The sequence below is a fragment of the Falco cherrug genome, chromosome 4 (assembly GCF_023634085.1).
Source record: "Falco cherrug isolate bFalChe1 chromosome 4, bFalChe1.pri, whole genome shotgun sequence".
Lineage (NCBI taxonomy): Eukaryota > Metazoa > Chordata > Aves > Falconiformes > Falconidae > Falco > Falco cherrug.
Window position 1 is genome coordinate 68429865 of NC_073700.1, and position 72089 is coordinate 68501953.

Sequence of the window (72089 nt, forward strand, 5' to 3'; positions counted from 1 at the left end):
ACATCTGGAATTTGAGCTAGATTTCTGGATAGGGGAGATAGTGGATGAGCTAATAAACAGTTTGGATTTCATTATGCCTAACAGCTAAGTAAGTGCCAGGAAACCATGTCTTACAGACCCTGCTTGTGAAAATTCTTTACAAATATGTGGCGCAGGTGAGCAAAATGATTTGTAGACAACTGGTTTGCAGAGAACGGGGAACAGCACCATCATAAAGTGACATGCCATGGGAGATTTCCAGCCAAAGAAATCACTTCCCAGAGGCTGAAACTTGTTTTGAGACCTAGGATCTTAAAGGGATTTTAGCTGTTCAAGTATTAGTATATTGGAAGCAGGAATCTGTTCCCCCTTGTCTGCTAGGCATTTCTGACAAGGAGCAAATAATGAGGGGAAAAAGAGTATGAGGGCCAGAAAGCACGACAAACTAAAAAGATGTAGTAAATATACAGAAGAAAACTAGTAGGGAAAGAACAGTGGAGATAAATTCGGGAGCTTGGTATTTGGTGCTGAGGATGGCTTACAAACATTTGCTGCTCAGGTTCCTGGAGTTGTCCTCCCTCTCATTGCCAAAGCAGCACAGGACCAAAATACTGGAAGATGGCCATGGAGCAGCCACTTCACTGCTTAACTGAAACCAAGTGCAGGAGATATTCTGGGCAGCTAGGAATTTCAGAAAGGCAAGACTGAGCTCTCGCATCACCTTGGTCTTCACTGGTCATTCAGAGCAAGGACAGTGCCACATCCTGTTCAAGGCTGTGAGGACCATTGCAGCCTAGTTTTCCCACTCTGGATCTGACAAAAAGTTGTGGACCTCAGTAGAGAAATCTGCTTCACGGTGACAGAATGAAGCCCTCAGTGGCCACTGAATACAGCTGCTTACCCCTGCCACAGGACAAGGGGTTACATCTCAAGCACAGCCCTGCAGAGGCACAGTCAAGTTGCTTTTAAGCATCTCCACATGACAGTGGTGCATCTGTCTTATGGATGTCCCAGCTCACCCTGGCAGCAGTGACAGGCTCTGAGGGAGCCATCTCTGGCCCCTTGGCGGGGCAGTTCTGATGCACACATCAAAAGCCATTCCCCCTACCTGATGGGTTCACAGATGGTCTGAGACAAGCTTAAGTATGCCAGGCTGCGATAAAACTCCAAAGAAAGAGTACTTCCTAATAAAAAAGCACCTTGCTTTGAGCAGATGAGAGTGAAGGAGGAATTTCTGCTGACGCTGACAGTGGAGCTGTCCAGAAACAGCAGCTCCTCCTGGGTGTGCAGGATCAGGGAGGAGTTAATTTCCTAACAAGAGGTTTACTTCTAAGTTTGTAGATACTGCACAACACTGGCTTGGGTGAGATTGTGGCATAAAACCGTTGCAATGGTCACCAGAACACAATTTAACATTTGTGGCATTACAAAGGCTTTAATGACCATTCACAGTTTGCTTTTCTGGGTTTTAAAATGCATCTCATTTAGGAAAAGGATGCCAACGGACACTGAACTTGTAGTTCTGAGACAGTATTGCTACAGCAACATCAAGGATCTGAAAGCATCCTGATTGCAGCAAAAGTTTCATGTCTCTGAGATGTTTTATTGTATTGCTGAAGCACAACTCAGGGTAAAATTTTATTTATATATCTTCACTACTGCTTGGATGGGAATAAAATCACTGGATTAGCAAAATGAAAATACTCATGAAAGAGTTGCACAATTAAGTAATAATTTATTACTTAACAACAATACTTAAATTATGGTTACAATAGATATGATTTTTTCTTTTTTTTCTAGAACATACTCTTTAGACAACCATCATTGTAGTCTCATGACATTGGTGAGAAAGTAGCAAAGGTGCTTTTATGGATTTGTGCTGGTTTGGGTCAGGAGAGTTTGTTTTCTTCACAGTAGCTGGTACGGGGCTGTGCTTTGGATCTGTGCTGAGAGCAGCGCTGATAACGCGGGGCTGTTCTCGTTCCTGCCGAGCAGGGCTTGCGCAGCCCCAAGGGCTTTTCTGCCTCTCACCCCCCACCAGCGAGCGGGCTGGGGGGGCACAGGGGGCTGGGAGGGGGCACAGCCGGGACAGCTGACCCCAGCTGACCAGAGGGACATTCTGTACCACATGGCATCATGCTCAGCATGTAAAGCTGGGGGAAGGGGGGGACATTCGGAGTGATGGTGTTTGTCTTCCCCAGTAACCAGTACATGCTCTGGAGCCCAGGTTCCCTGGAGAAGGCTGAACACCTGCCTGCCCATGGGAAACGGTGAGTGAATGCCTTGTTTTGCTTTGCTTGCACTCTCAGCTTTTGCTTTACCTATTAAACTGTCTTCATCTCGACCCATGAGCTGTCTCACTTTTTGGTTTCTCTCCCTCATCACACCAGAGGGGAGTAAGCGGGCGGCTGTGTGGTGCTTAGCTGCTGGCCGGGGTTAAACCATGACAGGATTAAATGTAGCTGCTGCCTTTCAGCTGGAAGGAGATAAGTCCTTTTGTGGAACTCAACATCAACAACCTCCATATGAAACATGGACATTGCTACACATGGGTATATGGAAAGACAAGTCTCTCTTGGTCTTATTTTGTGAAACTTGAATGTCTGAATTAGGGACAGAAAGTAACAGAAGAGAATCTTGACCCAACAAGCTTGGTGAAAGCTTAAAAAGAAAGAAATTCTTTGGCCAAGTGTCCTGCAAAAAGGAGAAGGATCTGTGAGCAGAATGCTGACCACTTGCTGTTCAATTCCTCCTGTGTTGAGGAGAAAAAACTTCTGGTGATCACTCTGAATAAAGAGGCTAGCCTCAAAACCATATTATTTAGTGAGCAATTTCCTTAACAGAACCTACCTACAGGACTATGAGTTGTGACCATGCAGGTCAAAAAGGTAATACTCTTATTTTTTTCTTAAACCTTCTGCGAGTATCATTAACATACATGAACTTCCCATGTATGTATTCAGCAGACTTATTTATAACACTGTCTTTAAAAGACCCCTTCACCTATAAACTCAATGTCAGATTCCCTCAAACCAATTAATCTACATTATAAAATTAACCGGTTGCTGATAGAACTAGCAGTCACTTTTTTTCCATCAAAAAGAACTGTCAGACCCTGTTTTCTGTAGCACTAACAGAGGCAAGGCAGGAACTTGTCCTTTTTCAAAATGAGGTGACACGCATCTGTGTCCTAGCAGTAACCATGTTGTCTAGAAATTCTTTCAAGCCATTGAAATTCTTTCAATAAACTCTTTTAGCCATATTTTATTTCCAGCTTCACTCCCTTCCCCTGTAACAAAACACCGAATGTCAGAGTTGCTTCAAAAAAAATCAAGTACAAAGTTACATATTACCATTACCATGAGAACTACAGTTGTGTGCTGTAAGATGTGGCAAGCTCGAACCGAAACAAAAGGACTCTCTCTCCATGGCATATTCATTATTCTCCCCTACTGAGTAATTGTATCACCTGCCCTCTACGGATTCTTTATGCTTCAACAGAGATGCAATTTCTGGCCAGAGCAACTTCAATATAGAGTCTTAGCTTCCATGGATGTGTAATCATTTACACCTGTGCAAAGTAGATGTAAACTCACTTTGCACTCACTTTACATAGGTGCAAATGACTGCACAAGGTGAGAAGCAGTGGAGAATCAAGCCCATAATGACTGCAAAGTGCTTAAGCAGGGTATGATGGAGAACAACAGAGGCACATGGGATACAGTGATCAGGAGGCCAGCAAATGTCAGCAGCAGTTTGGGAGTCTATTTTCCCTCCTTGTGCGAGAAGCATCTATTATTAGCAATGGAAGTCATGCATGTGTGCCCAGAGGGTAATAAATCAGCCGCTGTGTGAATGCTGCAAGCCCACCTGCTCCAGGTTGTCTGGCACTGCTATAAGGGTCAGGCTGCAGCAGGGAACTCGCACTGCCACCCGGGCTGGAAGATGCTGAGTGGCTGTGTGCTTATGAGACCAGTTTATGTGGAGAATCAGGCTAAACCTAGGGGCTCTGGCTTGGTTGAGGGCATGTTTCTTGTAGTAAGTCAAACAAGTTATCCAAAACCCTAGCTTGATCGCTGCTGAAATAGTACAGGTGCTCCTAGCCCTTTTTGTTATATTGCCTCCTAAAACTGCCCGAGAGCCGGGGAGCACAAAAGCCCTCCAAGGAAACTTTACTTTTTATGAGCTGTTGGATAGGACAGAGTAGATAGATCTAAAATTAATCTGCTGTCCTTTGTCAGAGCTCTCCAGCCATAAGGTCAAAGGCAGTAATTACCATGATGGGCTATTTGGGGGAGGTTGGAGGAGAAGGGAGAGAAATTTTTTCATGCTGACTTTTTTAGCCTGAAGATTAGGGTTTATATGACATCTTTGCTTGGTAGTCTGAAAAAGACCTTCTGAAATATGTTCCTCTTAGTCTTACACCTGCCAGCTTTCTTCACTCTTCTCTCCCTAACCTACTAATAGCGATGGTAAATGCATCCAGAGAAATACAGTTGCTATAAAGTACTGAAGTTTCTGTGTAGCGTGACATAAAATTACTGAATCTGAAATAAAGTATGTGTGTCCTTTTTCCAAGGGACTTTTAAAATGTGCCTCTGGATATATGTGAAAATATAAAAGACTGCTTACAAAAAATTAAAGCGGAAAGCGTACGCTCATGAAGGAAAACTGCTTCATTTGTTACAGCTATCTTTTCAAGGCAAAGCAATCATACCCTGTGCATGGCAGGCTGGAAATCTACGTGTCCCCACTGATTTTGCTGTGTTTGCAGTACCTGGTGTGGGGGAGGGCTGGCCATCAGTGCAGAAGTGTTTTCTCATGGCTACAGAGTTCTGCGGAGTTGGCACCGAAGTGAAGTCCAACATTCATTCACATCCCATGACAGTCAGGCTAAATCTGATTCACAAGCAAGATGATGACAGCTAGGACAAGGGATCATTTTTAGTTGTAAAACAAGCAATTTTGAGCACATGATTGTGGCAAATAATCCAAACAGTTTCTTATTTAATGAAAGCACTTACCAATGACAGCATCAAAGACATGGTGTCAAGGGAGGGTGGGTGAAGCCTGGTACTGACCTGTTGTGGGCCCCTATGGGCTGGGAAAATCAGACTTTAGAAAGGCAGGACTGTCTCAGTACTTGCATTAACAATAGAGTGAAAGAAGCCTTTCTTTTCAGTAACAGGCTTTGAGCAAAGGACTTTTACCCTCTGTTCCTGTTTTCCTAGTACGTTATGAAAGGTGTATTTACTCCACATCAGGTACCCCCAGTGGTTTCCTCTGTAATGGGCTTTTAGGTGACTTTTCAGCATGAGCTACAATTAACAGAAAGTACATGTTCTCTGTAGGTAGCGCATGAGCACAAGGGCTGTCCTGGGACCTCCTTCCCTCGAGAGCAGTGCCAGGCAGCACTGCCTGCGCTGGCCTTCCAATGGGGTAGCACATGGGGCCAAGAGCGAGCCCCCCCCCGGCTCTGGTACTGTGCTCCTTGAGCTTGGCAGCAGGATCCCACCGTGCCACCTCTCCCACAGGCATTGCGCATGCTGCAGCCAAAGTCATAGATACGCTGCACCGGTGGGAGGACAGAGGGGAGCAGGCTCAGCTTCCCCATGACTGTTCCGCTGCGCTGCAGGATGTGGCTGGTACCTGTGGTATGGTACAAAGCCACCACTTAAGGGTAGAGCAGCTGCTCAGAAGGGAGCTGCAAAAAGCTGAAGTTCCTTCAGCCACTCTTCCTGCCTCATCTTCCTCTTTGCCTGCAGTCCTGGATGTAGCATACCTCACAGCTGCCGCAAGCGTGTGTTTCTTTGTAGCACAGGAACAACTTTGGTTGAATCTTTGGTACCTGGTTGCGTTGAAATCCCTGGAGGCAGCTGGTATAGGTTGTGGGCTACTTCGCCGTACTTGGCACTCATGGTAGGATCCCTTCCTCATCTTCTTAGTGGCAGCTGGCCTCTGGTACCTGCTGTAGTGCCCTACTAGTCATAGTCATGGTCAATGGTGTGCACACTCTTCAGCTTCTCTGAAGGATAGTGAAATACTGTGACTAGATCCTTGTAGATTTATTCATTTATCTCACGGGTCTACCCAAATGTCATTAACTATAAAGGCAGGCTTACAGCAGTCTGGTACCATCAGCATCTTCTACTGCTGCTGCCATGAAACCATTTTCTTCCTCTTCTATCCAGCTGCCATAAAATCCATTTGATATTTGCTGAAGGTGTATTTAAGGTACTAAAATACACTTCCATTTAAGTGTTTGGGTATTTTTCCTTTGGAACAGTTATCTAGAGCTGTGGTGGATTCTTTATTACCTTATGTTTTTCAAATCTAAAGCCAAAAAAGGTTTAAATAGCTAAGTCTAGAAAAGATTATCTTGAAAACAGTCCCTTATTAAGAGATGACCCTTATAGTGTCTAAGTCCCCTCTTCAGCCCCCACTTATTTTTTTGATACCCCAGGGAACTTGTGTTCGGAACCATCTTAGGCCAGCAGTCCTACCCAAAACTACTTAGGACACAGGGCTTGAGGCTTTTCTCTTCCTAAGTTCCCAGAGGATTCAGTTTGCTCTCAGAGCATATCCACAACCTAGATCGTGCTTTAGTAGAAAACCATAGAAAGTCCTTTCCTTAAAATGTGTCCAGTGATATGACCCCTGATGCTGCTACCTAACCCAGCGGTTTGAGCATTTTGCTGGGGACTAGAGGACCTCACTTCAATGCCATCACTGGCTGGAGGGGTTTAGACACAGTCTCCTGTGAGCATTCAGGGCTATCTAGCAGTGCTGTGTCACTCTGCTGGGAGGATTGCTCTTTTGCTGAAATGGAGCAACTCTTGTGAAAGGAAGGTAGGGATGGGGGTCTGGGAAGGAAATATGGAGAAAGGGAGGAGAGAATGGGGGCACAAGACAGGGAGCAACTCTGGGAGAAGAAAGGTCAGGTCCTGTCCCTGGCAGTTCCTTGCGAGGGAAGGATGGGAAGCCCATGTGTCCTCCTTCCAGGAAAGTGTCCCAATCAGTGCCAGCAGCCTGCTCCTTCCCTGCAGGACAACAAATGTCACAGGATATGCCAGCTACAGAGCCCTGTGAGGTTTCTCATGCCTGGGCATATCTGACAGCCTCTTCTGAGCATCCCACACCACCAGGAATCTGCTCACTGCAGCTGCCTTCTGCAGTGTAATGTCGTTATTTACTTTATCATTCATGCACTTGTGTACATTCCTCACATTTTAACTATGGAAGCAGAACAAATTGAGCATGTTAACCTTCCTTCCCTCCCTCCTGTCATCCAACTTGCTTTTACAGTTTTTTTCCCCCACTCTTGAAGGCTGCTATAGAGTGTTAACAGATCAGTCTTCAAGTGTTTCCATTTACATCTTTTTCCCCAGTTATAGACTTAGCAATCTGTAGGGGAAGCATCCAGCATGCTCTTAAAGCACAGTGCAGTGGAGAGTATTGCTTCTGTGACCAACTACTATGTAGGAACAGATCTGCTTAGTCTGGAGTCATCAACATTGATTGTGATGAGCACACACAAGCTACCATGTACCTGTGCTGTCTATGCCTGCAAGAATCAGGGAGTGCCTGTCCAAGATTTTGTATTGCTCTGTCGTGCCTCCTGCCCTCCTTCACTCTGCTCTGGAGAGCCACTGGGCACGAACAAACAGCCTTTTCTTTCTTGATGGGTTCCTTGTGTCTATGTGCCAATGCTATGTTTTCAGATTACAACTTCTGAAATGCCCTTGTAAGCCTGAAGCTGAGCAAATCAAATGGACACCATTAAACTCTAATGTGCCTATAAGTCAAAAGGCCACCTCTTTTTCACAGATCTCTTCTCTGTCTTAAAATACGTTTTTTTTACAAACAGGTGCATACAAGCATGTATGGGTGCAAAGGCAAGTACACAGCCATTACAAAGGCTGTACAGATCAGCACATCTGGTCCTCAGCTTGCCTGCCCCACCATCTGGTTGCACTTGCACTGCCTGGTTCTGGTCCTGCCTGTGGCTCAGGCAGGTCTGAAAATGTTGGCCTTTACGGTTTTTTACTGAAACCACTGTTGAAGTCCAGCAATCACTGACATCCAGTGGCGGCCGAGGATAATTACAAATGTTTATTTTCTGAGTCTTGTTTGTTACCTGGGGAAACCCAAGTTAAGATGAAGGTTTGTTTTTGAGCTCTACAAAAGGAGGATAAGTCAACTGAAACACAGCATTGCATTCGTCAGAGAGGAGAGGGCAGCTGCCTGAAAACCGCTATTGGAAAGCATCTCTGTGTTCCCTGTGTGAAGGGGCTCTGAGTCTGACTGTGCTGCTGTATAGTTCGGGAGTAGCCCCAGATGGCAAACCGAGTTCTGCCTTTTGGAAACTGCTGTGAGACTAGACCTGAAGTTTCCTGCCCCAAGCAGTTTGGAGTGGGATAAAATTAAGACTTCAACAACAGTGACCCCACTATGTTGGTCTAATAAAAGCACTGTGCTGCAGGGTGAGCCCTTCATGCCCCCCCAGTAAGGCTCAAATGTCAATTAAATCCTCTGGTAAGTGATCCTGCCTGAAGAAAACAACATCAAAGTTCCAGTTTTGTCTTAATTCCATTCACCACAGGTAATTAACAATTTCATTATGTTTGGAGGGGGATGGGAGGGCATTGTGTACCTTTTTTATCACTGTGCAAATACTACTTGTTCCTAAATGCTTGTATAGTCTTATCTTTTTGCTGCATGAAACTGTATGGGCTATGGTACAACTGCTGAAAGAGTTACCTAGGTGTTTGGGATTTTTATTTTTTTCTATGCAGTCACTCTCTAAAGTGTCTGACTGCATTTAGGGACTGCTAAGGAATAATAGTAAAGAAAAAAGGTCAAATCCCCATAGAAAGCATAGAGATAAAGTCTCTAGATAGCACAGCCTGTCCTAATTACTACAGGAAATGTCACTTTGTCAGTGAAAGCATAATTATGAAACTGAAACTCTTTCCAGGATACTTTGATAATTTTTTCCCCTTTTGAGGGGAGCAAGGGGATAAAACCAAAAGAAAAAGTTATCTAACTTTCATTTTTGTTTCTGAAATTCTTTCAAGAGTATTGGAGCAGGAGGTGAATTTTGACAAGCCTAAAATACTTGAAGTGCAGCAAACCTTAATGGTTGCTGACACCACCATAATTTAAACTTTGGACCTTTGTAATCAGTTTGCACAGAATGCCGTGTAAGCAATCTGAGTTCATTCCAGCACTTTCTGAATGCAAGACTTCATCTATCTCTTCCCCTTCAGCCTCCAGTCCTTTTGGTACTGTCTCTATTCCTCCTGATACCCCTCGCAGAGAGAATATTCCTCCAACTTTTTTGGCAGTCACCATGGGTCCCTTCACATTGACAGGTACTTCGGTAGTAACTCTTGAAGTTTTGGCCATAAACAACACCCCATGTTCACCTAAAGCATTAGCTATAGAAGAGATGTTCTCTGCTGCAAGGGGTTCAGAGTGAAGGATGTACTCAACAGAGCGGGGACCCATAGCTCATGTTAAGGTCTGGCTGGGGATTGAAGCTCCTTTGGTTCAGCTGTCCTGGTCTATGTGCGATGCTGCCCTTAGCAGCAGAGAAAGCTGGAAAAGGAAAGGCAGCAGCACATCCTGAAGTGGCAGATTTAAATGTAATGAAAAGGAGGAATTTCACTTCCTTGCCTTGAGTTTCATAGGTGTTGGTTTGTGCCTTCTGACCATGTGGGTAGGGATAGCTTTCTGTTTTGCACTGTATGGAGGGCCAAACCGAAGAGCCATGGCTGAAAAAGTTGGAGAAAGTGACAGCCCCTCCCTTGCAATGCATGAGACCACCCTCCGTGGATCATCTTGGTTGAGAGCGCTGGGATGTGAGCAAGGGCTCTCGTCTTCCCCTGCTCTGCCTCACTGACAGTGAGAGCCATTTCGTCCTCATGGAGAGTGTTAGGAGAAAATTACAAAGAACCAGGACATGCTCAAGAAGCTGAAGGAGCTGAACTTACTCTAGGGCTGATACAAGTCTCCATGCAGCATCACTAATGAAGGATTGCTCTGCCCACAACTGGGGAGAAAGCCAGAACCTCTTTTCTGATACTGAAATAAAGCAGTCCCCTTTCAGACCAGTCAGGAAAGTAATTGTTCATTCCTCAGGTCGAGCAGCACATATGCAATCTCTTTGTTAAGTAGCTTTCTGAATTTTTGCTCCTTGGCTCTCGCAGTCACAGCCTGTGTGATTGCCAGCCCTGAACGCTGGCCAGGAATCCCCACTCCCAGCGCAGAAGGGGCTCACACAGCACACGGCACTTACAGCACAGACAAAGCTATAAATGGGCCACCGGTTACAGCCACTGGAGAAGATGGAGGGGGTGAAGTTCACGCTTCCCAAATACAGCTTCTAAAATTCAGCACAGGTCCTCTGGTTACAAAGCACATAGAAACTTTTATTATAAGAGAAAACCAGCATGTGGAAGAGGAAGGGGAGCCTTGGTGGCTACTGCTGGCAAAGGTAGAGGCAAGATGGATGAGGCGGGGAACACTTTCTTACAAAATAACTATCAGCCACAATGTCAGCATGCTTTAGGTGAACATGCCCAGGCAGAAAGCCCAGCAGTGAGAAAAAACAGGGTAACTAGTTCAGATAGAAGGGTATTAAATTTTGGCAAGATACAACCAAAGTCAGACCTCTTTGCAGTATTGAAATAACCTTGTTACGGCCTTGAACACCAGCCTTCAGAGCGGGTGGACTGGAGCGTGCTGTGAGGGAGACTGGGTAACAGATGGCTTAGGATACCTGTCCCTCTTCTACATGGTCAGATCTGCAAGGTGGTAGTCTGTTTCTAGGATCCGGAAGTGTGGTTTAGGTAACCAAAATCTGGTTCCTACCTAACCTACAGCCTGCAAAGTCACCATCTATCTGTGTAGTTTTGATATAAACCACCACCATGCCAGCAAAATAGCATTTTATACTGGTTTGTACAGGCATAAGGGCTTCGTGGACTTAGGCTGAGAAGAAATGAAAGGTAAGAAGTCCTTCTCCCATATCATTATCGGTGTGTTGAGAGTCCTGGACTGGAGGCAGGCAAATGGCATTGCTCAATTCATTTCCATTAGAAAATGAATGTGCTTCCACATTCCTGGACAGCAAATGACAAGAGGCGTTGGCTCGTAAGGAGCTAGTCTGCAATTTTATCATGATTGGCTGAAGGACTTGGAAATAAGAAGTGCTTTTCTGCATGGGTCCTACTGAAACATGAGCCTGGAAGCTTGTCCAGCCAGCAGCCGAGATTCACACCTTTCTTTCTGTACCTGTATTTCTTGGTCCCTCCAAGGGTGGGTAGCTTTAAGGTTGGAGAAGGCCTTGGATGAGCTGAGGGGATCTGGCTGAAAGCAAATCATGGTATCAGGGTTAGGAAACAGGTAACCTTTGTTGCTGATGCTGTACTCTGATCACACGCGTGACCTCACTGTTGTGTGCTGAGCATCCCAGGCCAGTGGCTAAGGTACCAGGCTGCCAGGCATCACATTCAGGACGGGCAGAAGGGGCCAGAGACAATTTTTCTGCATGTTCTTCTTCCTAACTTAATGTATGACTGGTTCCTATTTTCTGTGACCGCAAGAACACCTGCTCAGGTTTACAGCATCTATAACTTTGGGGACATCTAAAAATTACTTCCTCAGAATGAAAAGATGGTTATTTCACAATTTATGTAGAATCAGAAAAAGTGAGCCTGCAAGATCCTTGATCCAGAACACCAGTTTTGAGGCTGTTTACCTACTCCGGGGAAGAAATGTGTTTAAGTCCTGGGTTTTTCTCAAATGAAGGGTTCTAAAGTCTTTGCCTCCTTTACTGAGCAAGAGAAGACCTGCTTACTGGCTAGTGACTGTTGTGAAAAGATTGATGGAGAGACACTTAGCTTGCAGCTTAGCTTCTGGATTTTAATCTTTCATAGAATCATAGAATTGTTTTGGATAGAAAAAAGCGTTAAGATCTTTGAGTCCAACCGTTAACCTAGCACCACCCTCTCTCCTTCAGGACTCCCATGGACACTGTAGCAACCGAATAATTTTGTCCTTGGATAATTTTCCTATAACTGAGAGCCTGCATTTCAGCTCACTCATGCCCTGCCCGCTCCTGCCTACTGCTGCAGTGGCCTGTGGGCAGAACCAGCCGCCATCCCAGGCAGGGCCTGCTGCGCCTGCCCCATGGAGCCCCCGCACAAGGATACTCCACGAAGCAGAAGGTACAGGCGGTTTTCTTCACTTTGTCCAGCCCCATGATGACCTTCTTGATGTCAACACTCTCGCCAAAGAGCTAGTGGATCTGCTCCTCTGCTGTGTAGAAGGAGAGGTTCCCCATGCACAGTGTGCAGCTCTTCCTCCGCAGCTGCTCCCGGTCGTAGTGCGTCCCCTGGCAGCGTTGGTTAATCCTTAACACAAAGCAGAACAGCTCTAGTGACAGATGATGAACATGAGAGTGAGCAAACCCCAGCACTTCTGGCAGCCAGGCCCTTGTTTGGGATTTGCCACACAGAGGAGCAACTTGAACTTTCCTCCTCCATCTGTTAAACAAGTATTATGCCCTGCTGGGCTCTTCTGGAATACAGCTGCCTCTCTCTGACCAGAAATTTTGTCATGGCTCTGAGAAGACACCCCATGCAGTCAGTATTTTCCTCTTGCTCTGTCCTGGCACTGCTAGTCTGGATGAGCAGTTTTTGCACATCAGGACTCAGTAGCAGAGAACATTCCATTCTGCTGTCCTGATCAGGACCACAAAACCGGAATGATAATTAAAAAAAATTGCTTTGGCTCAGACCCAAAGTTTCAATAGTTTTTGAATTTTCAGCAAACCAGGAACCCTGCCCCTGACTGAATGAGTCATCGTATTTCACTACATGTTTTTTAAAAATGCACGATTGGTTTGCCCACAGACCCATGCACCCTTCGCAGTGTAGTGGATGGTATCTCTCCTGCACCAGACTCCAGAGAAGCAGCCAGGTGGCTTCTGTGTGGAGGGGAAGTGGGACTTTACATCCCTACGCCTAACTCAGAACAGGGTTTCCAACAAAAGCAGGTCTGTGCGCAGTGCACCCTAGCCACGTGCCGTGGGATCAGTGGGGGCAGAGCACTTCCAGTGTCATGCCCTTGTACTTGACATATATCATCACATATCTGTTGGAAAAGGAAGAATAAGTTGGGTTTGCCATTCCCAGGCTCTTGGGTGGTTGTTTGGTTAGACAAACCAGCACACCAGCTAGCACAACTTTAATGTCCTCAGTTCCCTCTGGATGAAATTTACCTTGGAAAAGTAGAAAAATGATCTCATCACTTCCAAAATTTTCACTTCATATTGCTAATTCTTTGGGACTGGCAAACTGCTGTGTTGCTGTTTCTCTCTCTCTCTTTTTTTTTTCCCCCCCCCCTTCTTTTTAGCAAATAAATGGGGGCTGTACTGTAGGGGGAATCCATCAGCCTACTATTTATGACTACACACAAGGCTGGGGTAAGATAGACTTGGAGGACAAGCAGTGAGAAAGACCATCTCCACAGACACACATTAATGGAGAATGTGCGTATATGTGACTGAAGGCAGGCTTTCTGGGGTTTTTATCTTCTTTCTGACCCTACTCAGTGCCTTATATTAAGCTGTGCTTGGGAGGAGGGAAAGAAAGCAAAAGGATCCTCCATCTAAGGTTTGGGGTTGGGAGGCAGCTTGGGAGTTCTGCAGACTAGAGCTCTGTGGGGTGACTGGAGCAGCATTCGAGCGGTCTTGCGTGCTCAACTTCTTCAGCATACTAACCTGTGTCCACTGGCTAGTCTTTATGAAGCATTTAATTCTGTAGTTTTAAAGCTGTTGAAAAAGCAAAGGAAAGATTTATAACAACATTTACTAACTCTAGGCCAACTGGTTTGGCACAGGAAAGAACTATGTTTTTCAGAACAGCTTTTCAACATTCCACTGTTAGCTAAAATGTATGAAAATTACAGTTTTGAAATGACCAGATGTTTTTACCGAGAAGAAATAGATGACCTGAAAGGGGAAGATGAGGCCTGAACTTGGGCTTCTATGCTACAACTGTCAACTTTTCAGCTAATGGATGACCTACTACGATCTAAAACTACTAAATTTGTGTGATTAATGCTGCTAAATTGCAGACACAGTGTATTTATAATTTTCTCCGTCAGCTTGATACCATTTGTGCAGCATCACTATAAAAGGTGAAGGAGAGAAAAGGTGATTAATCTGGTGTCCTTGTGCAGAGCAGTATGGCATAGCTCTCCTCAAAGCAGAAGTGAAATAAACTAATGGTTTAATCTGTTTCATTTCCAGTTCTATTTTTTTTTTTAATCAAGAGCAGCAGATCCTTTCCCTGCTGTCTGCTTTTCTAGACAGAAACTGAGGCTAGAAACTTTCCTGCTCTCAGTTTCAAATTGCTCACTGCAACATGACCATCCAGTACTTTATTCATGTGACTTATCAAGAGCATGGGGATCTTATTTTGGCCACCCATAACAGTCTAATTGGACTGGCCTGTGTTAAAAATCTGTGCTGGATCGATAGGATGTTTCAAATGCTTTTCTGATTGCTGTTGAGCAGTTACCAGTCAAATGAGATTAAGAACAAAGAGAAGGACTCTGGAGAGAGATGTGATCGTGTTGGGTTGCAATCCACCTCCTCTACTTTATAGCCATTGCTTAAGGTGCCCAAAAAATCCCTGTAACAGAAAAGCTCTTCTCTTTTCTTCTCCTCCGTAGCAGACATCTGTTAAGGGGGGAATTAAATGAAGCTGAAGATAGTGGAGGAATTATTGAATCTATAATTACTGCTGTGCAGTCATTCTCCAGTAAAAAGGAGCCAGTTCCCTTGCAAGGCCCAGCTGGCTGCCTCCACGTCCAGTTACCAGGGGTCCTAGCGTTGCCACCATTGCACTATAGGTGAGAGCAGGAGCACCCAGCAGCTCCCTTACCACCCCCTCAAGAGGTCCTGGCCCCACAAGGTGCAGCTCACCCCATTCCAAGTGACAGCAGGAGAAGCCAGGGGCAGTCAGCATTGTGGGGATCAAGCCCAGAAAAGCTGCTGCTTCTACTGCTGAAAAAGTATCATCAGCCGGCTCTGCTCCTCTTCCAAGAGACCTGACAAAAAAGTTATTTAAAAATCTGTTTAAAATTACGTATTCTCTGCTTTAGGGTTTGCTAAGCTCATTATAGAAGTGGAATGAAATTCCACAGCACGTTTAACATTTTTATTGTTCTTATTTTCTGAGCTTTTCCAAGCTAATAGAGAATGACTGATCCCACTGGTGATCCAAGAGGGATGAGGTGTAGGAATCGCAGCAGGCTGAGCACCATAGCAATACTGTGACTACCAGTTTGGCTACTTCATTGTGCAGGCTGATCCAAGGAGGGATTAAGAGGATTTTGTTTTCCATTTTTTAAGGTGAATGGGCTGAGACGAAAGCCTTTTACTGCATTTCTGAACAAGTCAGGGTATTTAGAAAAACAGTAAAAATGGACTGCACCAGAGCTGGACTTTGAGCGATATAAAATCATTTGCCATAGGAGATTGACTGTATGCAACCACCCAGCTTCCCCACTTTGATCCTTTAGTGGTCACTGATGACCTCCCACCTTCCTCCGTTCCTTACAGCCTTCTGCAGGGAGCCACCCGGCCGCTGTCTGGCAAGTAATGGGAAAAATGCAGCCCTGGAACATCTGATTGCCAGGATGTATTAAAGTCTGAGGGGTGTGTGGTTGCTCAAATCAAATACAAATCAAACATAAGCCACAGCTTAAATTTAAGTTGACCTTCACCTTCTGACAGGTTTGAAAATGATTGATTGTTTTTCATTTACTCCCCACCCCTGCCTCTCCATACAGATTCCTAATTAAGGGCAGAAGCAAAGGGAACAACTAATTGTTATCACCAGTTTGGATTTCCAGACTAAGAAACCTCAGTTCAGGGAAATGTTGTCCAAATGTTATGCTAAACTGACCCACGGCCAGGAATTTTCAACACTGTGCTCATTGCTAATCTATATGCATCAAATCATGCACATTTTTCCCTTTTAGCACCTACCACTTGTGCCTGAAGACCATTCAGCTCTTGACAAAAGCTCCTGCCGAAAAGTTGGTATTTATCTTTTCCACTAGCCAAAGGCGTGCAGGAGAGGAGACAGCAATCCTCATGTTTAATGACTGATATCTCATACTGGATTGTGGACTTCTAGTACCTGCCACCACCGCCAGCTGGAGGACATTTTTGCAAAACCAAGTCCTCAGTACCTCAAAGGTATTAGCTTTTGTGACCCTTTGACGGCTACTGCTACCTTATTTAGATAACTTCATCCATATATCTACTGTTTGAGACACATTTTTTCTATGCAATTTAAGCAATGCAACTATAAAGCTCTTAATTGGGCATAGTTACACAGAAATTGAGTAACAAGGCTGTACAAATGGCTGGCAATGCCAAACACACTTTTGGCTAAGCAGGTGCTCAATTTGGCTGATTGCAAAGGGAAAATGAGCCCTTTGATTTGGATCAAGTGAAACAGTGTCCAATTTGTAATTAAACATCTAGTGCAACTCCTGGCAATTTCCATGGTAGCACAAGCACATGTGGAAGGGAAGGTTCATCAGCTGGCTCCCAGAAGGCAGGAGAAGGTAGGGTTGTCATCTTTTTCTCCCTTCCCGTCTGTAGCCCAGCAGTCATCTCAGCTGGCTTGTGTTATAAAAGACACAACTGCAAATCTTGCCTGTCTAATTTGGAGGGCTCCAGAGGGTTACCCCAACTTTTAGCTTCTCTCACAAGTAATACCAGACATCTATACCAAGCAATTATTTTATATACTTTCCCTTTAGGTCATCTTGCAGCAGGCAATTTCTCCTGTCTGTGGCCCAGCCTGGGAATCACTCCAGTCCTAGCACATAGGGATTCTCAACAGGCCAACACATTGAAGTAGCATTTCTGCCTTAGGCCCTAGCAGCAACAACCTGGGCCAATAAATCTTCTGTCCTTTACAGATGCAAAACAATCCAGAAAAACCTGTACAAAATCTTATCTCAGAGTAGGTCATCACTAGGTTGATAATCAGATGTATTAAAGACCATTTTTATGCTCAATTGTACTCATCAGAAATCTACCAGATTAAAAAAAAATGGAAAGTTCTTTTTAATATGTAGATGGGAAAGGTGTCAGAAAGACAATAGATACTGCCAGCAATTACATGTAAGAATTTGGAAGCACATTACACCTCTAAATCAAGCATGTCTATTACTATTCACACACATAACAGTGCCTGAGTTTTTAATTAGAGATCATAAATCATTATGTAGCCAAAGTAATAAAGTACATGCAAGCTACTAACCTAGAGACAGCATGACTATGCCAGTCCTAATTGTCAGGTATAGTTTACATCTTTGCAAAATTTGGGGAAAACAGACTGTGAAAACTGGATTTCCACAAGTAGAAGAAATTTCTTCTATCAGATGAGATCAGTCATAGAGCTGGATCCCATATGTGCATTTGTGTGTGTATCCCCACATACAAACATTTATACAGATATACATGCATGTGAACATACATACAAGTTCCTAAGACCAAGAAAGGTATTTTTTTTAATTTTGACACTTTTTAAAGCTAATTCAGATTTTTCTCTAACTGATGCAATGCATAAGAAACAAAGCAGTTTACATCATTATCAGGATAATCCATTACCCTTCAACGTTTTAAACTATCCATAGTTTTAAAAAACATTTAGCAAATTATGAGTGAAACACTTAAATTTAGCCTGTTGTTCAGTACACCTAGAAGCTAACATTTAGTAATACCAATATCATGCAAATGAATTACAAAGGAAAATATAACATAGTCAGATTAGTCTGTGTGAATGAGATCACATTTATAAAAACACATTCATATAATATATATAGTTAAAAGACTATATACAAAGAAATCTCAATAAATTGTGTCCAAAACTAAATCTTTTTCATGTATTCTTTGGAACAACCATACAAACTTCAGCTGTGAGCTTGATCTCAGCCAACAGAAGAGATTTGTTGATACTCTAGGGTAGCCAGTTTTCACAGTTCTCATTTTCAAACTTCTGCAAAGTGATAAATCACACCTGCAATTTCTACTTATTTGCTGTATTTCAAAATTACTTGGTTCAAAAATCCTTGTGAAGTGATAACAACGGTAGCTTGTCATTAGTTTAGATTACAATTTTGGTGGAGAGCGTTTCTGTTTGGGTGCTTTAGAGGATCACTGCTTTTAATTGTATGCATGATAAGTAAAATCGACCAAATCCACAATCGACTGGGATCGTCCTGAAGACAGAAGACGTTCCTCCACCGGCCAGTAGAAGGTCCAGGATATTTCTGGGCAGACTGTAAAGTTAATTATAACGTTAGAGGTAATACCCTAACATTTAAGTGGTTGGGCTCTGTAAAACATGCAATAATTACACCCATTCTCAATATGAATTTTAATCCTTTAGAATATTTTTTAAATACATAGATGTGTGTCTGCTGGTTTCAGTTTCCCTGTTCTGTATGTGAAGCCCTCAGCTGAGATTTTGAGGCGAGAGGTTCACTCCATCCCCTATTGAGTTCTTTCTTTCTGACCAAAGGACAAAATGCCCGCCCCTCCCAAAGCGCCGAAGGCTTGACTTCAAGGCCAGAACCCTGCAAGCGGTGTGTTTGCTGTTAACCACCTTCTCTTGGGTCTCCGTGTTGCTTTGACGCCGGCTGCGGGAGAGGGGACCGGGACCGCCATCAATCCGCGCTCTCCTGGTGCTGTCCAAGGTGACACCGCCAGCTGCCCCCGGGGCTGTCCCAGGGCACCGCACCGGCAAAACCCTCCGGGGTTCGGGGGACTGCAGTATCAAAGTCACGACTGCAACCTGCTCCTCAGTTCTAAAGGCGAGATGACACGTACAGATCAAAGTGCTGCCTTCTGAATCTTAACAGGCCCCCTCAAAACAACCCCAAACAAACAAAGGTAAACATCTGTGTTTGGAAAAACTTACGTCATTTTGGCCGTTGTCTAATCACAGTAGGTTAAAATGCATTCGGCACTATTTTAAGTTTCTTTAAACTTCCCAGAAACATATCTCTCTGCTGCCTCAGTAAACCTGGCAGCTTTGAAAGCACAGTCAAAATTACAGGGACACAGAAGTTGCATTTTTAACAGAGACTGCATGCAGCCACAGAGATCTATTTGGCAGGGAGGGAGAAAAAGAGATCTGTGTGTATGCTCGCATACACCTCCACTGTTTCAGGCAACGTATAATTTCCCTTGTGAATAGCTATAAAGTTATTGTAGCATTAAAGCTGGATAGACCTACAGTAATGGTATTTCCTGACATTTCCAAATGTTAAAAGGTCAACAAAAACAGTACGTATGGAAACAATCTCTTGTCATTACATTCTATAGCATGAATTAAATAAACATTTCCTCTTTTTTCTCCCTTCTCCTGTCATTCAATGTAAAAATCTAAACTATGACATCAAAACAGCATGAAACCAGTAAGAGCTTTAATTAAAGAAGAATTCAATAAAAGCAATCTATTCTGTTTCAGTCAGATCCACTTTTTCTTCACTTACTGACAAGTTAATGAAATTCCAGCAGTAACCACTGACAAAAATGTGAATCTGTCTAGAGAAAGTCTTTCTCAAAAGGAAGCTTCTAGTAGCCAGAGCCACCCACCCCTAACCAGTAAACATACTGGTGTCCCCCAAGGCAGCAATATTTACTGCTTTTGCTTTATGTATTGTGCAAGACCACAGCTCCCAGTGAAGCAGTAAGGTAGGCCAGCCATTGCCTTGTATGTGCCAACAAGCCCATCAACAATAACTTTTCAACTGCTTTTGAAATCAGACTAGAATCCAGTTTCTCCAGACATCAGCCTTAATCCGGATAGATCACACATTAACAGAGAGCTCAGCACTGGGATGCTCAGTGTAGCTGGGCGCTGCCCACAAGCAATGTCACAGCCTGCTTATCCGGCCCAGCAGAGAAATGCGGCTGTTTTTGCAGCATGGATCTGAGACTCCAGCTCTGCACAATGGTTGCCCTTTCTTGATAGCTTCTTGTATCGTCGGACAGCACAGGTTACGTTTTCAGTGTGTTAAGCTATTTCAGTTAAGCACAACAGGGCTGAAACAGCAAAATTGTGACTCGCCTGACCTGATACTGTGGCCCTCGGTCATCTTGCAGGCTGGAACAAGGCAAACAACCGGACTGTTGACAGCAGTGCTCACCCCCAAAGCCATGGCACTGCAAAGTTCCCTTAATCTGGGTGAAAAAGAGTACCCTTCTGCATGATGAGACTGAAGGACTTTGGACAGAAGACAACCACTGCAGCTGCAAGAGAAGTGGAGATACGCATTGGCTAGTGAGAGTGAGGGACTGACCTGGTGCAACACCCTGAAAACCCTGCTTCATTCAGAAGCATATAGACATAATGTGCAGCCTGTGCGAAGAATTACAACAATAAGAAAGGGTGAGGGAGAACATATTTTTATGAAAGCTCCTCAGCTTGGGCCACTGATATCACTATTGCTTGGGTTTGCTGAAGTCTGGGGTGGAAGAGCCAGCCCTCCTCTGGGGCAGTTACAAAAGCCACTTAGCTCCTTTATGGATCCATGTAGAGAAACCCACCCCATCACTTCTCTATTGTTTTGGACTTCCATCACCAACCCTTTAAAACCCTGTTCTGGTTTTTCCTATCCCAGTTTTCCATCTTTCACTCTTGATTGACATTGACCCATTTGAAAATGATGACAATATTCAGGAAAACACATGAGGAACACTTGCATTACGTGCAGGTACTCAGTCCCATGAATGAGGCCACCAACAGAATTCAGAGCAGTGATCTACGCTGAGAACGGTGAGGCAAGGGCCCCAGGACCATCAGTGCCATGTTGCAATGACATCTGACAACAAACATCACCCAGAAGGATGCGATTGCCTGACAAAGAGGCAATAGCAAACCAAACCTCGCGTCAAAGAATCACTACTACAAGAGTCCTAAAAAGTAGGTCTGAGGGAGCAGGCAGTTCTGCCAAAGTCAGTGAGTGAGAAAGGCTTGGAGATATCTTCTGCTGCCAATTCCTGAAAGAGTTTCCTGGGCTTTCTCTGTGTTTAAATAAATAAATCAGACTGCACCCAGGATGCTCCTCATTCCATCACTAATTTCTTCTGCAGGGAATAACCTGGTAGAGCCAAAGCCAAAACGGAGATTTCTAAATGGCACCACCATCTCTGTGCTGTCCAAAGTGTGCCCCACCCCCACCTCCACTCCCGCCGCTCAGGCAGTACAACCCCACCAATAAGTTATAATCAAAAAATAATATCCAGCTGTGCCTGTTGAGAAATACCTCAAGTGCTGTTGCTCACCTTGGGTTCTGTTGGGAGGCCAGTTTACTGTAGGCACCTCAGAGCTTTGGGTGTAGATCACCAACCACGTCTGGAGAAGAGCCTATTCAATACTGAAATTCTAGTCTGATCTCATGTTTTGTATGGCTGCGACAATAACTCCACTTGTGGCTCTCTGCTTTCACCATTAGTGCTGCTTCTCTTGTCCCACATCTGAAGTGGGGCCTGCAAACTATACTCCTCCTAAACAGAAGTTATCTGCCATGCTGGCTTTGGCACTTCTTGGCCTTCTAGACATCTGGTAAGTTATATTCAAATTGTTTTCCATACACAGAAAATGCACAAACCCATACAGCGGTTGCATCACGCAGTGTTACCTCTCTCCCTCCCTGTTCTAGGGTATTCTCCTTCTGGAGGAAAAATCACCCTTGCAAACATCTGGAATAAGGCAATCTTCCTACTTAGACCCACTGCTTCAGCTGCACAGTAGCACACATCTGATCTACGTGTGGAGGATGACACTTCCGCACCTTTCACCAGACATGTAGCCTCACATATGTTATGGAAAAAGGCAACAGCCTGGTAATAGTGCAGAGCATAAACTGCTAGTTAGATCTTCAAACACACCCAATATTCTTCGGTTTAGATGAAGACACATGAGGCTCTGAGGACAGATTAGGGTCAACTACAGGAAGTTCCATCCCAAATGTTCTTTCCAGGACCTGGACCCGGTATGAATACGGTAGGAAAAGCCTCCCTAATAAGTCAAACTCTTTCTTCTTTCACTAAATAAAACAAACATTTTTCTAACCTGTATTGTTTCTGGCTCTGCTCACTGCTCAGCTCCTTACTACAGCTTACTTCAAAATTCCTTGCTGGGTGTTTGGCAAAGCAAGTATGATCTATAGCGTGACCTTGCAATTCAGTGCACTGCTGTCATTCTGTATAATGCACCGTAAAGCATAGCTTTTATTGGAAATGAAACTGCATAAATAAACACTCTTAATTTCATGTGAAGTAAAACATTTTGCATTACAAACGTGCAGATTCAGGTTGGGATAAATTAGTTACTAGAGAGCCAAAAATCAAGCAGCAATGTGCCTTTATTATTTTGATCCTTTTAAAATGTAGACAGTGTCTAGTAATTTTGTTTCAGTTTTGTAGTCTTTCATTAGGAGGAAGATTTCTTTGCACACTATAGAGAGCTGAATGGGATTAAACCCTTCTCTGGTGCTCTCTTCATCCACATGAGCTTCAACCTTCTGCTCCACCACGATGACTATAAACAGTCACTGGTTGCATGAAGTAAGGAAAAAGCATAGTGAATCCAGTTTTGCAAACCTGATCAAAGACGAGCCGAGCTTTAGTTATCTAAGTGGAATCTCTCTGTCTCTACCATAGTATCTTAACTTGTCTTAAATATACTGACAGCTTGTGGAAAAAACATCTAGTTAATGCATGCACTCTAACACATACTTTAATTTTGTGGTTTTTCAGTCCGTTATTAATTAAGCCATCACTATTTGTTCAGAATTTAAGGCTGACTGCCTCCAGTGCTCTTAAAAAGCATAAAGGCAAAAATCATAGGCATCAGTCTTGCATACAGCACAAGAGGTGACAGTAACAATTATGTGTCTGGAAGGAGACACCCCAACCAGGCTGCAGACGGTTAGCTAATCTTATTCCAATGTGTCATTTTGAGAGAAAATAAACCTGCCCTGGTCATTAGCTATGTAAAATGCTTGGATCATTAGGCTAATTCTGGCAGTATTTTGCTGGTTGGGTTGGTTTTTTGGTAATATACTCACAGTTATTCAGTTAAATACCTGTGCCAGAACTTTCATCCACAGAAAATGCTGCTCCTCCCTTCTAAGCACCTTGGTACTTTGCTGAACAGGTCGCAGTGTCACAACTGACACCCCTCAGAGAGCCAGCACCAGCCACTCAACCTGCTCTCAACTGCAGACCAGCCCCAGGGAGCTTGTTTGCTCCAGAAAATATACCCCAAAACAAAAATAAGAGAGAACATAATGAAAAACAGAGCTATAGGATAGCAAATGCAGCTGCTTTTTCCTTCCTCCAATACTTCAAGGCCATCCCTGCAATATGGATTTCATTAATGGCTCAGAGACAGCACTGCAGAATTACAAGTTCAAGATGTTATTGGAAAAGCCACCCCATGACATTTTTATGTTGGTTTTTTGGTGTGGTTTTTTTCTTTAAATGTGATCTTTAAAACCAACTTTTAAAAAAGCAATTATTTGGTGCATTTTAATACTGCCAGCTATTGGGCTGGAAGTGAGTATACGCATACGCACATAACCAACAGCAAAGACTTTCTGTGCAGCCTTCCCGCAAAATAGAAGGGGAGAAAAAAAAGTATGAGATGTAAGCTAGGTTTGAGCAGCAGAGTACAGCTCTTGAGTTTGCTCAACTGAAAGGTCTCTGGATCTGTCAGTCACTTCATCTGTGATTATACATAGATTGATGGAGCTCCATTCCTCTGTTCATAGTTTCCTACTAAATCACACATACAATTATTTCACAGTGCCATCATATTTGAAAGTCAGCTACTATAAACAATAAAGCATAATGCTGTCAGGCAGCCTCATGTTAGTAAACTATTAAGCCACAACTTTTTCACTGAGAAATATATGGATTTCATGTTAAAGAAAGTTTTCAACTCATCCAATTATCAGTGTTTCACATATATATAAAGCAATTAAATAAAACCACAGTGGAAACATGACATTGAAGTTCTGAAACAAGCTGTAAGACACTAATTAGTGCTTGAGCTGCAGTACAGCCAGTCTCGCTTCTGACTTGGCAGCCAAATAGCTGCCACCCTCATCATGGCTGAGGCTGGCTGTGGTGGCAGAAGTGGGGCTTCCGCATGGCACCAGCACCAGGCTCAACCCCTCCCTTGAACCATACAGCCTCAGCTGTCACTGTGCCCCCCCGCATACCCAGTGCTCCAGAACAACCAGATCGCCATAATTCAAACAGGTGTTTTTTCATGCCTGGCAAAAAAAAAAAAAAAAAAAAAAAAAATTACAGTGCCTGAATTTGTCACAAAGAAAACTCCTTGGTGTGTAGTAGGATACTATATCCTCAGCCAGGCACAGTCTGCCACAGCCCAGCTGTCCTCAGCCTCGCTGAGGCTGCCCAGCTTCTCTCATTGAGCGTGCAGGAAAGCACAAACAGAGCTGGCTGAACCTAACGGGCCCCTAAAGAGCTGTTCATAAAGCAACACTACTGGACACATCACCTGAAATGGAAAACAACAGGAAATGTTTCAAATTATGTGATGCACTGCTGCACTCTGGGACAAAATAACATCCCGTGTTTTGCCTGCTGAGACAGGAGAGACCTGCCCAATAAATGCAGGCTGTCCAATCACTTGCAGTGCATCTAGAAAGCTATAAAAGACAGCTAAGAGGCTTCTACTCCAGAATATATTTATATATAAATGCTCTACACTTTATATACTCTATACATATGTGCCATAACAGGTTTCCTTGGTCATTTGTGATGAACCATCCTCAGCTGTCCCAGTACTGCCTATTAAAGAGAACACTGAATATTTAAAATCTGCTTAAGTCTTCTCACACACCACTGGTGTAAGAATATTAAACTCATCCTTTCAGTCTTGTATTATGTATTCTTCGCCAGATTATTTTTTAATATTTTATTTTTTGTGTGTATGCACAAATCCCAAGGCATATGTGCAAATTAGGATTCCTGTCCCATGTCATTCTGGGCACATGTCTCGTTTACATGCTCATTTAAAAATGTGAGTCTTGTCATTTCAATCTGCTACAGTAATTTAGCTCTAACGCGGAACTGGTGCCAGGGTTTTGAAGGGTTATTTTTCCTCTCCGTGGACAAACTGCTATACTGAAGTGGTTACATTCCTATTTAATGGCATGAAGCCACTTAAAAGAGTTAACCTTCTTTATGCAAATGTTAACAATTTTCTGGTAAAACCATTCCACTTAAAATAAAATAGAAAACCAACTGGTGCTGTTGCAGAAATACACAGGTACTCTGAACCACAGCATGATGGCAGAGAGTGCTCTTCAGCTCACATCTATGTCACAGCAAAATGCTGGGCATAAGCTCCAAAATAACCAGATTGCTCTGGATATGTTTGCAAGTAAAATGAGTTTACTATTAGCTCCATGTAATTATGTCTCACAGCATTCCCAATTCTTTTCCCTTTGCATAGCGTTACAGAAAGCAACACAGGAACTCATCATGCACCATGGATGGCTAAAAGAGCATCAGCAGCAGTCTCAAAGACAGGTAGACAGCTCTGAGGCCAAAGCAGAGGCCCAAAGCATACCAGAGGGTAAGAAATGTGCTGGCAACTGGGTGCCACGTCTGGAAGATGTATAACTTCATCTTGCAGATGCTGAGCTGAGTGGCCAGAGCAGTTGTCTTCAATTATGGTGAGAGCCAAAGGGTGGAGAGAAACAAAGAGGGTAACAAGAACTAGATGCTGTTCTGCCAGCTCCTGAAAGATTATATGTTTATTCATTTTGTTAGTTACCAAAACACCGAGTGTTTTCAAGAGAAATCTAGACTTTGTATATGTCTGTGTGCAATACAAGTGCACAAACTAATCAGCGTCCAAGACGGTAGTTAGCTGTAGCGGATGCCAACAATACTGATGTTTATTATTTATAATACCCTCTTGGTCAAAATCCAGGAACCTGGCACATGTACTGAGGCATTCTGAATTTCCCCAAAATTATCATCATGAGTAACTTGGAGATTATTATCTGCAGAGCACCCAAGTATGTGCTTTGTAGCACACACTGTCCTTGTCCTAAATGCTAATACTCCTATTCTAAATACCACTTGTCAGAAGAGAGGACATTTGGGCAGGGAAGGTTTAGGGTCAGAAATGACATGATTTATGGCAGAAATATCATAATTCTGCTCAGTAGACATTGGCACTTCTTCAGGAAATATTGATTAGATGGTGAAAAGCATAGCTTGCTCCTTTGTGGAACAATTCACTCTAGCTGGGCTCTTCACACTGAAATATATTATATATGAAGCAAATGACAGGCAGAAAACTCAGACTCAGAGAAGACTGTCAACTCACCCACACCCTCACTGTCTCCCACTTGCAGCACTGCCTTAGGCCATGTAAACATCCCTTTGAGGCACAGGCACTGCAGCTACAAATGAAAAAATAGACCGGTTTTAGCTCTAGGCCTGTGAGTCTCCACATCCAATGCCATTCACAGCTCCCTTTCTCCACTGCCTCAGGTTTAAGTGTAACTTACTCCCAAGACTGTGCCTCTCCCTGTTGGTAGATCTGTCACAGGGCACCATCCCTCCCTTCCTCCTGTCCATCACCTGGTTTAGGTCTGAGCCACCGTTGCAGAGATGCTCTGCCACCGCCGTGCTCCTCTGTGTAGCATTCTCAGGCCACCTGCTGCTCAAAACATACCTATGAGTCACACCAAAACAAAGCTGTACCAGCCCATATGATTTGTTTTACCATGCAAGGGCAAGTTCCACTGCCGGCACTCAAGCGTCTTGTGATTAGTGTTTTTTCCCTTTACTGTATCAGGTCTGGTTTAAGTTGTAGATATTAGTAGTTGACACTGCCCTGTTACTTATACTCTAAATCACCTTGAAAACACTGGGTGGCATTAAATAACAAAGTAAGTATGTGCAATAAAATAAATGCATTGTATATACTAGAAGGATAACATTCTTTAAATGGCTGGAATCTCAAATGAAGCATGAATAAGGAGCAGCGTAACACCTTTGAAGAGGGTGAATCTGAACCAGCTAAATTATGGGTTCTCAGCTTTTCAGTATGTAAGAAATCTGTAATTTTATTTGTCATAACTTACAACAGGCCTTGAATATTTTTATCCTTCCTTAACTAAAAGAATAAATCCGAGAAATTCATGGTGTTATGCAAATGGAGATACTACCAGTTCAAAACGGAGGGAATACAGCTTAAGGCCTGGCTCTTTGAGATCTTAAACTTTCAAATATGGGGGGGGGGGGGGGGGGGGGAGGGGGCGGGGAAAGGACTGGTATGATTACTTTTTCTACCAGTTCCAGAAAAAAAATGGACATAATAAATTACAGAAAAGAGAAATCTATGGAGCTTATACCTAATACCCATCAAATGGTGTAAGCAGCAGCACTGCCAGCTGTGCACATAAGATCACACTTTTCTGGTGGATTAAGGGTCTTTTGTTAAACCTTCAAAGTTTCAAAACTTGCTGTTCTGAATTCCACAGCCTTTTGAATAGTTTGTGAAAACAGTTCACCAACCCACACAATAGTTCAAACACTGTGGTATATAATACAGAGTATGGGCTGGCATCAGTCACACTTTTGGTGTTGAGGACACTGTGGGTTTATTATAAACTGTTTACCAAGGAGAACATTACCTGGAAAGAAAAGAGGTTGCATAGATTAAAGTTTTTCTTCCAGATCAATGAATGCCTTATGTTTGAAAGTTACTGCTACCACCAAATTGTTCACATGTGCAGGGCTATGTTATAAAAATGATACCACTGGAGTTCAAGAAGTATTAAAAAAGCAACAGGCAAAATCCTAGCCAAAAAGATATTTTATCTTTGTAGACAGAACTTGGTAAACTAAGTTTCACATTTTCCTCAAAGATTTTCTACTCCTGATGGAATACGCAGATGATAAAAAACACGACAGAGTGTTCAAAAGACGGCTGTCAAAGATTCTTACTTTTCTGCAAACATAAACATAGCCTGTGATTTGGCAAATGAACATAATGTTTTTACGGGTTTATGGTTAATTTTTCTAATCCTGACCATGATGAAAACTTTGAACAACAAATACATAATTTATACCTGCAATTTGCTAGAACTAGAACTGTTAACTAGAAACAGTATTTAGTTCTCCCTCTAGCTCCATCCTATCCTATTTACAATCTGATAATCTGGTTTAGAATAGTTACCTTATAGATTTACAAGCGTCATATGTGGTCACACGAAGAACACACCCTTTAAAATATATATTTGAAGTATTGTCCCAAAATAATAAGTTATGTTTGTTTACCTAAAATCTATCTCACACATGCAAAGTATCAAGAGTCATTTGAAACTTAAAGATCCATAATAAAGTTCTGAAAAAGAAAAATAAAGGCTATGAACATATGCTTACAACCACTCTATAATTATCAACAAGGCTTTCTTTATGAAACTCTTGTTTCCCTTAGTTGCTGCTTTAGTTAAATCCACACAGGACTACAGAAAGGGAAACATCTCAGTTCCTGTATAAAATACAATCTTTTCCCTCAATGGCAAGAGGAAAATCATGATGCATAAGAATTCTTTAATATATTTGCCTTTAGAGTTTATTGACTTTACTTCTACTGGTATTTTACCATGTAGAAATAACATTTAGTTACCAAAACTGAATCCTTGCTGACTTAAAAACCCATCCATTCAACTACATTTTTGAACAAGTTGTATTAATTTAAGCAGCATGAAGCTAGCTGGGCAGAGCAAGCTAAGTCAACCAGCTATATTTTAAAGGTTTTCTTTCTTAAAAAAAAAAAAAAAAAATCTAGCTAAAAACGCGTACCATAAATCAGGATTCAGTGACTGAAAAGTGGAGCAAACATCCCTCTGGGATAATAAATCAAGTTAGTACTTGAATTTGTATCATTTTAGAACATCTTTCAAATTTATTTATTAGGTAGCTGAATGATTTTATCTTATCCATGCGTATTCATCTAGTTCTGCCTGTATCAAGCTGTTCCAGACGGCATCTCTTTGAGCAGTAGCCTGTGCCATGTTGGAAAGGGGCTGCCATTGATGAATATGTTTTTGATTTTGGAAAAGTGAGCTGTCTGCCTTTATCATGGATTAAGGTATCATTCGAAGGTACATAGTACGCTCGGCTTGGAGCAGGCCAAGGTAGTCTCCGTCCCTGCCAGCCCTCCAGCCAGGTTCTCCATCTGGTTCTCATAACGCGCCCCAGCTACATTTCATCTCGTAAGCTGAAGAGATGATGCTAGATTAAAAGCAGGCCCAGCAGCGATAGGTTTCAGGAGTTGGTGCAGGTATTCTAATTATGTAACACATGTAGTCATTTCTGGTACATAAATTGGCTTCTTACCGGTACGTATTTTATTGGTACCGGTTTCTCCAAGAACAGGCACTTTAAGGTAAATGGCAACAGCCCCGACCAGTGCACCAGGGTAAGGAAAACTTCACAGAATCATGGAATTATTTGTGTTTTGCCTCTTCAGTCCACTTTTAACTAAATACTGGAAGACTAGCAAAGAGCAAGCTGCTTAAACCCTTGCAGTCACAAAGATGTCTTTCCCCTGGGCAGGAGATACTGCAAGAGGACTTGTATTTTCTGAATTCTACTATGTTATCAACTGCATTTTCAACACCACAGCCTCTACTTTGCAGCAGACGTCACCCCAGAGCAGATCCTCAAGCTCACACAAAGCCCCCCAGAGTTCAGTGGGATTCAGGGGCTGTAAGCTTCCTAACTGGCAGTTCCTATTACAGCAGTGGGGACAATTGTACCAAGAACATCTGATTTAGAGTAGCTATAAATACTTTTTCAAGAGGAGCATACAAAGCCGTATAGCAAGTATTACACTTGCTCAGCGACATCCTTCTGAGTATTGGCTGAAATTACTTCCATTGTATTTGAAATAAAAATGATTTATTTAGGCCAACATTCAGGAAAGCATTCAAGAATAAGTTTAAATAAAATAAGCTAGATGTAGAATAAAATAAATCATCTAAAGTGCACAGAAATATCTGGCATGGAAATTTTTTGAACCCTTTTTAGTAGATTTCTGACATACTTAAAACAGAGCAGAAGTAATGAACCTCCTGATGCAAGGAATCACATGGTTTCTCCAGCAAATAGAAGGTAAATAGCCTCTCAGTTGAAAATTGACAATTTTAAAACACACCTCTCCAAAACCAAAACAAAGTCAGTTTGCTAAAAGTGGTGCAAGCCAGAAGTGACTGTGTAAGCTATTTCTCTACCCTAATGAAACAAGCACCAGCCCTTTATGTATCCAGCAGATAATTGGGCTTATCAAGCACAACACAGAATTTCTATTGATTTGGCTGTAACACAAGCCAGCATCTAGGGCTAGTGTCATCTCAGGATCTTGCCACAAGGACAGTTATATTTGTACCAAGTGCCAGCTCTGCCATATGCCACTGCAGTCCAACCTATTAAAAACTACTGATCAGCTCTGTGACTTTTCCCATGCCCACCCCCCCCAGCCTGTGAACACCCAGTGAACTAGCAAACTGCTTGTTTTGATACACAGCAGACTTGAAAACTCCCCAATTTACCTAGGGAGATTTTTAGCAGGTTTCCTGGATTTCTCACTCTTGCTTAAACCAGTGTGTCAATAAACAGAATACCTTCATGCTTAGTATGAATTTCATATTTCTCCTGAACTGTCCTGGAATCCTGAACTTCCACCTGTCCGACATGAAAGGAGCATTTCACAGAATTTACTGTTTAGTGGAATCTACCCTACAGGATGCCTTTTTTTTTTTTTCCCTTATCCCACAGGAGGGTAAGTCTCCAAGTCTGTTGAAAAAGTTCAGCGGGGGACAGCATTATACAATCTCTGTGTGCATTGTAGCCCTATATTTAAGAACGCATTTAGTTACAATTTATTTCCATGGCCTGTTTTCTTTTTCAGCAGCCAGTGTGAATTCTTTCAGGATGACATTAAATCATTCAGCTGCACCCATTGTGTTGGATTCAATATAGAGTGGACCAAAGAACGTATAGGCTGAATGCCACTCTGTCTCTTAGGAATTACATGCTTGCTAGAAGTAAATTATGGTGTATTATAATACTAAAATATTGTCAGGAGTTGTTTGTGGCTAAACACTAAAACAAAGTAATATGTGGCAACATCTGAGACACAATTGACTTAAAGCGATTTGCTCCAAGGAATTAGTTACTAACCAAAATGACTGCCATTAACTTGTTCTGTAACAAAACTTTGCACAAAAGACAAACAAAAGCACTTTATGTGGCCATGGAAAGCCCCATCCTTAGGCTAACACTCAGATAGACGTTGGGTCACCCCTCTCAGCCTCCTCCACTCCATCTAAACTGAATAAACCAGGTACTTTACTTTGAAGTTGATCCTCCCCACCTAGGCTTCAACTCTGCGTTGATTTGTTTCTGTGCTCAGTGCCACAAGGCAACTTTGCACCCCCAGTGCTCCCCATATGCTCTGAACTACTTTCATTTACTTTTCCCTTTTCATTTTACCCTGTTTGTTTCCCCAAGCCCACTGGAGCCGTCCTGACCAGAGTCTCTGGATGCTATCACAATACAAATAATTTGAGGTAAAAAAGGCTCCATTCTGAAAGTGAAAGAAAGTGGACCCTTGGAAAGAATGTAAACCTTTCTAGAATAAGTAAATGTTATTCAAATAACTTGCTTTTGTCTCTCTTTATTTCTTTAAAGTTAATTACAAAGAAAGAAGTCACCAGGACAAACATTCCAGGAGTCTCCTTGGTATATATCAGGCAGCACACACACTGCACACCAATAACAATGAAATGACCCCTTGAAATACTGCATTTCTTGCCAAGCATAACTTCTTCGAAGAGTTTAAACTTCACCATTGGCCAAAATTTGAGAGCTGAAAGTCCTTCTTTTCTTAGTTCAAGTTGGGGCATGATTCAGAGAAAGGAGAAGAGGCTAAAGTAACCCACCTCAGCTGATGTTTTCAGTAGAAAAGCAGCTCCAACAGTTACAAAAGATGCTCTCAGTCTCTAAACCCCCAAGTTCTCCTCTGGGATTAAAACTATCGGACTCCTGTCATCAGTAATTTGGGTGCATCTCTTTCCCAGCATGCCTGTGGAAACATCTCTCTGTGTTTGGCCAGGGATCCAGACCTGGGGTCCTCACCAGGCCAGAGTCTGAACTAGAGGACAGAGGGGCAATGTCAGAACTGGCTCGTGACAGATCCCATTTGGGTTGTACTGCAACGGTCCATCAACACACAGAAATTGGAGTCACCAAGCTGAACAGCTTAATTTAAAAACAAATGGAAAGCAAACAGAGCCTTACTCCTTCCGCTCAAGTTTACAGCTTTGTTACTGTGACTCCTGTGCACTTGATAGATTGGATACTAATGGGCCACAGGAAACAAAAACAGATGACTAACATTAGCCAGTAAGTGGAAGCACCAGGGAAAGCCCAAAATAGGCTGCTTTTAGCTCATCCATGTTATCCAGCTACTCAGAATAAGCACAAACACTGAGAAAATTATTCATAATTTGCACTTAAATAGAATCTTCTATTAGAGGGTATCACAGTAGTTTATGACTATTAAATATTTGGTACTAATGGGATAAGCATCTGACACTCATCTGCAGAGAAAAACGCATCAAAGAATAGCAGACAGTCAAACTCCATAAGTGTATTGCACATGCCACTGTGGGTGTTGCTGAAAATATGGAAAACATTTAGAAGGGCAAGTGAAAATAGCTGTAATATAAAATCCCTTCTGTCATAAGACTTCAGAAAATAGTTACTCTCAAATGTTTTTCCTTCCACACTGCTTTCTGTTATGTAAAAAAAAAATAATTTCCCTCTCTCCACAATCTCCCTCTTCAAAAGAAAATGAGTGTTTGATTCCACCAAAACAGTTCAGTGTCATGAAACAGATCACTGTTTTTGAGGAGAGGAAATCCCAGCTGTTTTCCTACATCTTCTGCTCACAGAACTTAAGTTGCTTTGGGCAGATACTAACAAAGTAACTGCACAAAGTGAAACACTTTAAAAAATCCAAAATAGGCCAAACAACTGTCACTCTCCCCACATCCTGCACACTCAACCCTGTGAATCGAAAGTGTCATTTGACACTAAAACCTCTCCTGTGGAGTTTGCCTCAGTTTCTTGCCTGTATTTAGAAAAAATAAAAGAAAATCACCACTGTATCAAACAACAGAAAACGGTTCAGCACATAGAGTAAGGTTCCCAAGTGATCTACATTGGGACAGTTACAAGGGATGTGTACCAAGCAAATAGAGATAAAGCCTGCGAAGACTGAATGCCTGTTTTGTAGGGCTTCAAGCAGATAGCCTTTCACTTGCATCTCCCAGTCCAGTTCACAAAATAAGCTGCTGCCATCTTATGGAAGAGACCTCGAAAAGCACTTGGTCCAAAAACAATTGCTGCATTTCTTCATCTCCCTTTGTTTACTTTGTGATTAATAACTGTTTTGACAAAGAATTTCCTTGCTTTGCAAAGATCTGCCTATTGTGGTGAGTTATCCTTTGTGGAAGTTCCTTTCTCACCTATGATTTCACAGTAATTTTCAGAGTATCCAGGAAGTCAGACGGAGTAGTGTACCGAGAGAGGGAACAAACCAGCCAGGCTGTTAATCCTGACACTGCCTCGGACAGAGGTTTTTTGTACGATACAACAAAAGCCAGCTGGAGCCATTCAGCCACTACAGGATAAAGTCATCATTTCTGCCCAGTCTTAAGGCAGTCATTCTGTGTGCTCCATCTCTGGCCTTCTCTACACGGCCAGCTTAAACCAGTTTAACCAAACCTGTGGGTTTTAACATGCTTACTAAAATCAACAAAAACGTACCAGCTTAAGCCTGAAGCCACCATGCACACAGGGGTTCAATTTCTCCATCTTTAAGGCACAAATAGCTACATTTGCAGAATGTCAGGGAGCTTTGCTGAGAGATTTTGCCTTTGATCTGAAAGGGAAATCTCTTTGCAAGCTTCTGTGTTACTGCACGAGAAAAAAGCAAGATTTCAGATAAGGACTGCCTGTGAGAGTGGTCAGCAAGGCTGACACAGTATTCAGGTGAATGTAGGACTCCCACGAGTTCAAAACACTTGTTGCTACCTAGGATGCAATATTCAACTTCAACATTTAAATCAAAAACATTTTTGGAATGAGTATGACCAGCATGAGAGTCAGGATAAACGCATGAGAGAAGCCAAGTGTTGTCCGTGCCTCCCACAGCAGCTGCACTGACCTGCTACCAGTGAGCCCGAGCTCCCCAGTCCTTCTGGGGCTACGAAGGGGTAAAATACAATCACTGGCCAGTCACTTACTTCCTTTTATTTGATGTGACCTCTCCTTTTTCCTCCTCCCTGTGAAAGAGTTCCCCATCCACTAATAACCAGGGAGAACATTATGAAATTCCTACTGAGAATAAACAGCTGTTAGTACCTAGATTTTTAAGCTGTATTAGCGAGATTTAGGTAACATCCAGGAATCCCCCATTTAAGCAGCACCCAAGAACCCTCCAGGAGTTAGCTGAGATGACATCTTGTCATTTGATAGCTATGTCTAGTAAATACCAAGTTCCACCAAAATTGCACAAAGTAGAGAAGTTACGGTCCTGTATCAGTGTGCAAAAAGGCAAGTAGGAAGATATGGAGCTATACAGACATTAATCCCAGACAATGCAGCAGAAAGATGATACAGTATGCCATTTTAAAATATGCTTTCATTCTTTATTCACTATGCTGTGAGGAGGCATGAACCAGAAAGCATAACTACACCAGTGATTGAAAGATTGCTAAAGGCTCTTATAACTTCCAGAGTTGCACGTAACTGCACAAAATGGGTCAAGTGAGTGACAAATGGCCCCATGAGTCAAGATCATAAGTCTTTAAACAAGATTGGCCAAAAGATAAAATAGCTGGCAAAATTAAACATTTTTAACACCATTTATTGGAAATGAGTATCAGGAACATCTGCTTTCCTTCTCTGGGACAAACACAAAGTAAGTGGTGAGGAAAATGATGCAGTTTTTCAGCTTTGACACGTCACGATCAGATAGTCTGAAGAAAAAGCCCACACTACATGGTACCCATAAGGCCCATACATTAAACTGACATTGCTCAGAAGCCAAATGTCAGCCAGGAACCTCGGACAGTAGTACAGGCATGACATGGTAGGCACTCTCTCTTCATCAAAAGTTTGTAAAAATTGTTAAGTCACAGCTAGTAACATGAAAAAGACAAAACCCCAAAACTGACAAACCGCTGAGAAGGGCAAAGAAACCCTACAGAGACATCACAATCATTTGGCAAATTGAATCCATTGAAAGAGCACATATATCCAATGCTCTACATCATCCTTTCCAAGAGCAAAACTGTAACTGAAATCTGTGCTAATCCAGAGGAAGCATAATTGCGTCCTCTCCCTTACCCAAAGCCACAGCACTAGAGCTACAGTGCACGGCCAACCTTGTACAGGTACTCAAACTAATGGCTCCTGGGTCTGGCCATAATCCCTATTTCCCCATCCTCCCAGTGTGCCTAAATGAAGCTCATATAGAGCATCACTGAACTGTTACAGGGAAGCTACAGCTACTGAACTAGGGGGAACGAACTGGTTTGGGTTAAGGACACTAGGTAAGAACTCAGGCATGTTAGGTCAAGCTGCAGGTTTCTGTCTCCTTGTGGGCTTTTACACAAATAATTTGTGCCCAAATACTCAAAGGGAGCTTGCCACCTAAATGCTTCTACAGAAATCAAGACCCATCTTGCAGTGACTCAGCAAGCCTGTCTCAAAGCACTGCAGAGGGTTAACGACTGTGGAGAGCTCACGTACTATGGGAATGGATAACTGCAGGTGCCCAAGACCAAAATACTACCTTCTTTTTCTCATATCAGCTTGGAAAGTCTAATTTAGAAGCATTTCTTAGCTATGCCCAAAAATATCTACTTACAACATTTGCATTGGTCTTTAAATAAAAATTCCAGCACTTTCATAGCCCCTTATTAACCGAGAGATATAAAATTTCAGTAAGGAAAGAGATTGTGGTTTCAAGGGTCTACTTAGTCTCTAATCACACCATAAAAGAAAGATTATTTTTTTTTACATTTAAATAAGATATGAAAAACACATTTTCTTTTGTCTTTTCTTTTTTTTTCTTTTACTTTTACTTTCCTAACAGGCTCCTCTAAACAGTTTCATTTAAAATACCTTTTCTATAGTGCCCAGTGTTTTCTTTGGCAAATCTGGAGAGCTGGGTTTTGGGATAAAAATAAATTGTACCAAAAGACCAAAACAGGATTAGGAGATTTGAAAGGACTTCGTAAAAATCAGTTGTGCACAGGCAAAGGGTGAATTTTTCAGTAGGTCATTTTAAAGATAAAAGCTCTGGAGGAAAGATTTCTGCTTGGTGGCAAACTCATCTAAACCTTGCAAAGCCTACAGGAGAGTCTGCAAGGAAGGCAGAGGTTACAGAGCATGAGAACATGCACAAATTCTCACATCTTAAAGCTATTTTACAAAAGATTAGGTAACATTTTTCGTACGATGCGCACATGCGCTTGAGCAATGGCGTAGTCCTAAAGCGAGACCTTTATGTCAATCTGTCTTACAAACAGTTTGGGGATGGGGGAGGCAGAAAGGAGCCTCTCTTTTAACATTCACAGACCTGCTTTTTCATCTTCCCCTGCCCACCCCTGATTTTCTCTCTCACTTCCCCGTATCAGTTATGCTTTAAAAATATCTAGGGATCAAGGTGGATAAAGGGTGCATCCTACTTGCAAAGATGGATGCAGAAGACTGCTTGCACTATAGGTGTAAGTCAAGCTGCAGAGGATTTATTTCCAGCCCCTCTAGTACACTGGTAGCTGATAATGTAGGATGGATTTGTCTCTTCTGTGGGAGAACACAACACTCTCCTTCAACATGGTGCACGTTTCTAGAGCATGACGTGAGCAGCAAAATGTTCAGAAGGTACATAACCCCTTGCTAACAGATAGCAACTATTTTATTTAAGAGATCCCCTATTAATCAGAGTAATTCTTCTTGCAATGCAGACAGTGAATGTCTGCAGGTAATTACAAAATATCATGGTATTTTTTAGGATAAGCTGCCATCAAACTACGTTGCTGTCTCAGTGCCATGTAATTTCTTCCCTTCCCATTTTCAGACCTGCCTGTAAGACTGACCATCCCTAAAATATTTCCAATCTAATCTCCTTTTATTACTAAATTAACATTAGACCTAAGAACATTCCACTAAGTATAGGGAAAACACACCAACGTTAATCGCTTTACATGTGGTCACCAACATATTAATAGCAGCCGCTCTAGCAGGTTTCTGCCGCACAGCATTGCCAGGGCTAAGCGCGGCAGGAACGCGTGCGGAGCCATCACGCGCGGGCCTGGGTCAAGACAGAAGCATAAGCACAGAGTAAACAATAAAGCATGAATTTAAGTAACTGAACGGAAACAATTCTCAATTATATGATTTAATTAGAGATAGGAAATAAACTCAAACACGGTCTGCCATAAAAAACTGGGGGCTCTTCAGCATTTGTTTTCCCTTGATGTGTTTTCATGCATTTCCAGGTCTGCTGACTTGATTCCTGCCGCACTGCAGCAAGGCACAACCAGGGCTGATCATCCCCGAGGATTTGCCTCAGCTCAGCAGTGGCTACTAACAATACCACAGCTTTTTAGGACTCAGTTAGGAGACAAAACTCCAAGCAGACATTCTGAAATATATGTGGTATCACACGGTTGTTAAATTGAAAACTCAGGTTTCAATGAAGAGAAAAAAAGCTTTAGAGGTGTCTTCCTGTATACAAAATAAACACACACAGAGCAGTTAAGCCGCTTTTCTCGGAGTCACACTGAGAACTAAGTCTACTACCAGGTTTAAGCTTTTTTATATGGTTCATTTCCACAAACACTAATGCATTAAAAAAAAAAAAAAGAGGTACAGGCTCAGGGAGAGATTACATGACTAGTTCTATACTGTATTACCCAAAAAGAAAAAAATTGAAAAGGCATCACTTGTCAATGAGCAGCTTTCCTGTCAGTAGGAAATGCAACTGCTTCTTTATTTTACCCGTCATAAATAAAATACTGTTCAGCTTGGTTCCATTAGGCACATAGGCATCACCTGGCAAACACAGATTTGAGCAGAAGCCCCAGCTAAGGGAACACACTCTCATTATGGCAAAGGAAATAAAGGTTAAACAGAAGGACAAGCTTTCCATTACTAAGGTTCAAAAAAAAGTGGGAGGGGTCATCTGCGGAGGCAATAAAATCTTCATTGTTGGGTTTCTTGTAAGACTATTTTGAATACATGAATGGTTTGAGTGTACTTGATCCTTCCTTAGGGTAGAGAGAAAGACTACCATGGTGTCTTAAAGTCCTTTCCTGCTCTGTTTTCCCAGCCTAAGTCTGCAAACAAAGGATGTATTCAGACTTCAAGCTAGTACGATAAAACATTCTAATCTGTATACTATCAAGTTATTTTGACTTCTATAGAGGGCATGGTAAACGCATGCTGATGCTTCTGTTGCTTCTGACTACTACTGTGAAAAACATAGCAAATAATTTCCACTAAGCTCAGAAGACTGCTACTTGTATTTTGAGGAATGCAAAAGAACGGAAGCGCTGCAGGCCTTTGGGTATCACTGCTCTGCTGTCTAGCCGCAGCTTACAGGGGAAACTTCATTGCACTTCTTGATTGCTCTAGCCTCACACAGTTTGCCTCTCCCCTCTAGGCAAAAGGAAATTGCAAGACCAAAAAATTGCTTTTTCTTACTGTTTAAAGGGAGAAGAGAAGCCAGCAGCATATTCCCAGGATTAGACTCACCTGCTGGCTCAGTCCGTAGCAATCTGTTAAGCCAGCCCATTGCGTTTCATCACATTGACCTGTGAAACAACAGAAGTCGTCTTTATTCCATGTCCCAAGAAGCGTGCAATCCTAGGAGAAAAAAAATAGCATGGTAGGAAGGTGCTCCTGCCCCTGGAGCCAGGTCAGTCAGTCAGACCTTGCAGCCAGAGTAGGTCCATTCCCAAGTACGCTCCCTGAGGCACCAAACCAGAGAAGACTCAGGAAGCAGCCTGGTTTCTGGAGGGGGGTGTTCAACCATTGAACTCTCTGTTCCTTCAGATGGGCTGCCACCGGTACCTGAACCGTCTCCCACATCTGTGTCACACCAACAGCGTACTCACACCCTTACTCGTTTACCATCTTTCTACCTGGATTGCTACATACGTAGAGGGAGGCACAGGCATTCAGGCCTGACACAAAAGGGTACTGTTACATCTTCTGGTTCACAAAAGAAACAGCAATATGCCAAGATAATAGCATTATTGCGGCCATTCCGTGGACCTGGAAAAGGATTTCCGTGCCTTAACACATGCCTTTTTCAAACAGATCTGCTAATTTAGTAAGCCTTCACTCTCCTACAAGCTTTTACACAAACAAAACCGTAAGTTACAGAAAAGCCTGTATGAGTAATGCCTGTGGTCTTGAAAACAATTTGTTAATTCAAACATTATTGCCAAAGCTTGAACACTCCCAGTGCTCCAACAGATTACCTTGGGAACTGAGAGACCATTATTAACACTTCCTAAAACCCAGAAGGTCCTGTACTGAACCAGTTTGGCTCTGCAACTTTCTAGACTCTTCCCTATGTGCCCTGTGGCTACATTTAAACTCTGCCACCTGTGAGGACATTTTAGCCCCCAGGCCCACACAGCCCAGCTGCCCTCTGATCCCAGCTCAGGATGAGACCTGGGTCTGTTCCTTTGCCTTGTCCCAGGGGTCCTGGCAGAGGGACACCAGTGTGTGCAGGCCAGACAGGAGCCAAGCACCTGAGGGGAGCAGCTGATGGGACAGGCATGCTCCACAGCTGTGAGGGACATGGCGGAGACTGCCTTAGAGTACAGCTTAAAACAGCAGAGAAAGGGAAAGGAAGCCACTCTCCCAAGCTCCATGCTAGGAGAGGCCATTTGCTACTACTGCTAGAAGTACGCTTTCCTCCACCTATCAGTCCCTACCCCTCCAGAAGAAAATTGGTCAAACTCTTTCTAAAACAGTTACCCACATGTCTTCTTGTGCTTACACCACTCAGCTACAGGAGCACTTCATCAACAACGTTGCCAGCAGTGCTGCAAAGCACAACCTTGCCAAGATTAAGCTTCCCAACTTTTTTAAAAGCAATTCAACCATTTCCAAGTCAACATATTTTGCTGTATTTTCTTTCTCAAATGAACAACCCAAAAGGCTAAGATTAAATATTAAATTAATATTAAATTAATTTAATATTAAAACAGTTTCTTTCTACCTGAAAACTAGACATAAACCAGGTAGTTTCACGAGTGGAACAGAACTCAGCCAAGTTCGCTGAACTCACTGAATGACTGAAAAATATGCACACCCACTACAAACTGCAGTTATCAGTGCTTTCTTTGAGGCAGCACACCTATGAAACTTAAAAACATAAACCTGCAAGTTTTGCCATGAAATCTTCAGTTTGTTAAGATCTGCCCAAGAGCGCTCTCATCTCCAACCCCCAGTCCCCCAGTGCAGCGGAAATTCTGCGGTCAGCGTCTCTGATGTCTCCCAGTCTGTATTGCGAGGTGTATCTGTGTTTTGCTTCAATTGCATTAACATTGGCAGCCACACAGGTTTTCAGACCTCTTACCGCGTCCACAAAAAGCAGGTGGGTACTGCAGGGCCTTTCTGTGGCTTTGTCTAGAGAAACAGTGCTGTTAACCCACCTCTGAAACACCGGCAGATTGCCTAGCACAAGATGACCCCAAGCCTTCCCTTCCTGAGGAGTCTTCAGATCAAAAGGATCTCATTTTCCACACCCTACAGGAGGTAACAACTTTTCTTCCAAACCGCTCCCACCCCATCTCTTACAATATTCTGACACAACACCACATCAGGTTTCTTGAGCAATGTGCCACACAGTACAGGTCTGTCACTGTCCAACACATACAGCCACCACCATCAGCCGCTACCAAACTCCATCAGGAATTCAGCTTCCCTGAAGTACAGCGTACCAGTCTCTGTGGTGCAGTCGGTTAGCGCGTCGGGCTGTTAACCGAAAGGTTGGTGGTTTGAGCCCACCCAGGGATGAGCCCCTTTCTAAGGGCCAACACGGAACCTCAGTGAGGCCCAGCACTGGGAAGCACCAAGTCCTGCCCCCAGGGAGGAACAACCCCAGGCACCAGTCCAGGCTGGGGCCACCCAGCTGGGCAGCAGCCTGGAAGGAAAGGACCTGGGGTCCTGGTTAGACACCAAGTGAACATGAGCCAGCAAAGTGCCCTTGCAACCAGGCAGCCAACGGTCTCTCGGGCAGCATCAAGACCACCAGTTGCCGCTGGTTGAAGACCCAGTGATCTTTGCCTTCTCCTCAGCGCTCCTGAGGCCGTACCTGGAGTGCTGTGTCCAGTTCCAGGCTCCCCAGTACAACAGAGGCATAGACATACCAGAGACAGTCCAAGGAAGGGCCACAAGGATGATTAAGGGGCCGGAGCATCCCCCCCATGAGGAAAGGCCGAGTTCAGCCAGGAAAAGGCTCACGGGGCATCTTACTCATGTATATAAACATCTGAAGGGAGGTTGCAGAGAGGATGGAACCAGGTTTTTTTCAGTGGTGCCCAGTGGCAGGACAAGAGGCAACGGGCACAAACTGGAACACAGGAGGTTCCAGCTGACTATCAGGAAACAGTTTTTCACTGTGAGGGTGACTGAGCACTGGCGCAAGTTGCCCAGGGAGGTTGTAGAGTCCCCCTCCTTGGAGATACTCAGAAGCTGTCTGGACACAGTCCTGCACAACTGGCTCTAGCCTCTATCTTAGCAGGGGGGTTGGACCAGATGACCTCCAGAGCCCCCTTCGAACCTCAACCATTTCATCAGTGTTCAGCATACTGTTCAGGACGAAAATCCAAGTCAAATCACATCTAGGCAGATGTGATCTCTGACCTCTGGCACCCTGAGTACCCAGTCAATCTCTAACTTCAGCTTTGATTTCATACCAGGCTCAACCATTACCAGTATACAAAGCCTAACTCTTCCTTCTATAGGCATCCTTCCTTCTGTTTTTCTGGATGACACCTGCCCACAGGTCATACCTACCCCGAATTAAAACCATTCATTGTGTTTGAAGCTGAAGTTCAGAGATGATACATAATCCTTAACCAATATAAAATATTAATATATAAATTAGGTTTATAAGATTATATATTTTGAAGTATTAACAAAGTATATCTGATATTTATATTAAATACGCTTACTCTGTATTATTTATTATAGTATGTGTTAGACATTAGATGTGTTATATATTATTAAAACTGCCTTCACAGTTCAGGCAGCTGCTACAGCTCCTCCCTGAACCCCAGTTTACAGCTTTGCTCCTAGTTCTTAGTAATTAGAAGCTCCAGATCTAGGTATGTTGAAGAAGTTTCATGCTGTCAAGAACATCCTGATAGCGACACTCCTCATATCAGAAAGTCCAGTCTGACGTGCACTGAGAACTGGGAACCAAGCATTGCCATCAAAAGGATCCAGACTTGTTCCCAGAACCAAGTAAATCCAGAGCCAATTGCACAGAAAACTCTAGATTTCCTTCCAAGCATGATTTGACACTTTAAGGGTTGTTCTGAGTTGTGGGGGTTTTTTTACGCTTCAAAAATAAAGAACTAGAGCCTAAGAGTTCTAGAATTTCACTAAGAATTTCACTATCATTGTATGTAAAATGTGCATAGATGCTATAGAAACTAGTAGTACAAGAAAAATCTTCAGTTAATCACCATGACCATTTTCACTCCAACAGAAAGGACCAGATGTTTCTCAGGCACAAGGACAAAACTTCTTACTCTTGCATTAAAGTCAGCCACAGAACATAAGCACACAGCAGTTCAGAAACCTGCCTTCTCCAGGTTTTTTTCCCCTGCATAATGCCTAATTGATTTTTAATTACGGTGCCACAGGTACTCAGGAGGAAGGTACATGGAAACCTTACAAAACTTGGAACAGTTTTAATGGAGAGCTTACCTCTTCCCTCGCTCCAAAAAAAGCTAATGCTGTTGAAAAGTGATCAGGAAAAACACCTTACATTTTGCCCTTGAAGGCTCAGCTAGCTCTGAAAACCATGCGATGATTTGTCCAGCAACATCAAGAAGCCTTGCTTATTGACATCTTCATGAAGGACTGCAACATGCTGAAAACTACTGCAGGAGCTTTGAACAAGGTAGCATATATAGGCTGGATGCAGCACCTTGAACATTTGTATCAATCTTCCAGTAGTTAAATAGCAGTAACTGGTGCTGATCACAACACAGGCTGCTCAAGTTTTGCAAGTGTTTGAAAATGTGCATTGCATTCAGCCTGAAAACATAGAATTATTACACTAAACTATGGGGCAAGATTAGAAGGATTGCTGTTGTTCACTATATACCAGGTTACTGGCAAACAAGGGAACTAACCAAATGAAGTATACAGAGTAATTACCACTGTGGTATGTGATGGCAGCAAGACCACCTCTGTTTCCTGAAGTTCTGCCAAGGCTGATGAGACAGTCATTGGTATTGTTTGGGGACTTACTGAACTCACGTTTTCATTTTATGAAGACTTACTCTGAGCCGGCTGTTGATCTCATTATTGCAGCAGAATAGGAAAAGTGATGCTGTAGTTTGGATAAAAGCCCTGCTAGCAATAAAATAAATAAAAGCCTCTTGAAATCTCCACCAGAAGCCTGTCCCACCTCCCGATGCAACTGCTATACCATATTCTTCCAGGCTAGTGTAAAGACTACAGAAAGCCTCTGTCAGCCGCAAGTACTTAAATTTTTTAGTATTGACTACAGAGTAAATGAACTGGAAACAACTTCAGTTCAACAGTCTTCCATGATCATGTAAGATTTCTCAGTTACCTCATTCTGGTTTAGTATTTTCTTATAAGACTACCTGCCATGGAAATGGACACATTCCCATTACTTGATGGAGAGTGAACAATAGCCATCTCCATTATCCCTCAGCTACCTACTGAGGTAGACTGAAGAATTTCTTGCGCTTACTTCTCTGATTGCAATACTCAATACTCCGCAAAGACACAGGCTTGAATCAGTATTAAGCAGAGGTTAATGATACGACTTGCAATAGTTTCAGATATACTTGCATTACATCTACAACCGTGAAAGCGCACTTGGAGATGGAGATAATGGTGATAGTTCTGACCTGCAAAGTCTTCACTTTGAAAGTAAAGACAGCAGCTCTCACCCCACCCCCACAAAAAAGGGATAGAGAAGAGGAAGGATATTAAAAAAAAAAAGTAAAAATAATTGTTCTTAAACTTACTCTGACAAATATTGGAAGCACAGGAACCCAACCCTCCAGTACACTGCTCCTTGACAGAACAATGATGAAAGGAGATAAGACCCTAAGAAAAGCCGTTTTTCAGGGACATAACCAAACATGCTTAAAAGATGAAGAAGATGGACAATCAAGCTGCAACTCAATTAGAAAACATCTGCTTTAAAAAAAAAAATAGAGAGCTGTCTAACTGCTTTGTCTCACAAAATACGCTGTTTCAGAAGAGTCCTCTCAGAAAAATTTTGCACAGGAAAGAGAAAATGACTTGATTCTTTTGCAGAACAATGCCCGCTATTCAGAGTGCCCTGCAGTTCCTCCCTTTGACAAGGGCTGTCAGATCTGGCAAAGGCAGGGCAAAAGATGAATCCAGGTCCTGTGATAAAAGGACCTTTTGTGAGACACTGAAAATTCAGTCTCTTCTCACCACAGGGATGCACCCACACTAGGGGAAAAACAGGTAAGGAAATACATTACAGGCATCTGCCAGCCTTATGATACTTGCCCAATATTACTGAAAACTTACTAAAATAAATTATTCTGAGTTTGACTGCTCCTACAAGTTTCCTCTGTTGCTAGCCTACAAAAACCAAAATCCTTTGATCTCAATGCTAACAAACAAGATTTGCTCAGACCACATATTCTGCATGAAACAGTAATACAAAGCTAACATTTTAATACAATATGAATGTATATTTAATATTAATTACATTTACATATTTAAATTATCCTACTACATCAACAATACTATAGATACAATAATTGGTAAAAACAACTAGCATGGTTAAGTCTTCAAGTTTTGGTATTGTTTTCTAGCAAGTGTAAAACAGAATAGAAAACAGTTTCCATGTGAAGAATAAAGTGTATTTTAACAGACGCAGCCAAGACCTGCTGCGAAATACAGATCATGTATGCTGACCTTTACACAAAACCTTGCAGTAATAAGAGGTACTGTCTTTCACTGTATGTACAAGAAACTGCCCAATAGTTCAGTTACTGATTGCACTATATGATTATTTAAAAAAAAAACAAACACCCAGCATCCTTGTCTTGCCCTTCAGAAATCAGAAATAATTTGTCCGTAAGAAGTGACCTTGTTTAAACTGTTATGTGTAGAAAATATACAACTCTACAATAGGAAGTGGTTAGAAAAGTTGAATACTGTGGAAAAAAATTTATTAGTCTATACAAGTCTTCTGAAACAAACTATTAGCTTTGATACAGTAAATTCAAGTGAATACTCATTGCAATAGTATTTTTCCATACAGAGATCCAAGTTCTGTGTCTGTGACAGAAGTTTTATTTCTGAACGAGTAGCCGCACAAAGCAGACGTGAGAGATCTTCACAGCCACAGTGAGCTACAGTTTGAGATAAAAGTTATATTGCAAACATTTAGGAAAATTAGGCATCCGTACTGAAGTGTGCCAAACTGATTAACAATGAAAGAACAAAGATGTCATTCAGACCCCTTGCCAATAACAAAGCCTTTCTACAGTAAGTCTAAAGTAGACCGCATTGTAAAAACCTAGAGTGCAAGAGTACCACAAATTTAGTTTATAAATATCACAGGATTAAAACTCCAGTTAAGCCATAAACTGAAGTGATGACTAAAAAGAAAAAAGGAAAGGAAGCTTTCAAAGCATCTCTTCAAGAAGGTGCTGATACCAACAATGGCCTTTGCCAATTTGTAGTTTAGACAGCTCTGCTGAAAGACAAAAATTTAGCAGATTTGTCTAAGAACTGTACAATTTTGCTGTTTTTAATACCATAAAATAGCATTTACTAGAAGAGATGAAATGTAACATTTATAGCTCACACTGGTTTCAAGATCTGTGCACACTATATAGTTCTATAATTTCAAGGGTATTTAAAAATAAGACAAAGAACATACAATGCAGTAATGTATTTCTGCTAGATGGATTTGTTTGGAATAGTTAAACAATGAATGTATACAGTCATAAAATTTTTAGTGCATTTGTTCTTGCACATTATTTATGCTACTTATAAAAACCTGAAGATTGCAAACTGGGCATGCTTACCATAACATTTTCAAACTGAAAGCTGCAGAACATTTTTCCTACAAGTGTTCACTGCCATGATACAAAACAAATATGTGCAAACTGCAAGGTCCCTAAAAATAGCATTTAATGAATTTATGTACAGAAGGATGTCACTATCTGTTTAAATACGCAAAGAATAAGCTTCCCAAAGTTTATAACATAGAACAATATCCACCACATGCTCCTCCTCCTCCATATCCTTCTTCCTTGTTTGATAACTTCACACCTCTGTTTTGGCTCTCACTCTCCCACAGTCCAGGAGTCTGAATGATTTTTTCAACAAGTTCTTCAAAGGCACACTGTACACCGTCACAGGTTTTTGCACTTGCCTCTGGAGAAGGGACACAAGAAGTTAAGTGTCAGCATAGCTTCTAGTAACTTCTTTAGTATTTCTTTCAGTTAATTCTCAGCCTAACCTAGACTTACAACTCTACATTATATTCTATAACAACATAGCACTGCCAGAATTAGTAGGTATGCTATCTGTCACCACATAAGGCAGCACCTCAAGACTCTTAATAGAAGAGCTTCCAAGTTGAATGTCACTAGAATATAGAGACAGCTATAGCTTAGCTTTATCTTAGTGTGAAACGCACTTCAGTAGGAAAGAGGGCTCTACTTAAGGTGTCTGATAAACTTGGTTGCTCTTCTGCATTTCAGTTCTGTACATTAGCCATAACCGAAGTACCACCGTACCGTAAGAAACAAGGATCCATACTACAGGATTCTGGGTCAGCCTCCATGATACAACTCAACTGATAAAAGCCAGTAAGAGATCACATTTCTTCTGCAGTTAGCAGAATTCTAGGTAAATTCACTCGGGAGCCTTACTCTGGCTAAGACCAAGAAATATGCTGACAGGCTATGTTATGAGAGCCACAGTTACCATCTGAAACTGTTCAGTCCCACTAGGGCTTGCCCTGTTCTTCTACACAGTCATGCACATACTTCGCATATGTAGCATGCAGATACATATCTTCAGTTAGTTTAATTTTCATGTTTCTTTCCACCTTTCATCCACTTAACAGCTTGTGCCTTAAATTTAACTACTCCTTCCATATATGACACTGTAGCCAAAAAGAAACACTGCAAAGTACTAGACAAAATACACCATTAGTCAGACAGGAAGAACATAAGTCCAAGTACAGGACATGTCAGTGAACTGCTCTGCTACTGGAGTAGTGGTCCCTGCTGATCCTCAAATGAAACACACAACAAATTTATGCATAAAGCATCACTTCACCACCCACTTTAATTTACTACAAAGCTTTGCCCACAAGACCCATCTCATTATGCAGCAATAGGAGACTAACATATTTGCTCCAGTCATGATTATGTCATTATTCAATCCCACCCACCATTTATCCATTGATTATATTCCTACCTATTTTTACATCCCAGATCTAATACAGGTTTCTGTCAAGTGCCACCTCTTTTGCTATACTGAAAGCTGGCCGCTAGTACCAATTCCCCCTCTTTCATTTTGCTTCTGTTATTAATTTAGCAAGTCAGCTGGGAAAAGAAGTCAGACAAAACCCCAAACAGGTTTTATCAAACTACAGTAGAGCTGCATTCTGCCCTTAATCCTCATGAATTTCAATACACATGTCCACAGTTAGAAGAGATATCTGGATATATTTAGGGAGAATTTAAAAAAAAATAATGGGAAAACCTATTGCCTTTCTATCTACTGCAGCTGAGAAATATCATCAATTGGATCATACATATAAAGACTATCTGTCCTACAGATGGTATTTTTCATTATGTAACAAAAATCAAGTAAGATCCCTGCAAATATCTATAACATACCTATGAACAACATGGAATGTTTTCTTGCGAATTTGAGACCTTCATTTCTGTCAACTTCACGGTTTTCCTAGAATAAGAAGCAGCATTAATATGCATTATTAACAAAATACACCAACAGATTACTTAAAGCAGTTGAATTTGATTACCTTATCAATCTTGTTTCCAACTAGCATTTTCACTATGTCATTCCTTGTGCAGTATGTTTCCAGTTCATTTAACCAGTTATCCAGCTTGACAAAAGTATCTCTTCTGGTGACATCATAAACTGAAAGACATCAGCAATATTTTTTCCACAATATTTTTCCAAGAAATACAGTTTATGTTAAAAAAGAGCAAAAATTATGTTTTTTTGAATAGGAAAACTGAAGGAGTCCTAAAGATTCCATTTTACTTACTACAGCAAGACAATAATAGGAAAAATGTTGAACATCCAACAGCTCAAATAACTGATGATACTAATGCGGAACAACTATAAGATTCAGTCATCTATTGAGAGTAGTCTAATTTATCTAATTAGTTAGTTAGTATCTAATTATTAGTAGACTAATTTATCTTGACATCCAAGCTTACAGGCTAGAGATTATCATTTTCCAAAAATATTCTAACTTGCAGACAGATCCTGAGGTAGAATACTTAACTTCACTACACAAAAGATATGCAAAGAGGATGGCATAAACTTCTGCACTGAGTTAGTGATAGTTAAGACTTAACAGCACTGCTATGCTACTGATTTGGCTAAAAAAAAAAAAAAAAAAAGAAAGTGACCCGATCACCAAATCTTCACAAATATTACCGAACCAGTGCTGCATTTTCAGCATTTCAGTGTTTCAAACTATTTAGCATTTGTGTGGGATATAACTAATAAGCCATGCTAGGAGCAGAAAGGGCAGACAAAAAGCAGACTTTATTAAACCTAAAATGCACTATCCAGCAACTATCTAATAGCTACCATTTCAAGCTATGAAAGTACTTTTTCCTTCATTCTCATATCCCATATGCACACAGGCATAAATAGTTGGTTTCACTCAAGTCTACAGCTTGGCCTGTATGAAACAACCTTATTTTTATGAAGTCATTTAACAAAGAAACAAATCAGGAGATTATTAAATAAAATGAGAAAGCAAATCTCAACAGCAGGACTTGCTAGCTCCCCAACAGTGCTTATTTACTTTTACAGCTTTCAACAGGAAGCGACAGGTTCAGTGCCAGCAATTAAGTGACTCAATAAGACATGCTTTGACAGCATCTCCCTATACCAGGATGATAATGCAACCCAGACTTGAGAAATAGTACATACAAAACAAAACCTACCAGGAAGAGTCATGACAGAGGTTATTCTAAATGAAACAATTTAACTGGACACAATACCTTACCAAGAATCTCTCAAGTCAGACAACTTCAAAAAAAAAATAAATTAAAACTTACTTCCCTGCCCTTTAGTCAGCTCTTCACTTCTAGCAGTGGAGAAGCAGAACTTCAGAGCTCAGTGCCTAGTTAACATGTTTCCATACACAAAAGAAAAGCAAGAGGCTTCCCTGTGAAGCTGCAGTTACGGGCTTTGGCCAGAGTTTCTCCTACACAGACTGATGCTTTTTATGCTAGCAGGTAGCCTTTTCTAAGTGATTCTGACTGTGTAATATCCCATCAGTATAGAGACACAAATAGCAAAAAATTCCAGTCGGACTCCAGTGTTTGTATTAATTTCATTAAGAACAAGGAACAGGAAGAAGAAAGACAGAAAGCCATATATATACACCAATACAGAAAGAATACACCCAGGAGAAAAGAAAAATAAAATTGATTTATTTTTTACTCTGGGCTAGTAAGCACAGACAAAAAACCAAAAGTAATAAATAAAAGGCAAATTCCTGTCAGCAGGAAAAGCTCCAAGCTATCCCTTCAAATAGCAGTAGCTTTTAATCTCATGCAAAAATCAGTGGTTCTCAGGCCAATGAGACTGACCATGTGAGAAAGAGGTCAGACAACAAATTCAGGATCCTTTAATACAGAAGTTGTTCAACACAGATACAATGATTTTTCAATACCAGTTAGGTATTATAGAAAGGTTACGTGAGTTTATGTAACTCCAATGCATGAGAAACCCACAAACTTATTCCAAATGGCATCAAAGCTACACTTACCGAGGATAACACCTTGTGCACCTCTGTAGTAACTGGGTGTTAGTGTCCTGAACCGCTCCTGACCTGCAGTATCCTAAAAAGACATTCAGAAAGTTCCATTATTCAGAATGAGCAGAATCCAGTTTAGCTCTCAGGTATTCTGTTTGTAATGAACATACAAAGTAAGATTCAAAGTACATTCCACTATCAGATTAACTGAGCTGATACTCTCCCCTGCTGTTTTACTGCATGTTAACTTTGAGTTTTTATGTAGCTTATCCTGGGAAACACCTTTAAACCGTTAGGTGCTGTAAATAACTGGACTATGTAGCAGTAAGACAACCACTTCTGCAGAAGCATTTGATCTGCAGCTAATACAGCAGCAATCCCTAAGAAAGAAGCAAAGCTGCAGTACTAATTAAGACTTCCTAACAAGCATCAAAACCCACGGCAACAAAACTAGTTCCCTCACTTTAATCACTTTGATCCAATTAAATTTGATTCAGTGCCAGGGTAAATGCATTTAACATGCTATGACACAGCAGAAGCAGAAATAAGTCAGAGGTTTTTCTAGTTTTAAGTAAAGTTGAATTTACATCCTCAAATTTAAGGTGCCAACAGCTCTGCAAAAAAACCCAGATATTAGAATGCTGTCTTCTTATCAGAGACAAGTTATAGTGCACACTCACTGGAGACTTTATGCACAGGAAGTTTAAATAACTTCATCCAGGTTACCACAGGTTAAAAGCAACACATGAAACACTGTGGATTCAAAACAGTTCCCTGCCAAAGAACCTGAAAAACTGAACTGGACTTCCAACCTTCTACAAGTCACTGAGACCATCCCAAACATCTCAAACTAGTTTTGTGTCATGATACACCTTCAGAATCTTTTCTCTTCCAGTTTACCTCAGAACAATTTATCCATATTCACCAACATGAAAGAAGATAAACCCTAAACTAGTCCTATGTAGTATTTTTCATCCCATGATTACTCATCATTCTGCCATCCGTCTAGTTTTCCTCCTATGTGCTTGTTTGTCAAGTTGTTCCAGTTATTTTCTTGTCAAACCCATTTATTTCAGCGATGATTACTTTTGTCACAATAAGGCATAAGCCCTGTTTGTCAGTCAAGGTATGAAATCCCCTCAAAGCAACAGAAGTATTGCAATATGTATTTCACATTTTCCTACTATTTCTCAAGGAAGTAAAGGTCAGGTATCTTGCTTATATATGAAACAAGGTTTTATTCTTGCTTGCTACAAGAAGTCACAACTGGGTCTGAATATTCAAAAGATGCTTCAAGTCATACAAGTGTGGGGGCTGGTTTGCAGAATGGAGAATGTTTAAAACAAGCTTGGACATACATTTTCTTTCTTCACCTGCCATGAATTCAGAAGTTCTACTTTTAACTAGAGTAGACGTTGAGCAGTCTAAGGCTAAGATTACATACACTGCCTCTCCCTCTTTTAGCTGCATCTGCTACAAGTAACACTGACCTCAAGCCTATAAAAGTCTTTATATAATGGCTAGGAAGTTTTTAGGCTAAAAATTGTTTCAAGAGGTAACATTCGAGCATGGAACAGTAATTCTTAACCTATAAATACACTACTAAATTTTGCCTAAAACATTTAGGTTAAGAAGCTTATTTTAAAACCTGTCAAGTACAGACGAAAACAATGTATACAGGGAAGTCTCAGATCAGCAACAGCTCTTTAGAAGTTAAAAAATTAATTACTCATTAAAAAAATAATCTAGGAATAGCCACATACACTGTTTTAAAGTCCAACTGACACAGTGCCATTTTACTCCTCCTTTTCTCTACTCTTACTGCAACCAGACCTGGCATCCATGCTGCAGAAGCAGCTCATAGGCAACAGAATTACCCCGTTGGCCAGCTGTCCCACAGTTCATTCCACCTTCTGAATCATTCAGTATTAACCTTCCACTCCTCCTAATTGCCCTCACATTAAATAGATAAGGATTCTATACAAACTGTACATTATACAAGCCATCACTATTCCTAAAGCAAAGAATACATTAAGAACTTCAGACACTTACCCATATTGCCAGTTTGGCTTTGTTGCCATCAACTGAAATAGTTTTCACCTTGAAGTCCACACCTACAGGAGGAAAAACATTTTAGTTCCTCAAACAGACTGCAGCTATTTTTGAAAGCAAAAGTAAAATGAAAACAAACAAACAAAAAAATCAAACACAGAAAATAAGTCATCTTTTGACATGACCTGGAAGAGTAAGTTTCATTAGTTATTCACGAACCTTGTCCAAAACTCAAGGTCTTCTTGCTGACAGGCTTTTTGCAAAAGCCTAAGGGCCTTTTAAGCCACTGAACTCAAAAATATTTCATGGAAGGCATACAATAGATATCTGTATTAAAGCACATACTCCAGGACAAAGTTTATAATTCAAATGGATTCATTTTCTGTTCATTACTCATGTGTGTGTTCCCCTTGAATACATTCATGGTCTTGAGGAACAACATACTTTCAAAATAAAGAAGGAAGCTAAGTTCAGGTATCTATTTTGCCCTGTTTCCCTATCTCAAACAATCTGACCAAATCCCATCAAGGCGATCATGTGGAGGTAAACCAATACAGACAGTGACTCATCTACTACATGATTGCTATCCTGTGAGAAATAGAGTTAGATGACAGCAATTCCTCTAACACACATATCAAGTAAGGTTCAGATGATTTGGAGATACTGGAATCCCCATGAGAGATGCTGGAACATCAGAGTCTCACCAATACCACACTCAAGTGACCAAACAAAAAAACAGACAACGTGGTAACAGTTATGCTGTTGGCAAGTCATCTAGCTCAACATCTGACAATCTGCCACACACACACACTTTTTTTTTTTTTCAAATACACAAGAATTAACTAGCATCCTATCACTTGCCCAGGGACAAGCTGCACAAAACTCAAGCCAAGGACAAGATGTTAATGGCTACAAATTTAAATGATATAACAACACATAACAGTTTGAGAGGCTGAGCAGAGTTATGATCCCTTCTGCTGTAGTTTAATCCTTAGGTTACCAATACCAAGTAACTGGAAGTATGCTTCAATTATTTTTGAGTGATTCTCACTCGCCACCAGGCAGCAGCCCTGAAACGTAGTACTGCGGAAAGCCGATACCTTTATATGAACAACTTTCAAGTTTAACCGCAAACATTTTACACTTTGACTTAAAATGGATATCATCATACCTGCTAGAAGAGTAAGAATTTCTGGTTTAACTATTCTAACACAAAATGTTTAAGTAGGGTCCCATAATAAGTGTGCTGCACTTGTATTCCCAAGGCCATGCAGATTACAAGCAAGTGCAAACAGCTGCCAAAACACATTCAACTTAGCTACAGAGGGTACAGGGGACGCTTAAGAAACTGCACATTGCAGGCAGATTTATGACTTCACGGTAACTGAGGTTTAAAAGAGCTTTATTTAAAAAAAGAATACACACAATTTTTATTCTACTGTTTCAATGCTTCAGCTCACTAGTGTTTCCTGAAGTGTCAAGTGATTTTCAGACTACATTCTGGGCTGGAAGAAGCCCATACTCTTTTATTTCAAGTAAAATTTTGCCAAAGTACATTAACTTTTGAAGTAACTGAACAGAACTGGTTTTTCAGTTAACTTAGCAGTAATATAATGCTCCACACCATGCGCAAGGATGGTACATTGATCTAGAGTTACTTTCACAGGAAAAAATAGTCACTATTAACTTTGTTGTAAACAACAGTTCTCAGAACCTTACCTAGTCATAGAAGTCTGCTACACTAGCAAATAGACTCAAGTCAATCCTAAAGAACATCTTGTCCTACCAAATTTTTTACCACTCAGCAGTAACTTTGAGATTAATAGAATCTCTTCTTCCACTGTAATTGCACATTTCTTTCTCTAAACTATAAAAATCACCATTGCTCAGCCAGGACATCCAACAGCTCACAGTGCACTCTTATCCAGTAGTCTTGACATCAAAACCTGTAACTGCAAACATTACAAGTCTGTCAGATACTTAACACAAAAGTAGTTTCAAGAAGAAAAATGTTTTTTTCCTCAGGACAAACACATTGAGTGTATCTTGAAGCCACAGAATCCTTCTCTCATTCAGTAAACAGATTCGGTATCTTGCACCTGGGCACTTCTGCAATTTCCATTCAATGGAAAATGCATATACACTTTCATGTTAGCTTTGCTGATTGCTTAAAATTAAAAGCTAATGCTTTAAAGTCTGCACGAGCAATGCAGGTAAATTAAGAAATTACTGAATAAACCCCATGCATTATAGATTGATTACTGAAAAGCAGAAGTATAAAAATTAACTAATAGCACAGCAAAATGTATCATTTAAAGTGATCAATTCTTCGTAAACCAAGGAGGTCAATACATACAAAAGCCAGTTAACAAAACAAAATCTTTTAAATAACTAGGTTTTTGTTTATCAATCTGCCATAAGAGGGCAAGCAGAAAAAATGTAGGGCTCAAGAAAAACTTGTTCAATTGAACAAACAGGGTACTTAATGTTCTCTAAATACTCCATGAAACAGACATGTTTGTGTGACAGGTATCAGTTCTGAGCTTGCAAGCACAGTATTTCCAGCCTTGACAACAGAAAGCTGGCAGTGCTTTCCGTCATGCCTTGGAAGGCAGCCAGAAACAAGACAGTACTACTAGGACTGTACTCCTGTGCGTTAACACCTACCACCTCTGCCAAATGCACTCGGCACTACATACTAACATGCTACAGACTTAATAGCTCTGTTATCTTTGCGCTGCTCATGCATTTAGGCCAGTATGCCATGCTTTTTTACAGGGAATGCAAAATCAGCTAGAATGCATTATTTGTGTTGCAGGTAACTGACAAGTCGGACAACTTTGAGTTGAAGGAATGCAAGTGCAAGGAAGGCTAAAAGTTTAAAAGACATCAGATTTGTGCAATACATCACTTATGAAATAGGGATTGCACTGAACGCTTCTCTAGAATCTCTCATACAAAGAGCAAGCAAGTAAGGACAACAGAAAATACTGGGCTATATAGAGTCTGGTAAGATCCATGCGATGAAGCCTGGTGACAAATTATGCTCAAGAGAACACAAGGACGACAGGCGATCTGCTAGGTTGAATAAAACATTGCAATGTTGAAATATTTGCCCAAGGCAGCTTATTCTTCTCAGAGTACCACAGGATTTTTTACAAAACTCTGAAGAAAAGAAAAAAAAAAAACCAACACACAAAACAATAGATTATGGTTTCATTTCAATTGCATCCAGTAGGTTTGTTCAAGCTATGAAGATAAGGCACATCTCAACAGGTCACTGCAAGGGACCAGCTGTGCTGGAGCCAAGGCTTTCCCCAGTGCTGTGGTTTTGCGTGCAGTTGTCTGGGGTTTTTTTAAACATACAGCATGTTTTCAAATTAAAAAAATATAGTCCCTTTAATCAGTTCAGCAGTCAGAATATAGATGACATTGAAAGATGACATTATTTGTAGTCAATCCATTCATTTTGGAAAAGCACCATACTCTGCAGTCTCAATAGGAAAGCCTCAAAATTATTTGAAAGCCTCTTCCATTCCCAAACTCAAAACAAAATAGTGTTTAATTAGCACAAAAAGAAATCCAGGTCAAGATTCACAAAGTGGCATTTCATTATCTTGTGAGTACCTGAAACTGGTATCCAGGACCTGTCTTCATGCAGTAGGAAACAGTCACCTCTTAAGAACTCACTCCAAGTACTTTCTATGAACAACAAATCTTGCCCTGAATTTAAAGCTAGTATGTTGCTTCTTAGCAATACATTCACCAGAAAAATGGCAACGCCACAGTCCAGTAGTTTAAAAAAAGGAAAGAAGAAAATAAGTAAGAATGACCCAGCTTCTGCTCCCTTTTCCAGTTAAGTGGGGGAAAAAAAAAAAAGAATGGAGCACTCATGTGGAATAGATTCCACACACCATACTACAGGACTTTCACAGCTGGGGTCACACTAGCTCTACTGCACAATACTATCGCAAACACCAGCTAGGAGGGGCCCAACAGCTAGGGTGATCTAGGCCAGTGTTTGCTCAATCTCTAAAAACTTCCTTTTCCCGCCTAATGATGTTCATTCCAGATTAGTATATCTGTTTCAGAACTCAAACTCTATATGAAGTAATGCTCACATTGAGTACTCTTCCTCCTTTTCCCCAACAGAAACAGAACAAGGTAGAACCTGCTAGTAGATCCTACTGCTGGCAGGGTAGGATCTGCCGATAGTAAACCTTGAGTTGTTGCTATTTTACTGCCAACAATTAGTTCCATACCTGCTTTTATGCAGTTTGACAACCCCTAAGGAGGAAGAGTTACTTCAGGAAATAATTCCTTAGTTTCTCAAATAGTGCAATAATATCAGTTTTTGACATTAAGAGTATTATGCATGAGCAATAGAATGAAAAAAACCCAACCAAAATTAACAAAAAAAAAATTCATATCTCAATAAAGATGCCCACACTGAGACTAATCTATTGGTATCCAAAACATCATGAAAGCTAAAGTAGCTATTCTGTGCTGACTTCCTGGCCCACACAGTTGGCATACCAAGAAGGTAATGTGATTTGAAGTATATACAATGCCAAAACTATTTAGGCTGGAATACAAGACTGCCATCTTCACCACCTGGTCTATTCCGTTCCTGTTTCCTTCCACACTATCCTTTCTCATAAACTGAGGCAGGGATACTTGCACAAGTTCATTTTCTACAAGCAATGAAATGAACAAAAATAGGCTATATTCCTCCTCTTGCCCGCTCAATGCTTTACATGAAGTAGTACTCCTGTATCTTATTAACATTAATGAAAAATAGATTAATTTATTGACTTCTTAACCAATTAGACAGAATTGGCTTTGTTTATAAACAGAGGAACTAAAAAAAAATTTGACAGAAGTCCTTAGTCAGAACTCTTCCTGCAGAAAAAGTAAAAACTGCAACTGAAATGCACTATGTGGAAGTGTCATCTCTATTTTCCATTACTTCAGTTATTAATTTGGCACAGAGCTGCATGACATTCTTAGAAGTTTCACTTTGCTTCCTTCGACAACTGTCTATATAGTATATTCTGCATTCAGGGTCACTCGCCTCCAGCACAACTGACTTCACTGTTGATAGGTATCATACCAACATAGCAATGACAAATCATTGGGTTTTTTTCCCCAGCAGCTCTAGATTCTGGCTCTCTTCCATTTTTCTCAAGAGTCTAGCTGCCAAGAAACTGATTACTAAGTAGGAGAGAAAAAGCCACATTGTAATTTTCTCCCTGTAGAAGAAAAGCAGAAAACACACAGAGCCCAGTACACTCTAGTATTGTCAACAGTTTTAAGAGCTAACATTCCCCACTAAACAAAGTCTTAAGTCTTCTTAAGATAGCTACCAAGTATCATATCACATGGAACACGAGTTCTGGACAGCACTATTACTAAACAAACAACTTGACCGCTATCTTGCAGAGATAGATCAGTAGGAGACACGACAGTAGCTCTTACATTTCTATTGTAGCCTGAAATGCTGGCATGCAGCAAACTGCAGGTTGTTCCACTAGAGCTTTTTACTGCCCATACCTATGACTTCCACCTTCACGGTGAAAGGTGACATTTATAACTGTCTTCCTAGCCGAGGATGTATTTTTGCATAAAAGGGACAACTACAGGCCAGTACAGTCAACACTCTACACCAATTAGCACCTCATGCTAAATCTGCGTCCACATCATTCTTTCCTTACAGAGAAGCAGACATGTCTGAACTTTACAACTAGTTAGGCAAGTCTGAACAAATTACAGTTCTATACTGAAGTTGTTACAATTTTTTCTAAGGTAGCATCAGCACATACTCACCAATTGTTGCTGCAAGTTCTGGGTCAAACGTATCATCTGTGAACCGCAGCAGAAGGCTGATATGGAGGGAAGAAAAACAGGAGTTACTATTACCGCAGCATATTCACAGCTTCTGAGAAGCCTATAAACTGCAACTCTGAAAGTAACAGTAAGATCACACAGCTAAATAAAACACTTCATTTTTTCCATAATTTCTCTCCTACAAAAAAAACCCAAAGATGTATAGTAGCAGTTCAAAGGAGTACAGTAGATATGCTCTGCTAGAAGAGACCTGAGCTCTTCTCTGCATCTACTACTGAGTATCTGAATACAGAAGTGATTAAGAAACATGTAGATGTGATGCTGAGGGACATGGTTTAGGGGTGAACTTCGCAGCCCTGGGTTAATAGTCAGACTTGGCGATCTTAAAGGTCTTTTCCAACCTAAATGATTCTATGTCTCTTTGAAAACAAAGTGTCACAAGTAGTTGTCAAATCAGTGGCTTGAACGGTCAGATGGTCTACGTCTCAAAGCATTTAACTTCTATCTTACGCTATTTTCGTTCTCCCAGAATTGACTACAAAAATAAGATTTTATTTTTGTTTCATATTCCCTCACATGGCATTTCTGTAAGCTTGAGAAGAAAATTGCAAGTCAGCTTTTCACCCCAGAAATAATTCCTTGAACTGGGCACACAGCAAAGTAAGGACTACAATCATGAGAAATAAAGACACAGAAGTTTAAGAGTAGAATTAGCTCACCATTGTTTTGCAGTTTTGTAGATAAGGACTCTCATGTGCACAACATTTCCTCCTATCCTGATGGATGTTTGCTACCAATAGAAAAACAGCTACAACTAAGATTTACCAGCACCTCACACTGTAATAGTAGGGTCCCTCAAAGAGCTGCCCATAATGCCACTGTACTTGTGCCAAGTATAAATATTTTGGCAAGAGACAAAGATTCTCTGCATACAGTTTTTAAAATCATCAGTCTTATGCATCTGTGGCAAGTGTATATTACCATGTGGCAGGCAGCTGCTTGCTATGACTGACAGCTTCTATTCATTTCCAGGCTAGAAAAACAAAACAAAGCCCTATTTATTTTTCGTCTCCCTGGTTTTTTTTCTCTCCTCTCTTCTCTTTTTGCATGTGAATTTAGCAGCCAAGTCCTTTTTAGCATTTGGACACAGTCCTGCATTGACAGAGAAGTGACTACTGAAATTCCTTTACTTCAGTAAGGCTGGGTGACAACTCGGAAGTTAACCACAGACCAACCTTTTTCCTGACTCTAGAACCCCAAAACCAAATGGCAGCTTTATTTACCAATGAATAATTAAAAAAAATTGACAGCACATAGGTTTTTACTGGTACCTTCAGATGACTGTATCAGGATGCTATTTAAGAGCAGCTATTTTTAGCTAAAACTAAAACTAGTTTCACTCAAAACAAACAAAATATGGAACCCTCATACTGCCACTAGAACAAAAACATCAGGCCCAGCCAACTACATTCTCCACCCTTCTTTCATATGCAGATATTCTCTTCTACAAAGTACTGAACACTCACAGGGACCAGGTTTAAGGCAGCATTTGGTTTATAAGTCAGGACTCCAACCACTTACTACACCACACTAACACAAGTTTTAACACTTGACCTTTTCTAGTCAAGTAATAAGTGACACAAATCCAGGAACAGTTCAATATTAAGTTCCTGTACCTGAACAACTGTCATGCTATTATTTCATAGCAATTTTATTTCCTTTACGTAAAAGTCTCTTTTAAGAGCTTTTCTGATGTGAAGAAATAAAGCGTTTAAATAGGTACGCAAAAACACTGTACATATTGTCTCAGGAAAAATTCTTCCTTATGGCCACATATAAAAGGGACGACCTCAACTAAAAGAAATTTGCACGGATCATGTGTCACCAGAGGCCTACCGTACTAGGTACTAGAACATCAATTCAGTAACTACCTCAAAAGAATGACTGTCAAGATTTTTAACAAAGAAAGGGTCTTTGTTCTAATTAGTAACCTACATGTTATTTAGCGTCACAGCAGAAGACTCTGATTACTGCCATAAAAACAGAAAATCTAACTTGACTACTGTTGAATGCTCCTAGATGACCTCCTGTATTTATATCCCACTTCCCTTATTAAAATCTATGGCACTAACATAAAAAGTTAAAAGAAAAAATAGTAAAAGACAAAAAAGGTAGCTTAAAAAAGAGCCGTGAAAAGGCCAGGGGATGGGGGGTGGAGTGGGGAATCAACCTCAAAGTACTCAAGAAAAAGTATAATCGGCAGAGTTGCAGAACTACTTCGCTACCTACTTTACATGTCCCTGTCCCCCTGCACACACACCCAGCGCCGTGTCACTTGTGACTCTACATGTACATATTATGGACCAGATTAGCCTCACAGTGCTACGGAGATTACAGCCGCACCCATGTCTGTACGACACAAACTGTACAGCACACAGGGAGGCCCAGATTCCCTCGGCCAGGCCGGCGGAGCGCTGCTCCCTCCGTTTCCAACTGGATCAGACAGACAGCAGCTCTCCCAGCCCCGCCGCGGACCGGCGGCCGGGGGAAGCCTAGGGAGGAGGCCGGCAGCCCCGAGCTGGGGCAGCCTCCCCCCGGCAGGGGGGCCGGCCGAGAAGGGGAGTGGAAGCCCCCCCCCGCTGGGCCTGGCCCTCCTCAGGGGAGGACGCGCCCAGGCCGGGCGGCCTCCGAGGCAGCGGCGGGGCCCGAGCGGTGTCCCGCGTCGTGGCAGGAGAGGCTGGGGGAGGCGGGCGCCCCCTCACCTGGACTTGCCAACGCCGCTCTCGCCGATGATGAGGATCTTCAGGGTAGTCAGCACGTCCTCATCCATCCCGGCAGCGCGCCCGTCCCGACCCCGACCCCGACCGACGCTCCCTGCGCAGGCTGCGGCGGCACCGCCTGCGCCTGCGCGCCGGCCGCCCGTTTTCACTGGCCCCCCCCGCCGCCTGCGCCGCGCATGCGCCCGCCCCGGGGCGGCGGGAGACAAACACCCCCGCCCCTGCGGGCCGCGCGTGCGCAGGGGGGCGGGGCCGGGCCGAGCCGCCCGGGCTTCACGGCGCTGGGGAGGGGCCCGCCCGGGCCGTCACCGCGCGCGTGCGTGCTGGGGCGCGGGGCGCGGGCGCGGCCCGGTGAGGGGCCCGGGCCGAGGGGCGGGCGGGGTACGCTCCTGGCAGGTTCCCTGTGAGGGGCTGCACTCCCGGGTGTTCAGCTTCTCTTCGATCGGGAGTCGGGATCGGTGGGGAAAGAAACGGGAGAAGCTTGCGGGGTGGGGGGGGGGGTGGGGGGTGGGGGTAGAACGCGTGAGGTGCACCATGGCAGCTAGCCAGCTTGTTGTTCCTCACAGCTGCTCGGGAACCCACCACCAGCGAAACAGCCCTGTTTGATTGCAACCCCTGCTATGTCCAGCAGTGTAGGCCAGTTGATACGTGACACTATATACTTCCCTGCCAGCGAAATCCTTCATCCTCTATTAAAAGCACTAAATGTTCTTCTGAAACTGTTTCCAGTGAGAAAGCCGCTTTATAACCAATTCAGCTAACCCGCTATTACGGCTTGAAACCTACCTCAGACCATGTGTAAGCAAGTGCAACTCCTTTAAAATTAATCAAGCACATGTCTGATGTGGGTCTGAAATAGTCCTTCATCTGTGCTACCGTCCTGGGGCCAGCCGGGCAGCCTCTCCTCTCCAAGGACTGGCTCCATAACACACCTACAAGGCCTTAGGCTCTTCTGAAGTCACAGGGAGTGAAAAAGGACAGGCTATGTCAGCAGTTTGCACTAGGCAGGTGTGCTGGTGAGGCTGTGGTGGTTTTTGTCAGAATGCCGGCTGCAGAGGGCATAGCTCTTCTAGCAAAGTCCTGATTTTGCTGGGCAGTTGTTTTCAACTGAGTTACAGGGTCAACACAGTGACCATTCTTTTGTGTTTGTGTGGTAAACATCTCCTGTGCCTTGCCTTCCACTTTCAGGATCTACTCTCCTGCCTCTTTTACCTCAAAACTAACTCCCAGGATGAGCACAATAACAATAATTATCCTATTAAATTATGGAGGCATATTCTATAATTACACATGTGCACATGGCTGGCTGTATTTATACCAGGCCTGTTTACTAGTAATACTCTGAGATTTCTTGAAGGTATGACTCAGTTTTTGTGGTTTGGATTGTCCTTTGCAGTCATACAAGAAGCAGTATATCTATACTCTGTGGGTTTTGTTGTGTGTACGACCTGTGGGGTCTTAGCATGGAACAGGGTGAAAATTTGAATTTAGAAGGTGGACCCAACCAGCAAAGTAATCTACAGAGGATACTGGATCCCTTGAAGTCAGAGAGTATTTGTGTTCTGGGATTTTTTTTTTCCCATTGTAGCTGGAGAAACAAACCATTCAATATAGATACTAGTCCTGATTCAGATTACAATTCTATACCTCACTTAGAACAAAGGGTTGGCCAGGATGGCATTCAGATCCTTAGCCTGAACGATAAGCATATGCAAGAAAAAGGAGGCAAAACCTGCCCTAAATGAACAGTCCCAAAGCTCATGCTTACGGACATGGTGCTTTAGGCTTTCCTAAGGCATGCTCTTTGAGGTGTTTCTCCATGTTGTCCTCCTTCAGGTGGAACTATATAGTGCCCTTGCTCTGAGATTGGATCTGACTGCTGCAATTGACCTGTTTGCTGTCTGTATATCTATTTTAACTCTGGAAAGCCAGGCCATGTTGTGCATTTTTCATCCCTATTACAGGAGCTAGTGGTAGTGTATAATTGAAGTTGCTCAGATTTAGCTCCTTCAAAATAAGAATATTATTTGTTCACTGAAAGGTGTAGATGTATAACAATGGGGTCAAAATATGTACTTATTTTCCTGTGAAGGTTTTGTAGGGTTTCTTCATTGAAGCCATCTCTGAGTTGGGAGAGACATCTAGCCTGCTGTAATTCATCATGAGTATCTGCCTGTTTTCTTGCATGCTTTTCACTGCTCATCAGGACTCCTCACTTACTTGTGACAACTAACTCAATCCCTTTCTTTAGTAAGCCTGGGGTTTATTTTTCTTTTTATCATTTACTATTGCGTTTGATCCCAACTTCAGATGTGGGAGGGTCAAGCCATAACAGCTTGGTTAGCCCTTCCTGACAACTAGTTTTCCTAGAATAATATTGGAGATCTTTTGACTGCAGATTTTTTTATGCTCTGCTGTTACCCATTGATTTCTCCTCGGTGATCTCTGAATTTCTGGCAGAATGGCACCAAGCAGATCTACTTGTCCACCTATAATATTTGTAAATAATTATGTGTCTACTTTCCTTAATCTTCATACACTGCTAAGGGAAGCAGTCTGATGGCAGAAAACTAGCATAACTGGTTCCAAGGCAGGTCCCCATGACATACGGAGATGGAGAGAGAGAGTGATATATTAAATTTGCACTTCAGAGTTTTCCTTCTTGCCTTTACAGCTTTGCAGGAAGGCTGCCTCATTCCTGGCCTGATATAGGACTCAGAGAAAAAGAAAAATGTCAGCTCCGTGTCAGCCAGCGCAAATGTATGGCATCAGTGTTCCTAAGGTTTTCATTACTTCAGGGATGTGACAAAGTAGGGAAAACACCTTAACAATGATAGCTCCTGTATTCTCAGCATCAAAATCCCCTGTCCACTGTGCTACAGACTTGGCTATATCCTTGACCATGAAAACAGGTTATTGGGACTAACTGGGATTACCTTTCTCAAAAGATGGGGAACTATTTATAGTCCCTCCCTTAGGCTGGGATCTATAATAAAAGGGCCATTGGATTTCATGTGTCCTCAGGGGACCCTAGACCAGCTGCATAGTGCAGCACCCTTAGGCAGCTACTGAGAACAAGTACAGGCCAGAAGGACCTCCATCCATACAGTTTGTTCCTGCTGAACTGGCTGCAGTGTAACCTTAGTAACAGAGATGAGTGTGTCAGTAATGAGTCAGTAACCATGAGAGACAACCTGGAATAAACAACAAAGGGCTCCCTCAGTCTCATTCTGTGTCTGAAAGACACCTGGGGGCCTTTGGTAAGTTCACTTGAACCATCTGCCCTAGCTTCCATTGTTTAAACATGAGGATAGTGGTCTTTGCTATAGAAGACAGCAGAAGCAAGGGCTGATACGCCAAAGGAGCTAAGGGTTTGTGTTTTCCCTGCCAGCACTGCCTAATTTGGCATGAACTGTGAAATTCACAATGGGAGAGTGGCTACATAACTGCATGGCTGTCCTTTCTCTCCCTTCACCGATGTCATCACAACTAAAAAGAGGCCTTGAAATGTATAGGTTCTGTTTAGGTTGTTTAGGTACACAAAAGTCTCAGGAGTATGCACATGTCCAGGTGTCAAAGTCCCTAATTCATTGGTACTTTCAAAGATTTTCTCAGTTTTGTCAACTATGCACAATGTCCAGCAGAAACTGAGAAACTCAGCCACTTCAGAGAGAAGCTGACAGCAGTCTACAGGCGTCATGTTGCAAAGACTAATCCTGCTCTCCCATTTACACATTGTGAGGCTGACCCAGATGTTGTCATGGCAGTGAGTCAGGAGTTATGATTCACAGTGAAACAGGCATGATTGCTAAGCTCACCGGTCCCCTAGCAGAAATTACACACATAAACACGCTCATTCTTTTTTTCTTCTTCATGCAGTAATTTGCATAGTTTATAAAAGTGACTATTGGCATGTGTGTCAGATTCAGGGAGGTTCCTTTTCTGTGTGACATCCTTAATCATGGTTAGCACATCAGTATGATTTTGCATTCAGCAAATAATAGCAAGGACTTAAAGTGCTGCAGCAGTCCCAGAACCCTGGGTAGGATTTCTCTGGAGACCACACTGCAATGTAAATGATCCTGATGTGGCTGGCCACTCCTTTTCTAAAGAATCCAGCCTATTTTTATGAAGCAACTGTATAATAATGTTTCTTTCCTCCTCCAACAGCAGCCAGAGCTAGGCACTCCCATCTGTTGATCCTCTCAGTGCCTGCTCAGTTTCTGTGAACAGTAAGGGGGATTTAAAAGTATATTAGCTCTGTGCAATTCAAATACACTGCTTATAGTCCACATAGTTTTAAAAGTGGATTACACACAGCATTAGGGTTGTAACTGACAGGAACCAGCTATCTGAGGAAGAACAACAAGAAAAATAGTGTTTCAGCTACTCGAATAGCTATGGTTTTATGTAAGAGTGACATACCAGTATTTTTCAGAGAAAACCAACACATATTTTGAAGATCAGTAACTCTTGCGTGATGATCATGAGTAGATTCCTGATTTTGTGCTAGAATGATTTGCCTGCTGAAGATAATATGAAAAACTTAGTTGCATGCTTTGAAATGTTATTTTGGCAGATACGAGGTATAACACTCGAGACACCACATCTTCTCTGGTGGAAAACGGTGGAAAAGGCTAGCCACCTCCTTACACTGAATAGGAGTAACCCCTTCCCTGCTGTGAGGCCATCTTATCCATAATCCCCTCTGAAGGGATAATGTACCTCATCTAGCATTAGGTCGCATGTGCCGGCAGAATTAGCTGTTAGAATAGGATGGAGTGGATTAAGTAACCACTGTCTTTCCCTTTGCCCAACATTGTGTGAAGCAATTCTGATAAATCAGAAGATCTGGTGGGCAAAGGACACAATATCAAGGCAGGGATTGCCAAGTAAGCCAAACAACAGTCAGTATTAAATCTATAACAATCATTGAAAGAAATGCATGCAGAAGTGTAAATTCAACTGGGGGCAAATCAAGGCCTACTATGGCAACCAGTTTTATCAGGTCAGAGTAAAGTCCATCTGTCACCAGTGACAGTGAGTACCTTTGCCTAGGCAATAAAAATACAAATAGCGCAAGCATGTAATGATACTTGCCCAGAATGGTACTGCAGACTTAAGCAATTTGAGATCCAGGGCTTTTTGTGTGATATATATGGTGTCTTCATATACAATAGCTGTATTTCTCTTAAATAATAGTATTTCTCTTCATAGAAGAGAATTTCTCGTCCATGTATTTTGAACACAAAATAACATATAGAGCCTCCTGCAGCAATTAGTTGCACAGATTAACTACAAATGCATCCTTATTTATGCTTTATACTTTCTGCCTGCTGTCTTCATTTGATTTCCCGTCTCAGATTAGGCATGACCGTGAGCAACTGTCTATTTGCTTACTCTATACTACACATGATTTTGTAGATTGCCATCATATCCTCCCATAGTTTTACTTTTTTCAGCCAGAGGACTCATGATCTATTTAATCATTCCTCATATGGAAGTCATTAAAATTTTAATTATCCTATTTTTACTTTTCTGTACAGTTGCTTTCCTGCTGTATCCTTTTTTTTGGATGAGAAGACTAGAACTAGACAAAGTACACAAAAAATTAGTGTCCCTAGGGCTGAGAATGGAATGTTTTCTCTTTTATTCTATGAGTGCTTTCTAATATTTTCTAACAGTCTGTTTGTTTTATTGGTTACCAGTTAGCCTTGAGCTGATGTTTTCATAGACCTATGTATTATAATTTTTTCTACTTACTTCCTTTGCCTGTTTATCCCTGTACTTTTACTCCTACATTTTAAGCAGTATTTACCTGTTTGAAATCCTGCCCTCTCATTCATTCTGGAGCGGTAACAGCCAGGTCAGAGTTCTTCATTACAAATGTACTTTTAGGATATTTTTTTTAAACAGAATCACAGACTGGAAGAACAGAATTTCTTGCATTTTAATCTGTGCCCATTGCCACTTGTCCTGTCATGGGGAACTGCTGAGAAGAACCTGGTTCTATCTTCTTTACTGACTCCCATCAGGCATCAATACACATTGGTAAGATCCTCCATGAGCTTTCTCTTCTCCAGGTTAAACAATCCCAGGTCTCTCAGTTCCTCTTTGTGTGACAGTTTCTCCCAGGATTAATTACTTTTCAGTTACATATGCTGAATTTTGTCTTGTCATTCTGTCTCCCAGTGTCTCTGTAGTACAAGATCCTTGCAACTTTCTTCAATCCTCATCTTCGCTCTCCTGAATGATTCTGCAGCAGCATATTCCAACTATGTCACCTTCTGTTACCCTCCTCATTCAGAAAGGTACATCACAGGCCTCAGCATACATCTTCCTTCTCAGATGTCACTCCTTTTTTCTATCTTTTAACCTGTTACTTGTCCATGTGAAGGTCTTCTCTCTTTTTCCTTGGCAGCTTAGTTTCTTGATGATCATTGATGAAGGCTCTTGTTAAACATCTATTGAATGCAAAGTAGAATGCATCAACTGGATGTGGCTTTGGCTTTTCAAAGAATTCTGATGTGTTTGTGCAGAATTAATTAATTTTACAGAAGCCGTTACTGTAGCTTGAATGTGGTAAAGGGAGGCAGTGGAAATGAGGCTTCAACTTTCTGAAGAATCACAGAATCAATGATATTGGAAGGAACATTTGGAGATCATCTAGTTTAACCCTACTGTTCAAGCAGAGTCAGCTAGAACAGGTTGCCCAGGACCATGTCCAGACAGCTTTTGAGTAACTTCGATGACGGATACTCTACAACCTCTTCAAGGCAACATATTCCAGTGTTTGAGCACCCTCACCGTAAAAAAAAGTGTTTCCTTGTGTTCAAATGGCATTTCACATGTTTGAATTTGTGCCCATTGCCTCTTGTCTTGTCACTGAGCACCACGAAGAGTGTGACTTCTTCTTCTCCATTCCCTCTCATCAGATATTTATATACATTGATAAGATCCCTCTGAGCCTTCTCTTCTGCAGGCTTAACAGTCCCAGGTCTCCTAATCTCTCATCATATGAAAGAAGTTCCAGTCCCTTCGTCATATGCTTGGCCCTTCACCGAACTGGCTTCATGAAGTCGGTATCATTCTGATGAACTGGACAACTCGGCAGAGGGCCCTTGTTTCGGCGTCCAGCAGAGGGCTTATGCCTAGGTTAGTGTAACTGTGCTGTCTTTATTCGACTTTCTCTTAAGCACGTTCCTCACTAGGTGGCCATGGCAGCATAATAACAAACACTCTGCATCATTAGATCTTTCCTTGTGATGTGATACAGCACATCAGGATTTTGGAAGGATTTGCAGTACTGAGGTTGAGTAACTCTTTTGCACTTTCATCACATTTCTCTTGCACTTAGAATATGCTATTATTATGAAACTGTCTATCGAGGCATGCTTATAGTCTGTTGCAACTCCCTTTTCAGAAGAGGTGCAGGTAGTTGGTAGTTCTATGTCTGTCTAACAATGACAATGATTTTGTAATATATTTGTATAATCCCTTTCTCCTGAGTGTTATCTGCAAACTGTCAGCAGCTCTTTAACAGCCACTGTAGCTACTTGAGATCTAAGCCAGAAACTGTGTAACACATTAACCTTGAATACCAAGTTAGAAGAGAAAGCAAGGCAAAATACAATCCTGATTTGAAATGGAAGCCAAAAAGTAGATGGACACAGTCAAAATGTAGTGATGCTAATAGTACCCTTATACTGTTGCAAAAATTGTGATGGGAATCTACAACTCATATCCATAATCTTTTTTGTTACTTCTCATTTGATACAAAACAGTACCAGTAAATGAGCAAGCCTCCTTAATACCAAGCTGAGGTACTGATTTCTTATTTCTATATTTCCACTGCACAAATGTCTGGAGACTTTCATTAGAATTGAGTCCAACTGCGTTCATTTCTGTGAAATCACAGGGCTTTTGAAACTGTTGAAAGAGGAAACTGGCCCTACTTATGCAGGCATTTTCCCTGTAATGTATTGAGGTTTTCTTGGTGATACCTGTCTCCAAATAGCAATCAGGCTTTATGTCCTGGATGGCAACGTTAAGTATAATCTGCTGTCATCTCCTCATGACAACATGTAAGCCAAAACACTTGCAAACAACCAAAATATTTTCTTCTGGATCAGGAGTTTGAATTAGATGACTGAATTTTCCTGGCAGGAGAGGATTATTCCTTGTCTTTCACCTAATCCTCTTCTGTTATACAATATATATAGTTACACATAGTTTTTTGTTTCCCATGCATTTGAAAAGATTACTTTTCCATTGAGTTTCCTGCATCACTGTAATACTTCCCCTTGATTCTCTAGTTTCATCTGCTCAATGCTGTGTTTGTAGTGTGTCCGGTAACCTGAATGAAGTTACAGTTTTTAGATCTGTCGTTTAGTCTTTGGATATACTACTGGAGTCCCTAAGGTCCTGTATTCAACCTTTAATATCTTTTGTTCCATCATCCACCATCCATTGTGTCAAAGTAGGTTTTCCCACAAGTGTTTCAATTATGAATTGATCCTTAGTATTGGTAAAGACTGGAAATCCTTTGGTTTCCATTTGTCACTTGAGCTTTCCACCTCAGGTCCTAGAAGCACACTGAGCTTTGGAAGCACTTTTGCAGATCTTGTATATATTTGATCCTTTGATCTTACGTATCCTTTGCATTCATGGTTGTTTTAACAAGATAATACAGGTTTAAATCATCTCCATTACAATTTGAGCTGATGAGGCACAGTATGTTCACTCCCGTAAATGGCAGGAGATTTTAAAGTCCTGCGATATGAGTAATTTCCTGTTTTCTGTCACCTTTTTGTAATCCATGCACCTTCCTCAAACAAAATTCTTTTTCAACGCACAATACCTGTGGCTCTATCTTGACAAATATTTGACAGTGCATGAATACCTATTGCTATTGCATTTCAGCAAACCTGTTATTTGGCTTTCCCATGGGCAGTCAGGGTTTCTGGGCTTCTGTGGGCTTTTGAGTTTCTTTGGCTGTTGGTTTTTCCATTAATTTCAGGTTTGTAGTGTTATTCAGTTATTAGTAGACAATATAGTGGTGCTTTTTCATCTTTATTACTGAATATAAAGAGTTAAAATCACTTCACATTTTGGCTTTTTTTCAGCTCTTTTTAAGATCAGTGAAATTAATCTCTTCTTGACTGGAATGTCAGCATGACAAATTTAATACAAAATTTTTTACTTCCGGATAATTTCTAAGGTTTACAGTTTGTTTCAATACATCTACATGCAATCGCAGTTGGTGAAATTAGAGAAATTCTTCACATGGTATTAAGAAATTGTTAAGTTTTTTTCCATAGGGGAAAAAAAGCCTTGCTATTAAATTGTCTTCCAGGAACCTAGAAACTTTTTATAGAACTATTTAATCATGAGCTTTTGTTATTTTGAATCTGTATATGTTTAATATCTGAATGCACACACTGAGCACGAGAGGATGTAAACCGTTAGCTGTCCAGTACCAGACTTCTTGTTTTCATTCACTACCCACTTATACAGGGCTTTGGTCCTGATCCTAGGAAACGGCTAACAAATCTCACAGTGATTTCTGTATGAGCAGAAGTAAGTCATAATGGTTTCCCTCTCATATAACATGCACTCTGTTCCCTTCACACTCTGCAGTGATTCCTTGCACGTAATCATGTAATACCTGTTTTTTTAGTCTTCTGTAGGTTTTGTTGCTTTCCTTCTTAATTTTTTTTTAATTTGGTCTCAACTGTGGTTTCTTGGTACATCACATTATGTTGCTCAGTGTTTTCAGACTCACTGAGTTACATTTTCAATAAGTTTTTGTTCATCTAATCTGATTCAGTGGGCTGTGGTGGAGAATGCACAATGCTATACATAGGGAAGCATTTTCACATAATATTTTGCTGTTCAGCATGTGTTAATGGACTTGTATAGGCAGAAATGGCCCATAGGGTTTTTTTAATTTGCAAAAATAGCTGGAGACTAACTTATTAACGATAATCAACAGTCATCATCTTGAACTATTTGACATACTCTGGTATTTCCCTCTACTCTCTAGGAAGGATGATGTAATTTATCAGGAAATGTCAGCTTCTTAATACAAAAAAATATGAATGTGGGAAAGAAATATGGTAGAGCTGTTCTCAGGGGAAGTCCTACCCAGCTTGAGGAATCCTGGAAATGGGGTAAGCTGTGGCCTGAGGTCAGGACACAAGGGTGACTGTGGAGAACAATTGGTGGAGGGGAGATATTACAGAGGAGGCTAGTCAGGAAACCAGAGGAGGCTTTTCAGCCAGACAGAAAGGTCTGAGCAGATCATAAACTCCCCCTGCCTTGAAGTTTAAGCAACCACCTAATTTTTAGCCAAATAAGCAAGCACAGGTTCTATAATAGTACGTTTTCATAAATACATGTGCAAGTCAATAGCTCTTAAAATTGCTTAGAGCTTGTTATTTCACGTTTCTGTTTAAAAGAAACAGTCTCTCCCTGAGCATGGCTACAAGTTTTTTCTTGAGATATGACTTCCCATACAAACAACAGCTGTGCCACTCTGGCTGAGCACACACAGGGAAGGACCCGTTATGTATTGGCTAGATCACACCATGGGGATTTGGTGGCCAGGGTTCAATTTTAAGGCAGTTGTCTCTATGACCTATAAAAATGACACTATGTATTTATGGTTTTATTACCTTCCTTTCTTCATTTGTATATTTGGAACAAGAAAATAAGCTCCTTTACAGAACATCTCTAGTGATGGAAATCATTGTGAAAGAGACAGACATTGCTATAGAGCCATACTGTGAGGCAGAAATAGTGTGAAATTTTAGCTCCAAATGCTGGATTGTGTCTTACAGGCACTACAAAAGCAAAGAAAGTCGATATGAGAAAGCTTCCTTTTGACCTTTAGACACCATAAGCTTTCTGCTTT

The 72089-nt window shown here is 41.7% G+C and overlaps 1 protein-coding gene, 1 long non-coding RNA gene and 1 other non-coding gene across 3 annotated transcripts; 1 reads left to right on the plus strand and 2 right to left on the minus strand.

Moving 5' to 3' along the window:
- Positions 1-13232: 13232 nt before the first annotated feature.
- On the minus strand, positions 13233-40021 carry LOC129736055 (uncharacterized). Its single transcript, XR_008732217.1, has 4 exons — positions 38987-40021; positions 20159-20335; positions 18684-18885; positions 13233-15102 (listed from the first exon to the last, which is right to left on the minus strand). It is a non-coding gene; the product is annotated as an uncharacterized LOC129736055 (long non-coding RNA).
- Positions 40022-41192: 1171 nt separating this feature from the next.
- Positions 41193-41266, plus strand: TRNAN-GUU (transfer RNA asparagine (anticodon GUU)). The gene has a single exon. It is a non-coding gene; the product is annotated as a tRNA-Asn (tRNA).
- A 3892-nt stretch (positions 41267-45158) lies between these two features.
- On the minus strand, positions 45159-61322 carry RAB18 (RAB18, member RAS oncogene family). The gene is made up of 7 exons (XM_055708877.1): positions 61160-61322; positions 58377-58432; positions 52551-52612; positions 50511-50583; positions 48516-48634; positions 48370-48436; positions 45159-46891 (listed from the first exon to the last, which is right to left on the minus strand). The coding sequence occupies exons 1-7, from the start codon at positions 61225-61227 to the stop codon at positions 46713-46715; spliced, it is 624 nt and encodes a 207-aa protein (XP_055564852.1). The 5' UTR covers positions 61228-61322; the 3' UTR covers positions 45159-46712.
- Between the last annotated feature and the right edge of the window lie 10767 nt (positions 61323-72089).

Coding starts and splice junctions, on each gene's coding strand:
- RAB18 (XM_055708877.1), bottom strand. CDS start 61,227: ATGGATGAGGACGTGCTGACTACCCTGAAGATCCTCATCATCGGCGAG. Junction 50,584..52,550: donor AAGCCAAACTGGCAATATGG/GTAAGTGTCTGA, acceptor ATGTCTTTTTAG/GATACTGCAGGTCAGGAGCG. Junction 48,635..50,510: donor TGCACAAGGTGTTATCCTCG/GTAAGTGTAGCT, acceptor GATGTCTTTCAG/TTTATGATGTCACCAGAAGA.